General features: G+C 42.2%; 2 protein-coding genes and 2 long non-coding RNA genes across 6 annotated transcripts; 2 read left to right on the top strand and 2 right to left on the bottom strand.

Annotated features, from left to right (window-relative positions):
* Nucleotides 1-34,367: 34,367 nt before the first annotated feature.
* LOC133393588 (uncharacterized) lies at nucleotides 34,368-37,769 on the bottom strand. 2 transcript variants are annotated; one of them, XM_061659169.1, is made up of 3 exons: nucleotides 36,936-37,769; nucleotides 36,392-36,851; nucleotides 34,368-36,319 (listed from the first exon to the last, which is right to left on the bottom strand). In XM_061659169.1, exon 3 carries the CDS (start codon nucleotides 36,090-36,092, stop codon nucleotides 35,085-35,087), a length of 1,008 nt encoding a protein of 335 aa, XP_061515153.1. In that variant the 5' UTR covers nucleotides 36,093-36,319; nucleotides 36,392-36,851; nucleotides 36,936-37,769; the 3' UTR covers nucleotides 34,368-35,084. Both variants share the same exon structure in this region, with proteins under 2 accessions (XP_061515153.1, XP_061515154.1).
* Nucleotides 37,770-56,552: 18,783 nt separating this feature from the next.
* Nucleotides 56,553-57,415, top strand: LOC133393294 (uncharacterized). The gene is made up of 3 exons (XR_009766077.1): nucleotides 56,553-57,065; nucleotides 57,155-57,236; nucleotides 57,320-57,415. It is a non-coding gene; the product is annotated as an uncharacterized LOC133393294 (long non-coding RNA).
* A 2,838-nt stretch (nucleotides 57,416-60,253) lies between these two features.
* Nucleotides 60,254-61,376, top strand: LOC133393775 (uncharacterized). The gene is made up of 3 exons (XR_009766380.1): nucleotides 60,254-60,310; nucleotides 60,372-60,440; nucleotides 60,527-61,376. It is a non-coding gene; the product is annotated as an uncharacterized LOC133393775 (long non-coding RNA).
* Nucleotides 61,377-61,486: 110 nt separating this feature from the next.
* Nucleotides 61,487-64,985, bottom strand: LOC133392890 (uncharacterized). Of its 2 annotated transcripts, XM_061655402.1 has the most exons (5): nucleotides 64,137-64,985; nucleotides 63,745-63,967; nucleotides 63,189-63,660; nucleotides 62,802-63,109; nucleotides 61,487-62,721 (listed from the first exon to the last, which is right to left on the bottom strand). In XM_061655402.1, exons 2-5 carry the CDS (start codon nucleotides 63,857-63,859, stop codon nucleotides 61,529-61,531), a joined length of 2,088 nt encoding a protein of 695 aa, XP_061511386.1. In that variant the 5' UTR covers nucleotides 63,860-63,967; nucleotides 64,137-64,985; the 3' UTR covers nucleotides 61,487-61,528. The 2 variants fall into 2 exon arrangements, with proteins under 2 accessions (XP_061511386.1, XP_061511385.1); XM_061655401.1 differs by having other exon boundaries at nucleotides 63,745-64,985.
* Between the last annotated feature and the right edge of the window lie 7,104 nt (nucleotides 64,986-72,089).

The raw sequence follows: 72,089 nt of genomic DNA, 5'->3' as shown, positions 1-72,089 counted from the left end.
CACACAATTACACATGTGTGAATGTGTGCGTTCACTTTCACATTGCTTGTAACGAAACAATCGCCTTAGGCATAGCTCCGGATAAATTTGAGCTTCATTTCATGTGAGCTGGCGCTCGTAGAGCTGTTCATGAGCTGGGGATGAAAAAATGGTCAAGGCGCAGAAGATCAATTTGAATTATCATACGCTGCTTCTGGAAGCGTATACTTCAGTGCCACGATGCTGGGGTAGTGCAAGAAAATCTTAAATTCAGCACCTTTCCAAAATTGTAGATATTTCAAGTTGCGTAGCTTTCGTGGTACTTCCGAAGGCAGCTTTATCGTTTCCATTATATTTGATATAAAGCTTATATCATCCAGCGTCCACTTGTACTTTTGCCCAAAAAAGCCTTTTTTCCTGATCAAAAATCACATCACTCCTAGTTCGATTAGATGAAGTCGATAGGTTGTGGGTACATCATCAATGATATCAAAATATAACAGGGCAATGAGTTGGGTGGAGTTTTCGCAATGGTTCTTATACCTTCTTGCCTTGAAATGTTTGGCGGTTCTATTCAGTGCATCTACTCCCGAAAAGTGCATCCGATGCGTGCTACGGTTATACACAGTGTGTCCTGTGCACTTAAGACAGGCATCGTAGCCGGTATGAGCAATAGCGTCTGCATAGAAATACATCATTTAAAGAAAGAAATGATCATTTAGTTCCGTCGTAATTTACCTTTGATGAAAGCACGTGCGGGAGTGTAGGCAATGATGGCGTGTACACGTATTTTTACCTTCTTCCCACCTAGCTGAGGGTGACTGCAACCGGTTCAGCTCTGCAACCTGCTGCCGAAGATAGTCCTCTGCGCTCGCCGGTTTGGTTGTCCCACAAAACAGAGCAACGACAAACACAGGTGCATTGGGTAGATCGGATACGCCGTTGTACCAAAATTGGCCTCCTGCCATATTTTTGATGTCGATAGACGTAGCTGTCGGTGTTTTTAACAGAGTCCTTGGATCTTTCGGCAGCTTGAAGTTAGTCTCCTCTTTGATCAAAGAGAGAAGCGAACCCATAATGTGAAATGTTAGACCAGAGCGCAAAATGCCTAAGCTTTCTCTGAAACTGATTATTACTAATATTCACACCATCGTCGTCTTCTTCTTCTTCTTCTTTGGCACTATGGAAAAGGTCACTATTTAAATTTTTGTGGATTTGTCCAAAACACAATTTCAAAATTCAGATGTTTAGTATGCTACAATTTGCACTGTTATATCTGCTCTGTTATATCTGGACGGAGAATCAGCACGTGGACTGCGTGACCTATTGGAGACGTGAAAAATTCATGTAGACGGACTGTCTTAGGCCGCGGGGCCACGGAGCATTCTCAAGCTGAGAAAACATTCTCAAGCATTCAAAACATGTTCTCAGACGTGAACTCGTGGCCGTCTTCAATTTTTTTCACTCTGAGAAACTGATAAAGCCACTCAAGCTTTATTTGAAGCTTCAAATAGAAATTTAGTTTTTGATCACAATTTTTTTTTTAAAATTCAATTATAAACATTGAATACGTTTTCCAAAGTGATTACCGAAAAACAAATAGCACAATTGCTCATATTTCAGTTAGCCGATCGCTGCATCGTCCACTTTCTCAAAGATTCTCAAAGATTCTCAAAACCGATTTTGTTCCGATTCGCCAAACGCTGAGAACGAGGATTTCTCAAAAGCACTCATGAGTGCTTGAGAAAATGAGCGTTGTGAATCCCCATGGCCCCGCGGCCTTACATGAAAAAGGAGATTGATACTCCCGCCATGCAATTGACAGCGATTTGACACATAGATACGCGACGAAGTGCGATGAATATTCCTGTGAGCATGGGAGTGTGCACAAGCAACACATACTGTGTGCGAGAAAGAGTGAACAGTTATCTTGCATGCAGCAAGCAACAGCCGGACAAAACCGGTTTTTTTCAAAGAACGGAACGGACGAACGATAGCACCTTGCTAACAATATTGAAGACCGGAACGGAACGGAGCGAACGGAAAGAACGAATTGAACGGAACGGAACGAACGGAAAGAACGGAATGAACGGAAAGAACGAAATGAACGGAACGGAATGAACGGAATGAACGGAATGAACGGAATGAACGGAACGGAACGGAATGAACGGAAAGAACGGAATGAACGGAACGGAACGATTTTGTATAAAGGATCGGAACGGAACGGCCTGCATAAAGAACGGATCTTTTTTACTAGGTTCGGACCGGAACGGCCAACACTAGTTTCTACACAGTTTTTGCACTCACACAATTACACATGTGTGAATGTGTGCGTTCACTTTCAGCCTGCGCGCTCAGTTTGGTTTTCTCGCAGCGGCATGCGGGTATCGGTGTCTCGCTCGCACTAGTGCAGCGAGTGTTCCTCTGTGCGCTCCCCTTCTTGCCACCACACGAAATCGTCAGTTCAGCTCAAGCGTTCGCCGTGAAAGGCTGCGCGCGTGTTAGCCTAAGTCCCGGGCGATCGAAGTTTCGCTAAGTGTTGAAGTGTTGTGCACATTGAAATGAAGCTGCGCTTTTCTTTCACCATTTATCTTAAATGTGTGATATGCGCTGCTTTATTTCAATGTTTATTTTTGCTGTATCGAACATCAACAACGGGATCCACGCAGTTTGACGGCTCTTTGAAATACGACGATTTTTTTATATTAAGAATTTGTGTGATTTTGTGGCAAGATTGTGTGAAGCTATGTGTGAAAATGCCCCTTTATTTGCAATAAAAGTGATAAAATATAAACCAAGTTTGATGTGTTCAAGTTTTTGTTTTGATTCGGGTGTACCAAGTCCGAATGAAGGAAAGCGCACAGCGCGCTACGAAAGAAACGAGCGGGAGGGGGTGTCAGTCCAGCGCAGCGCAATTCGCTGGAATCAAGTGGGAGGGGGTACCAGTTCAGCGCAGCGCAAGCCGAAAGAAACGGGAAGGAAGGGGTATGAAGAAAATACGATGAAACAGCGCGAGCGAGCGTTCTTTACAGCGAGAGCGCCTCGTGTATTTTAAAGGCAAGCAAGAGAGCGCATTCTCTCCGTGGTAGCGCTCCATCCGCCATTTTTAATTTCGAGCCCAAAACAACGGACTTTGGATCCGACTTCGGGCCGGACCCCCACCGCATGTTTCTACCTACCCCTCGCCTGTAAATTTCGTTCTCTTTGTCTGTCGGGGATGGACTATGTGTTCGAAATGCTTCTCTTGGTTCCACTCAGAGTGCTTCAACACCCGACAGACAAAGAGAACGAAATTTTCAGGCGAGGTGTAGGTAGAAACACGCGGTGAGGGTCCGGCCCAAGCTCGGATCCGAAGTCCGTTGTTTTGGGCTGAGAATAAAAGATGGCGGATGGAGCGCTACCACGGAGAGAATGCGCTCTCTTGTTTGCCTTTAAAATACCCGACAGACAAAGAGAACGAAATTTTCAGGCGAGGGGTAGGTAGAAACACGCGGTGGGGGCCCGGCCCAAGATCGGATCCAAAGTCCGTTGTTTTGGGCTCGAAATTAAAAATGGCGAATGGAGCGCTACCACGGAGAGAATGCGCTCTCTTGCTTGCCTTTAAAATACACGAGGCGCTCTCGCTGTAAAGAACGCTCGCTCGCGCTTTTTCATCGTATTTTCCTCATACCCCTTCCTTCCCGTTTCTTTCGGCTTGCGCAGCGCTGAACTGGTACCCCCTCCCACTTGATTCCAGCGAATTGCGCTGCGCTGGACTGACACCCCCTCCCGCTCGTTTCTTTCGTAGCGCGCTGTGCGCTTTCCTTCATTCGGACTTGGTACACCCGAATCAAAACAAAAACTTGAACACATCAAACTTGGTTTATATTTTATCACTTTTATTGCAAATAAAGGGGCATTTTCACACATAGCTTCACACAATCTTGCCACAAAATCACACAAATTCTTAATATAAAAAAATCGTCGTATTTCAAAGAGCCGTCAAACTGCGTGGATCCCGTTGTTGATGTTCGATACAGCAAAAATAAACATTGAAATAAAGCAACGCAAATCACACATTTAGGATAAATGATAACAAATAAGCGCAGCTTCATTTCAATGTGCACAACACTTCAACACTTAGCGAAACTTCGATCGCCCGGGACTTAGGCTAACACGCGCGCAGCCTTTCACGGCGAACGCTTGAGCTGAACTGTCGATTTCGTGTGGTGGCAAGAAGGGGAGCGCACAGAGGAACACTCGCTGCACTAGTGCGAGCGAGACACCGATACCCGCATGCCGCTGCGAGAAAACCAAACTGAGCGCGCAGGCTGAAAGTGAACGCACACATTCACACATGTGTAATTGTGTGAGTGCAAAAACTGTGTAGAAACCAAAACACGCTCGCGCCTCCGCGTAATTCCGCGTATTTCCAACCGTCTCCCCATGCTTCTACATGCCCCTCGCCTGAAAGTCGCACACTTTTTCATTCTCATTGCTAGTAGGGTACACGAGGCGCTCTCGCTGCAAAGAACGCTCGCTCGCGCTGTTTCATCACCCTACTAGCAATGAGAATGAAAAAGTGTGCGACTTTCTGGCGAGGGGCATGTAGAAGCATGGGGAGACGGTTGGAAATTCGCGGAATTGCTCGGAGGCCCGAGCGTGTTTCGGTTTCTACACAGTTTTTGCACTCACACAATTACACATGTGTGAATGTGTGCGTTCACTTTCAGCCTGCGCGCTCAGTTTGGTTTTCTCGCAGCGGCATGCGGGTATCGGTGTCTCGCTCGCACTAGTGCAGCGAGTGTTCCTCTGTGCGCTCCCCTTCTTGCCACCACACGAAATCGTCAGTTCAGCCCAAGCGTTCGCCATGAAAGGCTGCGCGCGTGTTACCGTATTAATACACGATGCGCAATCTCAGATTGCGCATATATTCGTTTTATCAAAACATATGTCATTTCGCGTAGCCAAACCTTAGCTATAAACGTCATTTCCATATAATTACAGATTGCGCCAAGATTGCGCATAAATTTTCAAGATTATATGTCCGAGATATATAAATATTTTTTGACAGATAAATATATCAAACCCAAGGTGTGTTTATTAACCGTAGAGTTGGCAACCAGATTTACACACGTAAGTTGGCAACCGGCATACCCGGGTATTCCACACGTTTTGATGCAAAAAATTAACGATTTTCATAGGTAAACAATGCTTTCTATATTTTAATGCTGTAAGCAAGTAATGCCGACCATATATTCTCTTCTATTTCATTTATTAATTAAGTTTTTCCATTTTATTATAAAAATAACGGTCAAATTGAAATTTGGAATCGCTTGAATTTGACTCGAAAATAAGCACAATACAAAAAGAGGAAGAAGAGAAACGTCATTCTCCATACAAAATGTATGGAATACCCGGGTATGCTGGTTGCCAACTTACGTGGTAAAGTTTAAAAAAAATTCAAAATAAAATACTTACAGACTGTTTAAAATTAAAATTTATGTACCAAAAAATCATAAATTGAAAGTTGGGAGGCTACGGAAAATTTCAGGTCAATAAAAGCAATGAATCAAAAGTTATTGCAGTTTAAAGTTGAAAAAAATACCCGGGTATCCGGTTGCCAACTTAAAGGTTAAGGAGGTGAATTGTTAGCGCGTTTACCGGGCGCCATCATTGAGTGTTGTTATGTCAAATCGCATACAATTTTCTATACCCCCTCCAGCCTTCCCCGATTTTAATACCGGAGCCCCCAGTATTGTTATGTCAAGTCGTGAAATGTCAATTTGCTCTGAAGCACTTCACCTCCTAATATCCATACACCTTGTATCAAACCGATCCGTTTGACAGATAAATATATGCGCAATCTGAGATTGCACATCGTCTATTGCTACGGTTAGCCTAAGTCCCGGGCGATCGAAGTTTCGCTAAGTGTTGAAGTGTTGTGCACATTGAAATGAAGCTGCGCTTTTCTTTCACCATTAAACTGAAATGTGTGATTTGCGCTGCTTTATTTCAATGTTTTGTTTTGCTGTTTTGAACATCAACAACGGGATCCATGCAGTTAGACGGCTATTTAAAATACGACGATTTTTTTATATAATAATGTGTGTGGTTTGAAGCAAGATTGTGTGAAGCAATGTATTTAAATGTGATTTTATTTGCAATAAATGTGATAAAATGTAAACCAAGTTTGATGTGTTCAAGTTTTTGTTTTGATTCGGGTGCACCAAGTCCGAATGAAGGGAAGCGCACAGTGCGCTACGAAAGAAACGAGCGGGAGGGGGTGTCAGTCCAGCGCAGCGCAATTCGCTGGAATCAAGTGGGAGGGGGTACCAGTTCAGCGCAGCGCAAGCCGAAAGAAACGGGAAGGAAGGGGTATGCCCGACAGACAAAGAGAACGATTGTGATATTGTGTACGGTTTTTAAAGTATAATTATCACATTATCAAACATTATTTTAAATAAAATACACGATATCATAAATGCCAACTCTTCAACTTCGGTTATAAACTTAATATTCATAGATATTCGACATACGACTTTTTCGACTTACGCCTTGCTTTGGGACATTTTTTCGGTCCCAAATACAGTCGTATCTCGGGGGACACCTGTATAGGAGTGGCAAAAGTTAAGTAAGTATATTAGATTGGTCTCAATCGATCGTTTCGGCATAAAGCCATGTTGAACATTAGAAATTAATAGTGAAAAGGCTTGGAGCATATGACGAGACAATATCTTTTCAAACAGTTTACTGCACGCACATAACATTGAAATTCCTCTATAATTGCACACATTTGTTTTGTCAGATTTTTTATAAACAGGAAACATCCACGATGATTTCCAAAGACGCGGGAAGCATTTCGATTGCAAGGATTTGTTGAATAGTTTGGTCAGTATGGGAATGAGAGCAGCCTTGCAGTTAATGAGAATTGAATGCGCTGGGAATATTGTCAGGCCCAGGAGCGTAGGAAAGCTTCAACAACGAAATAGCAGATTCCACCTCATCATCGTTGAATAGTGGTGTGCATAAATTAACCTCATCATTAATGAAGGATAAAGCCGATGTTGAGTTAGACGGTACCGAGGAATTGTTGGTGTACACAGAAGAGAAATATGAGGCAAATGCATTGCAAAACTCTTAAACGTAATGAAACTGGTATAAAATAAACAATGACTAGGTTATAAATGTTTTTTGCTACACTTTCTTCTGGCAAACTGTTCAATAATTGTCTCTGTATCAAGTTGATCCATCAAATCTTGTTCTAAGAATAAAATGGCAAGATTGTTAAGCTTGGCTTCACCCATCGAGTTACGTAAATAGTTCTTAAATCGTTTTAAAACAGAAAAAGATCGTTCGTCAGAAGTATTAGAAATGGGAATCGTTAGGAATATTTTCAATAATGTTTCCATATTTGGGAACATGTCATACAGTATCGGACATACAGTATCGGACATTAAGATAGGACCCTGGTTTTTTCAACGCACCGTGCACTTGTTTTGCCTCGTTACTTGTGTTTGTGTGTGAGTGAGTGAGTGTGTGTGTGTGTGTTTGAGTGTGTGTGTGTGTGTAGTAGAAAGAGAGTGTGCTTTTTAATGTGTATTTGCAAGTGCTCGGGTTTGTGTCTGAAAAACGTAGCTTGCCATTATGTCATATTGCGTTGAAAGTATTCTTATTATGTGTGTTATCATGTGAAACATCGTGCGTTTACACTTGGATAAAAACTAAAGTTTGCATCGACAGCAGCTCTTGTTCCTCGGACGACAACGCAGGTGTGCTGGTTGATGAATGTGCATGCGCAGCGATGCAAAATGGACACGCGCACAATAGCAATGAACTCGGCATTCCCTCACAGGTGTTTCTCCAGTGCACGCCCTTGAAAGGCCTTCGTGCATCTCTGCGTTGCACGTTGTGTGCGCATGGGAAACTTTGTGCGTGCATTGAGCTGGCGCGCAGGTTTTCTTTTCAATGTGCGTTTTGTTTCATGAGCGCGGCAGTATTCTGTTCTCGATTTTGAAGGGAAGACGCTTACTCGCGTACTCGTTGATAGTTTTTATCCATGCGATGTTTTCGCTGCTCGACAACGATGTAATTCATCGCGTATAGAAGTAGAACGCAGGCAGAGCACGGGATCAGCCGTGTCCATGTTTTTAACCAGCAATGTTTGTAACAATGGGTCGAGGTAAACATTGTACCGATTATCAGCGCCATATCATTAAGCGAATGGCGGCTGCTGGCATTAAGCGCAAAATGATCGAGTTCGTAATGGAACGATCGCGCACTTTTGTGGCAAACGCGCTTCGGACAACCGAAACGCGCTTAGACAACCGAAACGCGCTAGGACAACCGAAACGCGCTAGGACAACCGAAACGCGCTAGTCAACCGGACGTCTTCAGAAGACCACGGCGAAAGAAGACCGTAAAATTGTTAATATATCGAAAACACACTGATCGCGAGGGCAGTGGTCTTGCTTATTAGATCAAAAACCTAACCCAAAACACAAAAAACTACTAACAAAACTATCCGAAATGACCTACTTGTGAAGCAAACACACACACCAATACAAATTCAAACATACATACACACACACACACACACACACACACACACACACACACACACACACACACACACACACACACACACACACACACACACACACACACACACACACACACACACACACACACACACACACACACACACACACACACACACACACACACACACACACACACGCACGCACGCACACACACACATGTACACACACACACAAACACAAACACACAAACCACACATAAACCACACATAAACCTGTCCCAACGGGTGCATGCTGCGTTGAAAACACTGGGGTCCTATCATTCTGTCCGATACTGTATCTTTAGCCACTTTGTACAATGCCTGAATGTCAACTTTAATGTTATTGTTACCTTCATTATTGTTGTCGGAATCTATTATTTGAAAATCTTCGTTTTTGAAAATCGTCGTTATGAGAAAAAGTATGAATTGCTCGAACTCTTCTTGCAACCCATGAACCTCAATGTCATATTTGTAAATTTCTGAGAGAGCTTTAATTAATTTGAATCGATTTTCTGCCGTCATATTCGAGTCATAAAAAACTCTGAATGGTTCTAATACAGATTCATATTTTTCTGTCCTCTGTGTAAGTTGCGCTTTTGTATTATCGCATATAGCATAAAATGTATTAACGATAAAATCATATCTGTCTGTAAATTGATGTTCATTTTCACGAGATTCGTCAAAGAACAATTTTCGCTTGCGTGTTCGTTTTTCTTCGGTAAACAATGAAGACAAATTGGACAGCTCCTTAGCTCTTTCTTCAACCTTTGAAAAATCAGTTCGAAAGTTGTCTGTGAATTGTACCAAAGAGGTAATTAATGACACACCTTTAAATAATTCATATTCAACAGTTTCGAGCGATTTACTTGTTGCGTTAATTTTTTGCTAAAGTGTATTCCATATGATGGTCAACTAACCAATGTCAGGTTTTACCATCTGCTTGAGAAGTGAATTTGCCCCATCGACTACAACAGATCTATCAACTTCATCGTTACAAATATCTGACAATGCGTTTTGGATGTCCTTAAAACCTGCATTTAATACCGAAACTGCATCCGCTCTAGCTGACCATCTAGTGACAGAACATCTTTTCAGTAATACGGTAGATTGATGTTGACCCTTGTTTAAATTATCGAATAACACTTTCCATCGATGAGTTGATGACGAAAAAAATGTATACATTTTTTTATGAAACTTAAGTAACTAACGGCTTTTTTGCAATTTTAAGCAGCAAAATTAGCTACTTAATAATAATATAAATACGGCACTTGGGTTGTGTTGTTTAATGCGAGCTTGTAAGCCCATATACTTGCCTGACATATTTGATGCGTTATCAAATGATTGACCCCGATAGTGTGCAATATTTAATCCCAATTTTTCTAATTTTGCCAGGACTTCTTGTTCCAGATAAGAAGCGTTATGCCTATTTATCGGAATAAATCCCCAAAATCGTTCAAATATTTTCCCAGAAAAAGAAAAATATCTTATAACAAACGTTAGTTGATCGATATGAGTTATATCGGGAGTGGAATCTACAATAATGCTGTAATAAATAGCTGACTTAATATCGTCTGCTATTTTATTTTTAATGTTATCACTAATTATCTATAAAAATTCGTCACAAATATTATTTGATAAATAATTTACGTTCCTGCGACCTTGATAGCCGTGTTTTCTAAATGAAGTTTCAAAAAATCATCATACTCACTTAAGTACTCAAGACAAGAGAGATAATTTCCCTTTCGGTTGCTTTGCTCACTTTCATCATGTCCCCTGAAAGCTATACCTAAGCGGCCTAACAATTTTTATAGTGCTTACTACTCGCCTTAGCACTTCTCTCCGGTACATTTCTAGAACTAACTCGGTATCAATTCTATTAACCGTATTTGATCTTTGATATAAAGTAGACATTGATGCTATGTGCTCTTTCGATGTCTCGTGTTCCGATAAAAGGGCAGTGATAGCTTTCCAGTTATTAAATCCTGTTATAAATTTTGAAGAGGATTTAGAAAACAATACACACGGATAGCAATATAGGATTTAGGGCCGGTCTGGTGGTACAGTCCTCAACTAGTACGACGTAACAACATGCCCGTCATGGGTTCAAGTCTGAATTGGCCATGCCCCCATACGTAGGACTGACTATCCTGCAATGGTAACAATAAGTTACTGAAAGCCAAGCTCACTTCACTAGTGGGTATAGGCAGGCCTTGACCGACAGCAGTTGTTGTGCCAAAGAAGAAGAAGAAGCAATATACACAATTTGTTGTTTCTGAATACACGAGCCATGTTCTCTCTTCTACATTTCTATTTTTCTTTTTTCTATAAAAATGATCATTGATTAGTCTCCTATAATATTCATTGTTATTATCTTCTTAAAGTTTTTTTTTTCTTTGTAATGCTACCAAAATTTGATGGTTTATTTTATACTTCAAAGTCAACAAACTCATATGTGAAAAGGCGCCTCCAAAGCGCGATATCTTTACGGTTAGTATATGAACACGATGCTATCGGTTCTACAGCCTGCTGAAGCTCAGAAAGTTTAGTTATTGCTGGACTATTATTTTCTATGTCATCTTTAGAATGAGATTCAATTTTAATTATTTTCATTGAACTATATATAAACATTAATGAATTACGCTGCTATAATGTCGCGAGTGTGCCTAGCGAGGGACGAAAATAGGTAACTGCAGGTTTTAGGAAATGGTAGAAGTAGTACAGATGGCAATAATCGAATCATGGACCATTTGATCTTCTCGGTGGAATCGTTGGGGGATATTAGCAACGTTACTACAAAACGTTAGAAGGATATAAGAAAACTTTCAAACGTTTATGAGAATAGTTCATAACAGTTGTATATGTTTTCCATAAGCGAGCCCTACATTTCTGGTTGGAAATTTCTGGTTGGAAGAATGGTAGAAGACACGCCTAATGTAGAATGGAGCAATAAAATGTTTCTTGGCTTTTTGTAATATTTTTATATTCTTTGTATGTAAGCAAATAAGAAAAAAATAATTTACGATAAAGTGATTATACTACCGTATTCAAGGAGCATTATGCCATCGTATCGAGACCCTTGGACGGCTACCGAATCATGTACCGGCGTACGCGCAACTCTATTTTTACGATTCGAGCACAATTGAACTGCAACATGCGACGGTGGACACACGTATTGTACTAAACAACGATATGGACCGGGAGACTGTGATCCTGCAGCGCATCCTCATGCAGTGTAACCCACTGACAAGAGTGTTTCAAAACGCTCACGAGTGAATGATAGGAGGAAATGCGGGTATGCAGTTGCGTATACACTCACGGCTACTAGGACTAGATCGGCGGCGCTATAATCGACCAACCTCAGATGAAATCGGCGGAAAATTTATCGGTAGCGAGCGGGTCAATCACGTGATATTGTACTGCAGTTATGTGCCTCCGGCCATCTTATACGTGTGTTTGAATCTGATCAGATGCATGACGATTTGCAGTACCCACTGCTACACCCGCTCTGAAGTTGGCTAGACATTCGGGATTCTTAAGGCTACCAGACGAGGGTAAGGCCTGAACGAAAACAATAATACTATTGATGAAGCGAATCACGAAAGGAATTAAGCATTAGCCCCACGGGGTCAGGTGACTCCCCGTGAGTACGCAACCTACCGAATGTGTACACGAGATGGAGATGATTCACGTTCAATACATCGGAGTGGGCGCCTGATGCAACAGTAATGCGTTGACCAGGCCTGCAAAATTGTAGAGCAGCGACTAAAGTACCAACGAGAGCATCAGTCGCAGCTGCATGCTGATGTGTACGCAGGTGTGATTAAACACACATTATACCGAACAGGAACACGAATCATTCTTGCACCATCGTACCCCGGTAGCGATCAGTACAAGCGTGCGCAGTACCAAGATGCGATAGCCATCGTGCGGGCTATGGGAAAACCTGACCTTTTCATCACGGTTACCTGTAATCCTAAGTGGACGGAAGTCACCAAGGCTCTATTCCCGGGGCAGAATGCGAGCGATCGACCAGACCTGACGGCTCGCGTCTTCCGGAAGAAGCTGAAGGCAGTCCTGATAGATGATTTTAGCAGACACGAATAAACATCGATTTTCCTCGGACTACGACCGGATAGTGTCAGCAGAAATTCCAGACCGGTCAAACGAGAGGCTCCCCGCTGCGCAAATTCGAGCAGTTTCCAGCGCAGAAAATGTACCAAAATCTGCGCTGGCCAGCGCAGATTTTGGCCGGTTCCCCGCGCTGGACTTCAGCGATTCCTGCGCTGGTTCGAGCAAGTTTAGCGCCATCTGCTGGCGAAACGGACGAACTATTTATGGCGGCGGAGCAAAAAAAAACGGTAAAAAAATTTAAAAATATTGGCGCCCATTTTTTCGTCCGCTTCTTCTCCCTCACCCTGCCTTGCCTTACTTGCGCTTCTGCCCTTGCCTTCCGCCGCCAGCTAATTGGTTGTTGTGGTGTATGCGTTGATACTCACATGTGCATTGCGGTTGTGTGTTGTTATTGGTGGGTGTTAGCATTTATTAATTTGTGTGTGACCTTGAGACGCTGTGGGAGAAGCTGGATTGGGATTCAAAGTGTTATCGGTGTATTGATGGTTTATTTTATTTCGTGCCGCTGCTGATGTGACCATTCGATGCCCCTGCCAGTTAAGGGTGAAGAAGCCTATTTAAAACAAGCGTAGGAGAACGTCTAACACTAATCTAATATTTTTTAATTTGAACATGTTTGATGCTTCAACGACCTTCTAAGCATCTTGAAGCAGAGTGTATAGTGACTATAAAATATTTTTTTTAATGTGCCGAAATCTGTCTCGAGTTTTCGGGTCTCGACACACACACACACACACAGCGCGGGGAAAGTGATCGTTCACTCTATCATGTCGCGATCCCTCATCCCGCCCGGCGCTTTGGATGAGGATGCGCTACAAGATAGCTGAACAAGCCGTTCTACCGACAAGGTAGCCGTGCTCGCTCGTGCGTGGAGGGGGGGGTTCCGATGGGGGTGCGTGCTTGCGTTCGCGCTTTCGTGGGTGCGTGCTTGCGTTCGCGCTTTCGCGGGTGCGTGCACGTATACGTACATGTGTGTGTGTGTGTGTGTGTGTGTGTGTGTGTGTGTGTGTGTGTGTGTGTGTATGTGTTTGTGTGTGTGTGTGTCTATGTGTGTGTGTGTGTGTGTGTGTGTGTGTGTGTGTGTGTGTGTGTGTGTGTGTGTGTGTGTGTGTGTGTGTGTGTGTGTGTGTGTGTGTGTGTGTGTGTGTGTGTGTGTGTGTGTGTGTGTGTGTGTGTGTGTGTGTGTGTGTGTGTGTGTGTGTGTGTGTGTGTGTGTGTGTGTGTGTGTGTGTGTGTGTGTGTGTGTGTGTGTGTGTGTGTGTGTGTGTGTGTGTGTGTGTGTGTGTGTGTGTGTGTGTGTGTGTGTGTGTGTGTGTGTGTGTGTGTGTGTGTGTGTGTGTGTGTGTGTGTGTGTGTGTGTGTGTGTGTGTGTGTGTGTGTGTGTGTGTTTGTGTGTGTGTGTGTGTGTGTTTGTGTGTGATTGTGTGATTGTGTGCGTTTGGAAACCTCAAAACTATTTGATTCTGATGCGTACATTTTCATCCGCTGCGGCTACAAAGTCCAGGCATTTTCGATCTCGCTACCTGAGAGACAACATAACCATTGGCATTGGCTTCCTTGCGATCGGCTCTGCTGTTGGGGGTATTAAAAAACACACGATCTAAGCAAACGTGCGTGTGATATGTAGCACATTTATTTCTAATTCAGCTAGCGGACCCAAGTGGAAACAACATTTTGAATTGAATCCATACAAAAGAGGATTCTGGATTTGTTTATTACGGTGCGCGTATGGTGCTGCACCTGTCCGTCCAGAATCTGGTGGCTTGTTGGTTCGGAGTAGTTATTATGACGCCGGTTGACCGGCAATGCCTTGGAGTGGGTTCGGATCGGTAGGTTCATGTTTTAGTCGAGTGCATTCCGTGCATTTGTCGCGTCACAGCGGTAGCCCGGCAGCAACAAAGTCAAGACAACATCTTACCCGAGTGTGGACTGCTATGCTAAGTTCTTTTTATTATTATTATTATTTTTATTATTATTGGCGTAATAGTCAACGCGATCATGCCGGCCTTTTCAAGACTTGAGTACCACGTAGTCGGAGCCGGTGACTAACCCCTTGCTACGGCGAACAGTACATACGCGATTAGAACCCACGACGGGCATGCAGATGTGCGTAATGATGGCGGTGCCGCGGGCCCGCTCCTATCCAGTGTGCAACTTGCATACTGCCACTTTCTCCTGCCCGGTGCATACGCAGCAGGCAGGGGGAAGGATGCACCTCCACCATAAAAAAACACCGTCATCAACAAGCGGCGGACCTAACGGTAGGCGGACTAAGCGGTCGCCGAAGATCTCTAGTCTGTAGTATGCCGTATGTCTACAAGTGGACAGATTATTAGCGACAAGGGCCCCCGGAAAGATCAATTTTACAATTTAAGGGCCTGTGACCGATGATCGTAGGGGTCCCATGGCCACCCCCCTTCCCGCCGGCAATTTAAGTATACTGTTCAATCTCCCAACAGCTGTGTATCAGTACCCCCTCCTCCCGGTCATCAGTTACCATTGACAGGGGCCTCAATTCGTCGTTTCACCTTTCATGAACACCTTCCTTTCTTTGACCGATGGATCATAACATTCCGAAAGAAATTACATTTGGCGACAGTTGTGCACACACAGGCACGCTCACACCCACGCGCAGATGGCTCAGCATATCTATGTAATATACAGCATACGAAAGCAAAAAAAAGCTTAGTATAACAAAGTTATGCTTAATGCTTAACACGTTCAGTTCGATGGCAAGCCCCAGGGACTGCCAGTGGACTTTCCAGTATGCCGGTTTTACAATCAGCTTGCGTTCTAGATGCCGGCGAAAAGGAAAGTTGATTAAAATCAACTCCGGGATGAACTCGGATTCCTGGGTCATTTTTATATTGCAGCAATTGAACTTATTGCGCTTTTTTGGTTTGATTTGTGAAAATAAAACTTCATCGCCGCAATGTGTATAAAAGGTTTTTTAAGCGCCACAGCAACTCATGAGCATTGACCACACGCGAGAAAGAGATAGCGCTATGGAGGGAAAAAGCACGGACGACGGCTGACAGCGATTGGCTGTCTGACGCACCAACACATCCAAACCTTTGACAGCGCGCTCAGGCGAGGGGAATGAGGCGGAGCCAGGGACGGGCAGCTCGACGAGCTGCTTGACAAATTTGCCGTTGGAGGGAAAAAGATGGCATGATAAAATTCTCAGAACGCCATAACGCCTTCCGTCGCTTTGCGCAGCGGGTCCACGAAACCATCCGGACATCGATGATGCACGGACTGTGTGGTCTGGCGAATCCAACAGTACCTTGCATGCGGGACGGTGCCTGTTCCTAACGGTTTCCAAAATTGTTTTGCAATGCAATACACGAGGCAGAGGACGGCTATCCCATTTACCAGCGTCGCAACAATGGAAGGACTGTTACCGTGCGCGATGCCGAGCTGGTTAACCGTTATGTGGTCCCGTATAATCCGTGGTTAGGCCATAAATAGGACTGTCACATTAATGTGGAGATCTGCTCGACAGCGACAAGCGTGAAGTATTTGTAAAAATACATTTACAAAGGAGATGACCGGGAGGTCGTAACATCCAGTGATTCCATCAACGAGATACAACAGTACATTGACCCAAGGTACATATCTGCATCACAGGCCATGGCAGTTAGTTTTGGTGACTGTCGTACAGTTACAGTATCGGACAGAAAGATAGGGCATTGGTTTTTTAACGCACCGTGCACCCGTTGGGCCAAGTTTATGTGTGGTTTGTATGTGCTTGTGTGTGTGTGTGTGTGTGTGTGTGTGTGTGTGTGTGTGTGTGTGTATATGTGTGTGTGCATGTGTGTGTGTGTGGATGTATGTTTGAATGTGTATTGATGTGTGTGTTTGTTTCACAAGTAGGTCGTTTCGGATAGATTTGTAAGTAGTTTTTTTGTGTTTTGGGTTAGGTTTTTGGTGTGATAAGCAGGACCACCGCCCTCGCGATCAGTGTGTTTTCGATATATTAACAATTTTACGGTCTTCTTTCGCCGTGGTCTTCTGAGGACGTCCGGTTGACTTGCGCGTTTCGGTTGTCCAAGCGCGTTTCAGTTGTCCTAGCACGTTTCGGTTGTCCGAAGCGCGTTTGCCACAAAAGTGCGCGATCGTTCCATTACGAACTCGATCCTTTTGCGCTTAATGCCAGCAGCAGCCATTCGCTTTTACATATGGCGCTGATGATCGGTACAACGTTTACCTCGACCCATTGTTACTAACATTGCTTGCTTGGACCGTCAAGAACGCACTGGTTAAAAACTTGGACACGGCTGATCCCGTGCTCTGCCTGCGTTCTACTTCTATACGCGATGAATTACATCGTTTTGGAGCAGCAAAAACATCGCATGGATAAAAACTATCAACGAGTACGCGAGTAAGCGTCTTCCCTTCAAAATCGAGAAAAGAATACTGCCGCGCTCATGAAACAAAACGCCCATTGAAAAGAATAACTGCGCGCCAGCTCAATGCACGCACACAACGTGCAACGCAGAGATGCACGAAGGCCTTTCAATGGCGTGCACTGGAGAAACACCTGTGAGGGAATGCCGAGTTCATTGCTATTGTGCGCGTGTCCATTTCGCACCGGTGTCGCATTCACATTCATGAAACAGCACACCTGCGTTGTCGTCCGAGGAACAAGCGCTGCTGTCGATGCAAACTTTAGTTTTTATCCAAGTGTAAACGCACAATGTTTCACATGATAACACACATAATAAGAATAATTTCAACGCAATATGACATCATGGCAAGCTATGTTTTTCAGACACAAACCCGCGCACTTGCTAATACACATTAAAAAAGCACACTCTCTTTCTACTACTACACACACACACACACACATACACACACATACACACACACAAACACAAGTAACGTGGCAAAACAAGTGCACGGTGCATTGAAAAAAAAGGGTCCTATCTTAATGTCCGATACTGTACCGATACATTTAGAATACCAGCAGGGTGTCAGTACTTGAACGGAGCCACCATACGATGTTGACGCGATTTTTTGAATTGGCAGCAAACGACGCCCGTGCTCGCTCCCTGAATGCTCAGGAAGTTGTGACGCACTACCGGTTTACCAAACCCACGCAGCAGCTTTTTTGCTGCGGTATGTTGATTGATATGGGTAACCAGTGGAACACGCGCCGTCGCCAAACTGATATTGTTATTGGCCGTATGGTTTACTGTTCAATGGCGCAGCTGTAACGGTACTGCTTACGATTGTTACTTTGCTACCGGAAGGGTCCGACATTGTTTTCGGACCTGCGAACAATGAACGAGATCAGGTGTGCGACGTTTCTGGAAGCGGCGATGATGTCCGGACTGCTACAGAACGAGACACAAATATCCAAGACCCTATAGAAAGCGGTCCCTTTTCAAATGCCCAACCAACTGCGTTACCTGTTTGCCCTTATATTGTCGGAAGGAATGTCCCAAAATCCTCACTTATTGTGGGACGCTAACGTGGACCACTTTTGTGAAGACTTTTACCGACCAAAAATCAGGACCGCTACACCGTCGAATATTTTGAGCAGAATCGGCTACTGTGAGCTGTCAAGCACCTCAAAGCGCTGCGACTCATCGACAAGTACCTGCGCGAAATGACGCCGCCGAAAACGCTGACAATGTTTCCGAGTATGCCGCAGTTATCCGACTTTATGCAGATAGGAGCAGACCTGCTACAATGCGCCTTATCCGTTGCCGAAATATTTTCCTTGGTGGACGCGGAGCACTCTTATGCTTAAGCTGGACAACATATTAGTTTTCGCAAACCGATTGAACAACGACTAACGATTTACGATGTAAATACCACAGCAGTGGACAGCTACCTTTTTCATTTATGAACCTGGCGGCACCGGGAAGCCGTTCCGGTTCAAAACTATTCTTGCGCAAACGTGATGCCAATCGAAAATTGTAATCTCAGTGGCTCCGAGTGGAATTGCTGTTCTGCTACTGACCAGGGGACGTACGATACACTCTACATTCAAGCTATTGCTCAACCTGGACGCTAACAGTTCCTGTAACATCCGTGTACAATCAGCACAGGCTGAATCAATGCAACAGGCATCACTGGTCTTATGGAACGAGACATCCATGAGCAGCTGCTATGCTTTAGAACAGGGGTCTCCAAACTTTACAGTTCGCATTGATGCATTGCTTCACATATAATGGTGTTGAGGGCCATTTTTACATTGCGTGTATCTAATGCGAACGTTTAAATTTCGTCTTTATAAGCAAATACTTACATAAATTACCAAACTTCTATAGCCTTCTTTTATTTAAGCTTGATCTGCGTTTCTAAAACGCAACAGTTACGTTTTCTTCAAAAATAGTCACAATAATTAGCTATTTATTTAAACCATCACAAAGTTGTTACGGGCCGTATAATAGGCTCTCGAGGGCCACATGCGGCCTTCGGTCCATAGTTTGCATGCCCCTGCTCCAGAAGCTCGCGCCCTCGATTGCACCCTGCAGGACGTTATGGGAAATTGCCGAGCGTTCAATGTTAAGGTGGTGCTGGTATGTAGCGACTTTCGACAAATACTGCCGATCGTTCTTCATGTTACCAAGGTACAGGTTCTCTAGCAGTGAATCCGGCGGAGCAATTTAAGGTATTTGTGTTTGCGGAAAATATGCGTGTACCGATAGCCCAGACTGTTTAAGATGCTGAAGAATGGAAAGAGTTCGCATAATTTAGGCACGGCGTTGGTGTGAGTCATACGACATTCCCGAGATTCGATAAGGCGTACGGCAAGACACTACGGGAGTTGATGTTCGGCCTCAGCACAATTTTTCGATCGAAAAAAATCGATCGATCTGGCTGTCATTTTGGTGTCATTTGTCACTCATTTCGCCGCCAAGGTGTTCATTTTACTGGTCTTTTTGAAAACTGGTATACCATGACACTCACGAGCAAAATGAACTATGCTACAAAAATTCGATCGTTCCGCTTTGTATGGCGAAAAATCCGCAACTCATTGAGCTGCGGAAATTTTCGAATATCAGAAAAATGCCATAAATCAAGGTTAATGGTTTTGAAATACGTTATGTAAAAGCAAGTTGGTAATTGTTCTGGTTCTTTTTCAATATTTTGGGTGATAAAAAATCATTTATTAAATATTTTAAAAAATGGTTTACCTACACTAAGTACTGAACTCGATGGGAATCGACTTCATGCAGGAGTATGAAAGAAATAGTTATACTGTCAGTTTTACGTGAGCGCCTATCGAATTTTTTCGATCGAAAAATGGTGCTGAGGCCGGTTATCTGGAACATATGATCCGCAAGTTAAAGTAAATTTATCGTAAACAGTGTGTATTTTGAAAATAAAATATTTATTCCAACCAGTACACCAACCACGATGCAATTGGTAGTATATTAAATAAAAGAAAATTGTGACATCATAATCATATACACTGCAATGTTTGATGTAAATAATATAAGCACACAAAAAAACTTATACAAAGGATTCAAAAACATAATGATTGATTGAAGTGCAAATCTTATATCGTTGATTAGACGTATACGTTGCAATGAACGTTGCTCAGTCCTGTAACCGGGCCATTTTAACTACAGTAGAACGTCAATTATCCGTGGACGGATTAACCGGCGGGCGGCTTAACCGTGCGCATAAATCTGACAGCTGTTCATACATACGGCGAAAGTTTGCAGTGATAATCAATTGGGTAACCAGTTTCTTGTGCAGCTCTGTAGTGTCTAGGGGTATTTTCGAAATTCATTTTTGTTCATGAACAGTTGTTAAACCTATAGTTATTGATTAAAATAATATTCTACTAACGATTAATCGATTGATTCTAGGTGAATTAATAATAAAACTAGTGAATTTCATATGTTTTATATGCGTTTGACATTTCTTGGACCATTATCCGTGCAAATCGATTAACCGGCAACCGTCCGGTCCCGAGCTGCCCGGATAATCGACGTTCTACTGTAGTATGTTATAAATCCAACATCCTGCCACCTAAAATTTCTAAATTTTACTAGCGGTTGGATCTATGTGGCTTATTTTAGGAATCAAATATATTTTGGTTATGGGTCTAGTCAGTTCCTTTTCCTTGCTAGTCTTGATTGTAACTACACGAGTGACACCATCCTTTCCTGGATGAATTTTAGTAATCCTAGTGAGCGGCTATCACTTGCTTCGCGTTTGCAATTGCTGCAAATATTCGGTGTGCCAATGTTTCCAAAACCTCTGAAGTCGCTGTAGGATAAGCTGTCAGTGGTTGAGTCGATTGGATGGAATCTGCGAGACGTCAATTGAAGGTAGCAGCTGCATATGGGACCCAGTCCCGGGGTCAGAGCTGGCAAGTCGGATGGATTGTCGGACATCGGAGTAATAGGGCGCGAGTTGAGACATTTAGATTTGTTCGGACTGTCAGGATAGGAGAATGCCCATCCAACATCTATCGACTTATCATTTAACGAGTTTAGCTATGTCCCCCTACCCAAGGTAAGGGCCCTACCAAACTCCAACGATTCCAGTAAGGGATTTTTAAACAGGCGTCCCCCGAGTTACGACCCCCTCGAGATAGGACGATTCGCAGATACGACGATTTTGATATTGATACTTGACAGTTATTATATTGTTCAAATTGACATTTAGTTTAATTTTCACCGCAAACCGTTAAAAATAACAGTCGTTGCCAGCGAATTTTGGCTCTAAGACATCAATTTTTGACTCTAACGCACCTATTTTTGTCTGTAAGTCATAAATTTTTGTCTCCTGTAGGAATCATGACAATTTGACAAGGTTTTAAGCAGAAATTGAACATTTGATATCTTACATCTTATAAAAAATACAAAAACTGTGTAAATTGATTGTTTCTTGAGAAAAAATGATGAAATTTTATAAATTCTAAAGCTCTACAGCTACAGTCTGCAGCTGAAAATACATGCAATTTTTTTCACTCCATTAAAACTTCCAAAATTGGCAACACAATTGTTTTATTTTAAATTCTACCAATAAAATTATTCACTACTTAACTTAATTTCAATCACTTCAAAACACACAGTTTTAGAAATTACTTAAATTTTTGTAAATAAAGCGAATGATTCATAGTCAAAAATTGTTGCCTTCGAGGCAAAAATTGATGCGCACTGCCAAAAAATGTATGCCTTCGAGGCAAAAATCGTGACAAGCTGTCAAAAATTGGTGCCTTCGACACAAAAATAGGTGAGTTCGAGTCGAAATTTAGCGGCAACGACTGTAATGGCCTTCACTGAATAAAAAAATGATTTTTTTTCCGTAACGAAAAATGTAAGATATCTGTATTGGATTAGCCATCCTTTTTATTCCTAGCAAAAACTCAACTTTACATTTGTACTAAACTATAAACACATTTTTATATTCTTTGTCCCTCTGTTCTGTTTTGTTGTGCATCCACAGCTCCGAAAGGTTTCTGATTATCGGCAATTCCACCACGATTCCACTCGGAGCCAAATGACCCTGGCCCCGCTGTGCAAAGCGACAGGCGAAATCATGGCGTTCGGAGAATTTTATCATGTCTTCCTTTTCTCTCCAACGGCAAATTTGTCAAGCAGCTCGTCGAGCTACCCGTCCCTGGCTCCGCCTCATACCCCTCGCCTGTGCGCGCTGTCTAAGGTTTGGATGTGTTTTTCTTTATTTTTATAGAGACTTTGAGCCAATTGGCCTCATTCGCCTCTTTTAATCGGTTGATTAATTATATACTTAAAGTCTAACAATCTTCTTCGCAAGCCATTTGTGGCTTGCAAAATACCTTATACCGGGTAGCCTCGGTTTACTTAAAACTATCTCTTGATTTTATTGTCTGTCACAATTATGGTTTTGGTTAGATTTGTTTATAAAGATTAGTGATACGGAGGAATTTTAAAAGTTTACGCTGGCAATCGCTGTCTGGTGAGAGGATGGTGTCGATGCTGTGGTCCAATTTGCAGGTGATGCGTTCCGCAGAGTATCCATAGCATTCGGTTAAGCTGTGACGGACGGTGATGTCGACGCCACAGAAAGTACATAGTGGTGGGCTTGATTTTTGTAATAAAAAGGTGTGGGTGAGCCGGGTGTGTCCTATCCAAAGTCGTGATAGGATTCTCTGGTCTTGTTGTGATGGATGGTCTTTCCATGGTGATGTTGTGGTCTTAATGGTTCTCAGGAAAGAGCGGCCGCTGCTAACCCAATAACCATTCCAGGTTGAAGTCCGCTTTCACACAGAAGTGATAATATGGGGCTCGTGATGAACGCCCCAGTAGTACAGGGGATGGCGGTATGGTAGAGTGGTGCTATTTGTTTTTGGAGATTTTCCCGTTGCCGGGAGACTATTTCGATGCCGTAGAGTAGTTAAGGTAGAAGCCAGCTATTGATGATTTGGAGTAGTGTTTGGCGGGAGGCGCGATGTTGACCGGTTCCAAGCATTCTGAAAAGATTAATACAGTTCTTCGCTTCTCTTTTGATCCGTGTAGTGTGTGCTTTAAATGTTAAGTGACGATCAAAAGTCACACCTAGGATATCGGCTGCGCGTGTGTTTGGTATTACTGAGTTATTGTATGTTATGGGTTTTAGTGTATGATATTTGCTATTGCAGATTTTGCAGTATTTTGGATTTGGAATGTGAAATTGTGTAACCTGTCCAACGTGACCATTTCTGAACTATATTGACCCCTTCTTGTAAAGATGTGCGTGATTCGGTTCTATTGTTGGATGCTGAGTCAAGAACTATATCATCAGCATACATGAAATATTTAATGTTACTGGGCATGGGGCGGAAGAGGGATTCTACCCTAATCAGGAAAAGAGTGGGAGAGAGAATGGCACCCTGGGTAACACCTTTCTTTTGGACATGCAGGTCAGAAGATTGAGTTCCAATAAAACTTTGAATGTGCGATTTGAAAGGAAGTTTTGAAGGTACGCTGTAATGCGACCTCCAAAACCCCACAAATTTAGCTGTTCAAGAATTGTATGTTGCCAGGTTCTGTCAAAAGCTTTTGATAAATCTAATATTGCGCAATCAATGTGGTGGCTTTTGGGGTAGTATGTTTCTAAAAGTTCTTAAGTTCGGCAAAATATGTCTCAGTAGCTTTCCCACCTCTATAGGCGTGTTGATTGATACTAAGGAGGTTCCGGTCTTCTAATTCTTGTGTCCGTCTTCTATTTACCATTCTCTCCATGATTTTGCCGATGCAATTCAGGAGAGAAATGGGGCGGTAGCTATCTATTGTATGTGGTGATTTATTGGGTTTTGGAATGGGAATTGTGAAACAGGTTTTCCAGTCATCCGGCATGTTCCCGGAAAACCAAATATTATTGTAAATCTGAAGGAGGACTGTTTTGGACCGGTAAGGAATATTTTGAAGCATTGGATAACCAATGTTATTCGGGCCTGAAGACATGCCACGGCATTTATTAAGAGCCCAATTAAGCTCATTAAGAGAAAAAAGGCTATTGTAAGTTTGGTCGGAAGCGTCAATGGGTGGAAGGGGTCTGGACTCAGATATGGATTTATGGATTAGAAAATGAGATGGAAATTTATGTGTTGCAGATGTGTCATAAAAGTATCTAGCTAAAGCCTCAGGTATTTCTGTTTGTGGAATAATGGTGTGTAGCGACCTTAGCCGCAACAAGTTCTCCACACTGTGGACACTGTCCACGCTATGGACAGCGGCTGTGTGTAGATCGAGCAGACGGCGGCATACATGGTTCAGGCGGCTGACACTCAGCGAGAACAAATTATGAAAAGAGAGCGAGAAGCGATCGAGATGAGCGAATCGATCGAGATGAGTGAAGCGATGGCGAAAAAAAGGTCATTCTGGTGTCGGTGATCGCGGGATAAGGTTAAGGTTAAGTTAAGTAGCGGGAATACAAAAGTAAAATAAATTAGTTGTAGTCTTTAAGAAATGAAAAGTTGGTCTTATTTAGTAGATCAAATAGTTTTTTTCTCGGCCAAATAGGCCATTTAGTGTTTACTGTTTCAGCTGTTTTCTGTTTTTAGAATGATTGGAGTTGATTTGTGGTTTTTACTGGAAAAATTGCAACTTGCTGGAATATTACTTTGGTGGTTGTCTTGGGGCAAATTTGTTTTTAAAATTAACCCTAAGTTAGATTTTTTGCAAATTTGACGGCTTCTCTTGATTCCTGATTGGCTTCTTGGTAGTGGTCGGCCAAGAGCGGTGTAAAAATATTGTTTCTTTTTATTTGAGCGTTGAAGACTCTTGAGTGCTTTTCGTCGAGTCTTAATGGCAGGGGCAACTGTTTTATTCCACCAGGGGACAAATTTTCTGCCAACTGTACCCTTTATAAGAGGGATACTAGTTAAGGCTGCATTTGTAATTGTCTCTGTAAAGCGTGTAAGCGAGGGAGGACCATCTAAGGGTAGTCTGTATGTCATTTCTATTTTATACTTTTCCCAGTCAGCTTCCTCATATTTCCACCTGGGACGTTTTTGAGGGCAGTGGGTTAGTTGATGGCTATGGACAAAAAGCGGGCGGTGATCACTGCCATGGGTATCGTTATGGATAGAAACAGAAAAACTAGAAGCTATAGAAGAGGAGAGAGCACAAAAATCTAAAATAGTATCTTGTTCATTAGTGGGACAGGTACGTGTGTAACTGTGGTGTTTTCAATAACCTCTATACTGCAGGTATCAAAATAGTCCTGTAGCATAGAATGTTGAGCATTGAAATCGCCAAGTATTATTGCAGGTGACGGTAACTGTGGTAACACTGTTTCCATCTCCTGAGCAACAATAGAAGGACATAGAGAAGGTGGAATGTACAGACTGAATTGTGGATTCTATTGGTGAAGATATTTTAACGGCTATTACGGGTATATTTGTAGAAATATTAATAGGGTTAGAGGGTATGTGTTTTTGTATGCCTATACCAATGGAGTGATGCATGTTGGTTGGTGTTTGGAAAAAAATGCCAGGTATAGTTATTGAATGTTTGTTTGGTATGTTTAGGTTTGGTATGGTCATTATTTCTTGTAAAGCGACTATTGTTGGGTTGTGGCGGGTAATTAGAATTTTTAGTTCATCAGAGTTACGGCTCATGCTCCTGATATTCCAGGACATGGCAAACAAAGGTGTATTTTTATTTAACGGAGGATGGGAATTTGTAAAATGATTGTTTGGAGTTGATGCAAAAGAAGATGTGGTGTAAGTGGTCATTGTGTTAAAGAAGATTTCCTCCTCTCTGACCTCCTCAACTCGATGAATGGAGAATTATCGGGTGAGAGGAGGGGCTCCTCTCCCTCGGAGTTGAGGGGACTGGGAGAGGAAGGAAGAGGGATGGGAGATGGGGAGGATTTTTTGTGAAAGGGGTTTTTAGGAGAGAGAGAGGTTTCTTCCCCGGAGGAAGAGGAGCCCTTTGAGAGGGCTCGTTTTTTAAGCGCCTTTGAAGAGGTCGCTTTGCTTCCATCCAGAAGGGACGAGGAGCAAGAAGAGTCAGACTCTTCGGATTGGTTCATTGTTTCAACTTTATCAATGGTTTTGTTTTGATTAAAAGTGTAAAAAAAACTGGTTCGTTCAATTTGCATGTTTTTGATAGTTTCTGTGAGTAAATCAATTTTCTTATTTAAATTAGCATTTTATTGTATAAGTTGGGATATAATTTTATCTTTTGGATCAGGGGTGGCAACAGATAGAGTGAGTTTATTTCAAAAGTTCTTCATTTAGATTTATTTTAAGATTGGCAATTTCTTCGTCCCTAGAATCGGGTTTAGTGGAAACGTTAGTTTGTGGATTAGAGGACACAACTTGAGCGAGAGTGAGCCTTTGTTGAACTGCGCTCTGTTTATGTAGTTGGGAATCTATGTATTTTCGTGCTTCAAAGAAAGACACGTTGTAATCAATTTTATATTTAATGACTTCCTGTTCCTTAAGATAAAATGGGCAGGATTTGTCAAACGAATTGTGGTTGCCTTTGCAATTTACACATTTCAGTGGAGCAGTGCATTCACCATGGGCAGGAATACCACAATTGTGGCAAACCTGTGAGGTTTTGCATCTCAGCTTGTTATGACCAAGGTGAGCACAATTAAGACAAAGCATGGGTTTGGGATAATATGTACGGGGAATCACTTGGAGTGGACCAAGACCCGAAAACTCGAGACAGATTTCTGCACATTAAAAAAAAAAAATTATAGCCACTATACGCTGTGCTACATGATGCTTTGAATGTCGTTGAAGCGTCAAACATGTTCAAATTAAAAAATATTAGATTAATGTTAGACGTTCTCCTACGCTTGTTTTAAATAGGCTTCTTCACCCTCAACTGGCAGGGGCATCGAAAAGCCTCATCAGCAGCTGCACGAAATAAAATAAACCATCAATACACCGATAACTCTTTGAATCCCAATCTAGCTTCTCCCACAGCGTCTCAAGGTCACACACAAATTAATTAATGCTAACACCCACCAATAACAATACACAACCGCAATGCACATATATGAAAGTTATCGAGTCGAGTCGCTTCTCTTCGGAGGTTGCTTACAGACTGAGTTTATTCCACAAAAATATCCATTACATATATGGTTCACGCATACTTATAATTAAACCTAACACTATAAACGCAATACTACTTAGCTCTATATATAATAACCTATACAAATACTACTAACATATTGACAGTATGGTAACTTGAATAAACGCATACACCACACAACACCCAATCAGCTGGCGGCGGAAGGCACGGGCAGAAGCTCAAATAAGGGCAAGGCAGGGTGAGGGAGGGAGAAGAAGCGGACAAAAAAATGGGCGCCAATATTTTTTAATTTTTTGATCGTTTTTTTTGCGCCACCGCCAAAAATTGTTTGTCCATTTCGCCTACAGAGGGCGCTAAACCTGCGCAGGCCTGCGCAGGAATCGCTGAGGTCCCGCCCGGGAATTGGGCCAAAATCTGCGCAGGCCAGCGCAGATTTTGGTACATTTCCTACACAGGAAACTGCTCGAATTTGCGCAGCGGGGCGGTTCCAAATGGATCCAAATGGTGAGTTGTAAATACATTATTTATTCCTGATTTTACTTACCGTGTGTTGTTTCGATCGCTGGAGTGCTCTGCTCTCGATGATCTTCCTCCATGCCGGATCCGTTTAGACCAGCTGTGTCAAACTCATTTCATCAGAGGGCCGCAAGTACAGATTTTCAGTGATTCGCGGGCCACAAAGTTGAGAAAAAAATATACCTCAATATTTATATAAAATACTATTTAAAATCATTATTGTTAAACAAATTCACTTTTTATACTCCTCGCTTCAAATCTAGAATCGTTTCTTATTCAAAAATTTGCGTTCCATTTCCATTGTGCTCTTTTTTATTAAAAAAAATGTTCAATATACTTTTAAAGTCACATGCAATCTCATTTTATCCTTATTATTAAAATAGGATATTTTTCATTTGTCGCGTTCTCACACGGCAGTTCTGTTAGAAAATATCGCTCAACCCCACTTGTTCACTAAGGTAGGGGAAATCTAGCTGCCTGTTGCGAATTTTTTTTATAAGCATTCTGAACTATTCATCGCTGGACGAATAACAAAAATATTTGCCTGCAAATTTTTGACAGTTCAAGAGAAAAATTGTAATAAATCGTGTTTAAACATTAGCTTTCGCTAATTTCCAAGTCCCAATTGTGCTAGTGGTATATTCATTTCTAATAACAAGAATCCGTTGTTTATGAATAATTTTGTTAAATTACGATATTTTTATCCAACGCAGATTCGTGGTGTGTGAACCCAAAAAGATTAGCAAATATTTTTTTGACACTTGAAGCGAAATTATTTGCTAATAAATAAAAGGACTGTGTGAGCTAACCTTTTAATTAGCTAAGTATTGCAGGACTTTGGCATTTCGTTTATTTTAATCCTTAATGTAAATCCTTTTATCTTAAGCATAATCTGTAGCGTTCGGATTGTGTTGTGAGTCTTTTTTAGGTCGTGTGTGAAAAGTGTTAATATTATAAGTGGTGCTTTGCGTTTTATTAACCCACGCCAAAATATTACTCACTTCTAGTGGTTGTTCACGCTACAGAAAATTTCCGTCGAAAAAGGCCCTACGGCGCCAGCCCAGCCCTTTTTATAGCGAATTGCGCCGCCTACGCTTTTCAACTTTCCGACTCGCGCGTGTAACAACTACTCGTTATCATGAGTCGTCTTGTCACCCCAATGTTTACGTTCTGTAATGTTTACGTTCTCCAACATTCCCTTCCGCAGTGAGGCTATCTCACTCCTGCACTGTAAACATTGCCTTATCTCCTGACGTTTTTGTTACACGTGTCCCTTTTATCCTAAATCCGATCACCACGCGTTGTTTCTAGCTTTGCGATTTTTGTAGCAGGTCTTTTATACATACCTTTAGCGGTCCTTACTACTGCCTGTCTCACCTGGTCGTCCTTTATTTAATCGCTTCCTCGATCAAACCCTTAGGCCAGCAGTTGCGCGGTAAGTTTTCATCCACTATTAGAACGAGATCTCCTACTCCTAACGGTTCCGCCGCTTCGAACCATTTCGTTCGTTTCCCAAGCACCGGCAAATAATCTCGTACCCACGCTTTCCAGAACAGATCCGCAATATGCTGTGCTGCTTTCCAGGACGAGTTGACCGCATCGCTGCCGCTGCTGTAAGCCACAGGTGGCTTGCTTTCGTCTGCTGTTCCAAGCAGGAGCTGGTTTGGCGTAAGAGGCAGGTGGAAGGTGGAAGAAGAGGTGGTTTGGCACCTCGTCAGTCGGTCGGCGGGGAAGGTTAAGATGTCCAAGCACCTTCTTCACCGATCGCACCAAACGCTCCCAGCAGCCTCCGAAGTGTGGTGCTTCCGGTGGATTGAACGTCCACTTCAGTTCCGGACTGCAGAACTCTGTCATGAGCGCCTCGTGGACCACACCGGCAATTGCGTCCCGTAGCTCTCGTGCTGTTCCCACGAAGTTCGTCCCGCAATCGCTGATGATCTCGCGGGGAACGCCGCGCCGGGCGATGAATCGGCGAACAGCAGCGATACACGATCCGGTACTAAGGGTGTGCGCTACCTCTAGGTGCACCGCTCGAACGGTGAGGCACGTGAAGATGACACCCCATCTTTTTTCGACGCGTCGTCCTACCGCGACAACAGTGGACTCTCTTTCTTGATGCCTGTCTGCCACGGGTGTTTCCTTTAGTCTTGTCGCAGGCATCGGATCTCTTCGGGGTAGCTCTCCTGCTGGATCGATCTGAACACAATCAGTTCTGCTTCGGCCAGTTTTGGTTGCGTCAGGGGTCCCAGTTGTTTCGTTGTTCCACGGATGCTGTTCTGGACGTTAGAAATGAAGCGGATAGCATGTGCAACGGCTCGTAAAAGCCTTCTCCACTTGCTGAATCGCTCGAACTGGATGAACCCACCTGCTTCGACACCCTTGTCGACAGTTTGATGGTGGCACGCGCTTACCCGAAGCTCTTAAGTTGTGTCGTGAACAGGTTCCACCGCCGCGGGCCACTCACACTCAGGCTCCCACAGGAAAGAAGGACCTCGAAACCAACGGCTGCCGGGTGACAGATCGGGGGTTTTCACCCACTTGGTTCCATCATCCGCTACATTGTACTTCGTCGGTAGCCATCGCCATTGTTCCACGTCTGTCGTCTCAAGCAACTCTCCGATCCGAAAGGCGACAAATTGATGATAGCGTCGGTGATCGGAATTTAGCCAGCTGACAACGTTTTTTGAGTCCGTCCAATACGTGGTGCGATGAATCTCCAGACGGTGTGATCGGATGATCGCCTTGCTCAGTCGCGCGCCTAGTACTGCTGCTTGCAACTCGAGTCTGGGAATTGATAAAAAATTTAGTGGCGCAACACGGGTCTTTGACGCAACGAGAGCACATTCGATGACACCACCCTCCTCGAACCTGAAGTAAGCCACGGCAGCCATGCCGTGCTCGCTCGCATCACAAAAAATATGTAGCTCGATCTTAGCGCTGGTAGAGGTGACACGACGGTAACATCTAGGGATCGTCACTTGCGGAATTTTCGCCAATACTTTCAGCCAGGTAAACCACTTTTCCGCAATGTGACCGTCGATTTCACGATCCCAATCATAACCACTTCTCCAAATTTCCTGCAGCAACATTTTCAGGAACATGAGGAACTGTTCCACCAGTCTCATCGGATCGTAAATGCTCATTAGCGTCCGCAACACCACTCGCTTCGTTGGAAGTTGTCCTCCAGACAGAATGCCCTGATCGTACTTCTTGGACAGCCGAAACGAAAAGGTATCCGTAAGGGTGTCCCACCACATACCAAGCACCTTTTCCGCACTGAACTCGTTACCCATGTTGAAACTCTTTTCCGTTTCAGTGATGGTCTGCACACGTTCCAAGACTCGTGACGAATTGGAAATCCAGTTACGTATCTCGAATCCACCCCGAGAATGTATGTATCGCACCTGTTCCGCCAGAGAAATCGCTTCCTGTTCCGTTTCGACACTGAACAGCATATCGTCGACGTAGTGTTCGTTTCTGATACACTCCACCGCTCGTGGATACTCCGACTCGAACCGCTCTGCGTTATGATTCTTCACGTACTGCGCGGTGCTCGGCGAACAGGCGGCTCCGAAGGTCATCACCGCAACAGCATACGTGACGGGTTCGTCACTGGCAGCATCTCCTTCCCAGAATATCATCTGGCTTCGCTGATCGGCCGGCTTTATCAACACTTGATGAAACATCTCGCGGATGTCTCCGACCACAGCCACGCTAAACTCCCGGAATTTGAACAGCACTTCCAACAGGTTAGCCGTAAGATCCGGTCCGGTGAGAAGATTGTTATTAAGGCTGATACCGTTAACGGTAGCGGCAGCATCGAACACTAAACGAAACTTACCTGGCTTATTTGGATTCGTTACAGGAAACACTGGCAGGTACCAGTCTCGGGGATGTCGTTCAGCCGCTTCAGCTTCCGTCAAGCGACGGATGTAACCTTTCTTCTCATAATTCCGTATCGTGTCTCGTACCGCTGCATCCAGTACTGGATCCTTCTGCATACGCCGTTTCAGACAGTGGTATCGTCTCAAAGCCATCGCTTTACTACAGGGCAGTCGAATATTTTCCGCTTTCCACAGCAGTCCCGATTCATATTGATCACTAACCAACACCGTTTCCTTTTCTAGAATCGCCATCGCCTTGTCGTCTTCTTTCGAGCGCCACACGCTGGTTGGTTTTTCAACAGCAATGGTGTCCAGGGAGAACATCTTCTTCACCTCGGTGTTCAACAGCTCCGCACTCACTCCGTCGCACAGGCACACGTGGAAACTATTATACACTGCTCCGGGCACGTTCTCCGCTATCGGACACGGGCCGTAAATAATCCATCCCAAACGCGTTTTCGAGGCGACTGGCTCGTGTTCGCTCCTCTCAGCCGTCTTCAATGGTCTGGTCACTCGATAATTGTCGACACCAATGAGAATACGAGGCTGCACGTTGCTGTAAGAGGCGATCGGCAGCCCTCTCAGATGCGAATACTGGTCAGTCAACTGAGATACCGCCACCGTTTGCGTAGGTAACCCCAACATTTTTACCGTTCTCGCGTTGATCAGGTCGTACTTACGGCTCCCGTTTCTTCCAGATACTTCGAGGTTAAGGCGCACGGAACAGTTCTCTTGACGCGTCACTCCACCGGTCCACTGGATACAAAGCGGCACAGGTGTGCCCGTTAGCCCCAGTTCCTCTACCAAGGAGCTATCGATGAACGTCGAAGAGGAACCATCGTCCATAAAGGCAAATGTTTCGACCTCACCGCGCGGTCCAATAGCCTTGATCGGCACGTATTTTAAAAGAGCGCGATCTACGGTTCCTGAATGCATGTGGCACAAACCAACCTCTGGAGCGCGTTCTTCATCTGGCGCTGCGATGTGCAACAGGACGTGATGCATGCCGTTGCATCCGTTTACGCCGCACGCTGTTACAATCGAGCAGCCGGTCCTATGTCTGCCGAGACACTTCTTGCACAGACCTTTTTCCTTCACGTGGCTCCTTCGAGCTGCTACTGAAAAGTGCAGAAACCGTTTACATTGCAAAAGTGAGCTGCACGTACCTTTACACAGTTGACATTGTGGCGACGCTGTATTGGTGGTGGCCGCAGCAACCGGTAGATGCTCCGAACACCGAGACGTGTGCACGTTCCAGTATGTTGTTCGAGGGGGCGGATTTCCTGATCGGTCAGTACGAACAGGCAGACGCGGTTGCTGAGAATTCTGCTCACGCTTGCCGGGTTCTTCCTTACGCTCGTTCGTAACACGGCGCAGTGGCTCCACACTGACATCTATCGCGTCTCGTGCCACTTCGCTGATCCATCTGCCAAAATCGGTAACACCCCAAATGACAATGGGACCCCCTAAAAATTTACCAAAAAATGACAGATTTTTGACAGGATCGGATTTTGGTTCGGATTGAATCAAAATCCGATCTTCTCATCGCGAGGCGACCCAGTGATGAGATGTGAAGAATGAGAAGTGAGATAATATGAGCTCCGGAGCATGCGGGCACAAGGTGATTTGATAACAAGATGAAATTAAAATAAAAACCTTGAACGGAAAGGGAAAAAAAAAATTATCTTGATTTTATTATCAATCTTGCTTGAGATATTGATTTTGCTACATGGGATTATTGTGTATGTGTATGTGTATGTCAAGGATCCATATTGGCACTTGTTTTCCAAGGCGTTGTGCATCGTGTGGAGAGAGCTGTAGAAGAGAAGAAGAGCGAATTGTTAGATTATTGTGAGAGAGAAGAGCATTATAGTTTTACCATCACATCATCGCTCGATCGAATCGAACTGTGTACGCCCGTCTTGGTATTCCACCATCATTTGCGTGAAACCATCTCGGGACTTGCTTACCATCCTGTATAGAGCGGTACAAAAGCAGATGACGAACAAAAACACATACAAAGCCAAACTGAAAACTTGTACAGGTGTGTATACGGAGTGTGAACTTGAGCGCTTTCGAAAAATGGGTATAAATCTTTCATTTCTTTAAATTTTAGGAAATATGGATATTCAGCAAAATAATAAACGCCTGCGACGAGAAGGCGAGGAAATTATTTCATCAATAGATGATTTTATGGATGAACTAATCCCCTATGAGGAAGAGCAGCAAGGGCAAGCAAGTGCCAGTGAAGCAAGTGATAAATCATGTAACGCATCAAACGCAATAATGGAAATGTTGAGAAAAGTTCAAGAAACACAAAACTCTATCCTTAGCGAATTGAGCCAACAGAAATTAGAAATTTTAGAGATCAAAGAAAGCCAAAATCTATTTCAAAAAAAGATGGCTAAACAATCGAAAAACATTTTCCAGCTACAAGTTTATATTGAGAAGCTAAGCAGTGTAGTTTGTGATGGAAAAGGAGTAAAAACTAACCCCCCTGAGGGATTTAAGACGCTAGAAAATAAGAAGGATTTAGATGATTTCAACCAAAGAATAGGATCAGACGAAGATTACAAAGTTAAAATATATCAGTGGTTGGATCATAACATGATGAAAGGAGATATGAAAAACAGGATGAATGATTCACGTGACATGATCTTCTGCCCAGAGTTGTTTGCAGGTTGTAACTGGAAAGGCGGCCCGATAAGTAACCCTAAAATTCCTTTAGCATCATATACAAATCTTTTAGAACTTTTCAGATCTATTGGTAGCAATTCATTGAAAGAGGCAACTGAAGAAGACGTTGTTGATTTCTTCAAATTGAAATTGCGATACGGAAAAGATCGTTTAAATTTAAAAAACCCAAAAGCTACGTAGAAAAGGTATTAAATATGAATCTAAAAGATTTATGGGTAGGACCGCTTTTTTTGCTGCAATCTGCAAATAATTTTGTCGCAATTAATGAATTAACGTGGTTAATTCCTCGTGTTTTTGTTTATTCATCACCTTATTCATTATTTCATCCATCCTTCACATTCACAAAAATATAACGTTTAACGTTAGAGCTGTATTGAGCCAGAACATATGTGTGAATTTATGTTTATTGAATAAGTTGCGAATAATGTTAGCAGATATAGGCATTACAATGGAATTATTTAAATTTGTTGATCTTTGTACTAAGATATTTTGTTACCATATCATTAAAAAAACATTGAATATAAAGGAGAACTCTGGCAAAGAAAATTGATTTCAACACATAAGCTTACATGTACTTATATTATATTTTTAAATATACACCTTATATTCTACTATCATTAAACTAATCTTACGACAAATTTGAGACAGAGAATTTAATTCTGCCTCTGGATTAAGTCCGACCTTATACCGGGTCTACTCGGTTGCTTATGATCTATAGCTTAATCTACTTAACCTTCTTAACCTACTTAACCTACTTAACCTACCTAACCTACCTAACCTACCTAACCTATTTAACCTACTCAACCGTATTAACCTAACCAAGGCTTTTTATGTTAAGGTATGTATTAATGGCGTAAAATGTACTTTAGCCCCAGTTCGTATTGTCTTAATTGCTACCATTTTACATTTAATATCAGTTATTGGAATAGATCGAAGCGTTGTTGAAATGTCGTTTTCGTATCCAATATAGTTATAGATTTTATCGGAGGCAATAGGAGTAGTAAAGGCTTGAAAACGTCTTACCAAAGGATACCCATGTACAACGACTGATCCTGATTCCTCGATGGCTTTTTCGTACTTAACTATGATATTTCTTTTTGTTAAAAACCAAGAATCCTTAAAAATTTTCCTTAACAAAAATCCTTGCCTAACTTGCAAAATTGTCTCATCCTTTTTTAATTTAAGTGTAGGATACGTCATACTTTCCTGGTTTCTTTGTGCTGCAGTGTCTATGTCTCGCAACAATATAATTTTTCCTATCGCTTGATGCAAACTTCGGTAGCCAGATTTTACGTAACTATGTTTGATTATTTGTAACATATTTTCACAGGAATGTGTTGACAAAGTAATCAGAGGGCCTAAATTGTTAACCTCTTCGTATACATGAAGCAAGAGATGAACATTACTCACTAGATGTATGCGATCGTACACAACACTATAATCCTCAACAAATTTCCTCAACAATGTACCGGCATACTCCCACTGGTCCTTAAATGCCCATGATGATAATATAGTTATAGCGCAATATAATAATTTAAAATGTTCGTATGCTAGTCTACCTATTCTATCTTGCAAAACAACTATACCTGCGTAATGTAAAAAACTACCGAATTCAGTACCTTTCCAAAAGTGAAGATAATTAAGAGACCTAAACTTCCTATGAATTTCTGTGGGCAGCAGTATACTTATAAGCTCTTCTGATATTTCATCTATGTCTTCCTTGCACCATTTTTTAAAGGGGGCAAGAGCTCCTTCGACCCAGCCTAGCAGAAGCTTGAAAACAATACCCAATTGTATTAAATGTAATAAATCGCTAGTAGCTATACCTTTTATCATGTCGAACTTTTTTAGATCTGTAAGAGGGGTTTTCCCTCTTCGATGGCCTGTAGAACTGGGTTTTTCTTCTCTAAATTCCTTATCTGTTCTTGGTGGAGCTGTTGTATCCTCGAAAATAACTTTTTTTGGTGTTTTTAGGGAAGTACCACAGCATTTACATTTTTTTTATTGGTATTCCGTCCACTGAAAGATTCAGCTCAAACACATCCTCTAGTACGTCCACATCGCTGAATAAAAATAAAAGAAAATACTAATGTTAGAAAGGTATTACACGATTGCTTAAACAATAATTAGTTTACCGAAAATAATGTTGAAAACAACATTCAACGCCTTGGTACCACATTTCACCTCCACCTGGAACCTTAGTAATCTGCTCGCTGACGTTAACCGGAGCTTTCAGCAATGTCCTAACATCCTGTGGAAGAGATGAAAAAGCAGAAAGAGAAGACGCTTTTCGCAGTATTCCTAGTAAATTATTACTCCCGCTACGAGCAACTTTATTGCGAATAAACCATGTTCGCAAAGAGTCTCGTAGCTTCGCGCTTTCTGGATCAGTTTCCAGGCTCGCCTCCTCCAAAAACTCTGCCTCCAAAAACTCTCCCTCCAAATACTCTTCCTCTAAATACTCTTCGCCATCAGTATCTTCGTTGTGGATGGATCCTTCATCGCTAGCACGTTCGTCATCTGTATTGTTTTCGTCCAAATACTCCTCTTCCATTGATGCCACAGGACCTTCACAGGGTTCATTCATAGCAACATCTACAATTAAACAATAAAAAGAGATGTTAGTTGATTTTTTGATTGATTTAAACCAAGCAAAACCATAATAAGTCAAGCAAATACCCTCGGCAGATTGCTGAGCTGCTGGCTGGCTGCTGGGTCCGGCAGGATCATTTTGCAATGCCCACTCCTTTTCAAACTGCTCTTCCAGTTTCGCGGCTTTTTTATAAAGCTCTCCACTTCGCTTTAACTTTTTCGGGAACATTTTCGACGACTAAATCTTCCGTCTGAAATGGCAAATAAAAAAAAAACAACACTTCTACGGATCTTTTAATGTTCAAAACAGTTTGGCTTTGTTGAACGAATTTTCGATGAGCAAAATCAATTTTGTTTTGCTTTGGCGCAACGTAAATTCGTTCAGCAATTTTTTATAACTTTATCACTCCTAAAACTGTAAAACGTTAGAGAAAATTTCGAGATAAACGTAAATTGATTCGCAGAGCGACACATGCAGTTCGTGAACAACAAGTGTTTTGGCGCTTTAAAATACCGCGGCTGAATGTCTCACCTCCCTCGGGTATCCACATACACCACACCACACAACCCCACACCTCACCATGCAGCACGCAGTTCTACTCACATGAGCAAGATCGGCAGCCGATCCAAAATCCGACCTCACTATCATGTGGTAAGGCATCTCATCCGATCGATGAAGCGCGCCAGATCGTCTCATGAGAAAATTTGGCGCTAGCCAGAATGCTCACCATACAAACCTCTGCAGCTCACCATGGCGATGAGAAAGACAATGCTCGCTCAGTACGGGGGAGGCAGCCAAAGGCAGCGTCTCAGTATGAACACGTCAAGCTGTCATCGGGCTCGCTATAGTGAGATGCTGTTCGATTGTCATTTGGGACTAAAACACCCGAATGGCCTCTTGTGTCGCGCCCATTCACGTGCAGGTTCGGACGGAAGCCTACTCACAAGCTCCCTGAGAAGCGCAACGTTATAGGCGTACTCCGGCAACCTCAGCGATTCGATCGTAGCACAGAGGATTCTCACTGCAAACCCGAACCTAGCCAGAGAACGTAGGCAGTCTGGCTTTCGCACGGGCATCTTCCGAATCTTTTCGATCGTGGCCTCTATTATTTGGTCCGGTCGCCCGTACTGCGCTTCTAACATTTCAAGGACATCCTTTAAACTATTTGGAAGCAGTAGCAAATGACCAACTGACTCCATTGCTTCTCCTTTCAGGACTCGTTGCAGCCGTAGCAGATTCTCCTCGTCGGTAAACCCGTACACTTCCGTCGACTTCTCGAACATGCGGATGAACATGGGCCATTCTCGCGATTCACCACTGAACGTTGGTAACTCAGTCACGTTTCTACTCAGTCGGGCCGACCACTGTACTTCCGACAGGTTGCTAGCATTCGCGTACTGGGTAGGAGCCCTATACGATCGCATACGATGCTGTGGTGGTATGGTGTGGTCCATCGGCGGGATAACCGATGCCTTACGATACGCGCTATCGTGACTTCTCCTCCAGGTGTAGTATCCTGGGAATCGTGAGTAACCCTGAAAATCATACGGCGGTGGTACGTGGGCTGTACTCGCGAATTGGGGTGTCTCAGGTACCCCTCTGAACGATGAAGCCATACCGAAGCGATCCGTTGCCGTTACCCACTGCTCGGCTTTAGGCCGCTGAACACTGTCCCGCATGCTGCCACCTAGTGCCATCATTTCAGCCTCTTCGAGCTCAATCAACTCTATCTCCATCTTCCTCAACTCAATCTGCCTTCTTTCAACCTCAATCCTTTTCCGAACCAATTCGGCATTTCGGGAAATCGAACCTTGTTCGATTGCAATGGCCGACTCCATCGGTATCGCAGCTAAGTACGCTTGGTGCAGCAAACTCTATGTAGCGATGAGGATGGAAGTTCGCCTCCCGTCCCGGAGGACTTCACGCTGCAGCCTGTACGGTCGGAGGACGAGCTGAACTGAACGACTAAGAGCGCAAGTTGAGCGACAAGGAATATATGAGAAATTGCGTGGGTTGGCTGCACAGCAACATCACGTCCAGAAATATGAACAAGCGGCTGAAGGAAGTGAAGGAACTGGTACTGCCCAACGGGACAAAAGTAGAAAGCTTGGAGCCAAATAATCATTTGTCTCCCTCTATCCTCTATACCGTGCTTGCTTGCCCTCATGCGCGAGCGCTCGAGTATATTCTCTCAGAACTGAGTATTCGCAGTTCAACCAGTGCAGTGAGAATGTATGTGGTAATGTGTAGCGAAATTTGTCTCTGTATCTCATTCCCCACCCCCAAAAGTCACAAACTTTACACTTTACGCGCACTCTTACAATTTTGGCGCCCACGCTACGTACAACACAATACAAAAGGTCGTTTTAACCACGCGTACTCTTCACAGTCGCGATGGTTCAATCGGAAAGCCGACACTCCAAGTCAGAGATTTGGTGTGAAAGAAAAAGTTTGTCTGACCAAATCGACACACACACGCGACGAGACACATCGTCACATCGACCGCTGTCGATGGTAGTGAGTGATGTTCTAAAAATAGATCTGTGGGGTGAGTGATATGAGGGAGGGGGGGGGGGGAAGGAGCGGCGTAGAACCGAACGTAAGCGTGAGTGAGTCGTCGCGTGTGTGTGTAACACTCGAGAACTCATTTTTTACTCTTTCCTGGAACCCACATGTTCTACATTTTTTCTAATTTTAAGCAACCAAAGTAGAGTGGGAAGTAGAAGGCTACTTCATATTCTATTTTCCTTACTACTTTTGAGCGTTTTGAATCGCTTGGGTGGATGCCACATTTGTGTTGAGTTGCCGTTGGTCTACGAGGAACGATAAAATAGCGATATCCCATTTCCCGCACGTATGTGAGCTGTTCCGCAGAGCGGCATCATGGGCGAATTTGTCCATAACAGCAAAATACGTTAGCAACTTTTTCATACGCGTATTGCGATACGTAAAATAAGCAGGTTAGTTTAAGTAAGGTTAAGTTTAAGATAGTTTAATGACACTATTTCATTAGGTTATTAAAATAATTTCAACGTTAAGTTAAGTTAGTTACAGTTAAAGACGTTCAATTCAATTATTAAAAGAATGTAAATATATTATGATTATGACTACGAAAGTAACATTTTAATTATTTCACAAAACAACCAACCAAAACTTGCTCATTATTCGCCCGATTGATCTGAAACACAAAACATAAAGTTGGGCTACGGGAGAGATACGGGAAGAGGCATATTTTTACATTCACAATGAACACCTGTGTGACAAAACTATTTCTCATTTTTAACCCTATTTATCTAAAGCACAAAACACAAACTTGGGCTACGGGAGAAATACGGGAAGAGGTATACTTTTACATTTACAAGTCTCCTTTCACCTGTGTAACAAAACTATTTCTCATTATTTACCCTACCCAAAAGTACAAAACACAAAGCTGGACATATTTTTTCTTTTAGGTTTCATTTACATAAGTGTGTGTCAACGGTACAAATGTGTATACATCGGCTCGCGCTGTCTGCACTGCAGCTAACTTGCACATCAAGGTACTGATGGGGTAGTGTTTAAGGGTACGTTTGTTTAAGTCGTCCATGCTGGCCGAGTAAATATTCGCCTCCGTCGAGAGGCACGGTTCTGTAAATGCTGGCACCTGCCTCAAGAAACCATACCCCTGCACTGTAATTTCGTTTCCCGATTTTGTGGCCGTTTCGTACCGGACCACCTCACCCGAGTTGGACATACACCACTGATCGCGGAAATTTTGCCGCAGCGTGAAGCCCTCCCGTACGGTCGTTATGGTTTCAACACCAACCGTGCGCACTGATGGTTCGTCCACCGGTTTGTTTTGCTGACGCTTGGCAACAATGACATGTTGCAGGTCCAGCAAACGATGGACCACTTGGACTAGGCTGTGCCTCCCGGAATGTACCAACTTTTTGAGGTCGTGCAAAAATGCCTCAAAAATGAAGGCCGATATGGTTTTTAAACCCTCAAACCTGCGCACGTCCTCGTAAACGTGCAGCAGGTCATGCACGTTGCTATTCATAAGCAATGGACTGTACAAATCTCTATAGGCTGCCACAAAGCTATGCAGAAATGAGTCAGCCAGTGCCCATTTTGCGCGGTGGTAGGTGGTGGTCATGAATGTTACAGCCATCGTCAACAACATGAAGTGTTGGTACGCTGCATCGTCAAGTCTACCCTCCAGAACCACGAAACCGGCAACCAGCAGAAACATCCTATACTCGGAAGCTTTCCAGAGTTGACCGTATCGCAGATCGCGCAGCTTGCGTTGATAATCTGTAGGGAGCTTTAACAGGCGCAAGTGCTCCGACACTTGACGTTGTTGCCGGCGTGGCAAGTAACACGGCAGGCCAGGGAAGCCTTTTATCCACAAATCGATCAACTTGGCTTCCACGCCCTTGTACAGTAGGTGCATATCTTCGGCCACAAAATCGGCCACGATATCACAACCTAATAGTCTGGTAAGGGGGGTGCGTTTGTTGACGTGTGTCGGATATTTGCCATCGCAAAAGTCGCTGTGGTTTCGTGGCTGGCGTTCCGCATCATACGTGAAATACATCCGGTGCCCGTCCAACACCCCTACGATCGTGCACTTCTGGCACCCGCTGTTTGCATTATGCCCTTTAACACCTGCAAGAAAATGAAACGGAAAATAATTAGAAATAATGCATAGTACCGTATTTCACTGTGCGTGTAAAGCGGACACACATTCCACTGTATATGTAGAAGGCACTTTATCAACAACCTACCTTTTATGAATGCACGTGCTGGAGCATCTGCTATGATAGCACGCGGGGCTACCCAGTAAAAGCGGGTTTCCAATTACCAGGCCGTTCATTAAAAGGTGGTTCATTTCGTCCACAAACTGATCCGAAAACTCTTCGAGGATTAACGGTTTTGATTCGCCACAAAAAATCGCAACCGTCATCACCGGAGTATTTGGCACGTTGTGAACCTGCATCAGGATGGGCCAGAATTGGGACCGGCTGCTCTTGTACAGCGGCAGGCCGTCCACAAAAAAGTTAGTTAGTTAGTTTAATATTCTTACCGAAAGTATGAAAGAAGGCATTTCCCCACACCCTGGTACCACAGCGTCCCTCCTGCGATAGGCGTAATGGCTGTCTCCGGTGCTCTGGACGCGGGCGTGTTCATTAACGTTCGAGCATCCTTGGGCAATCTGGCATTGGGAAAATGCTGCCGCAAATGGCCCAGCAAAAGGTTCAAACTACGATGAGTTTGCCCAGTTTGCAGGCCCCACAGCCGCAAACCTTCCTCGCACGAAAGGTCTTCGTACGGTTGGTCCGGCGTTTGCACCTCGACCTGGATGTCTTCGACGTCACTTTCTGCCCCGCTGCTTGCGTCGGCCATGTTGTCCTCCTCGCTGTCGCTAAGCGGAGCAGCATCGTCTGTAAAACAGCTCGGAACGGGCTCCATGTACGATGGCTCAGCATCACCCCAAGCAAAATTTTTCGGGGATGATGAACATAAACTCATGCCATCTCTTTCTATTCATCAGCTCTACTCTCTCACACGCATCGATGAACTTTTACACATCTCTTTGTTCATTGTGCTATATTTGAAGGGTTTAAAACTGATAGATAACGAATCATGTTCATGAACTAGTAGAGGTCAAATGGTAATGGTGTAATGTTTGCACCATGGTCGACATGAGTTCAATTCCATTTTTATTGTTTCCATTGATGATTTTAAGTTTTGATTTCTTTTTAAAACATGCAGCTCCAGTAACTTCAGACCCCTTTACTAGTTGTTAGAAATGCGTGTTTAATAGTCAATCTATTATTTTTATTGTTTTATTTATTTCTTTTAATTCATTTAGTATCAGTACCCCTTCATACAACAAAACAAGCAAATAGCACGATCACGAATAATAATATGGTGGCGCTACTGGCAAAGTGATTCGAAGTAAAATTAGCGATGTGGTTGGTAGCATCAAGGATGAAGCATGAGCATGAATTGGAATATGAGGGAAGGGAATGAATCCGAATGTTCATTTCTATTTTTAGCTCTTTTTTGCATGGGTTCATCCTTCACGTGTGTTCACTATCCCCGAAAATGATCTGTATTTCGCTGGTCTTTTCGGGGATAATTCGTTAACGAATTATCCCCGAAAAGACCAGCGAAAACCAACGTGGTCGGGAGCTTGGGATCGGCTTGGTTTTCTGTAATATAGACACGTAGCACATTTTACAACACTGCTCGTTACATTCACCTCACTCATAACCGTTCACCAAGTACTCACCCACAGTCGGCAGCTCCGGTTGCCGGGCACGACGGAATTCCCTCTCCACCTCCTCAAAACGCCGCTTACACGCACGTTCAGCTGCATGGTACACGAAGCCACTCTTTTTATCTGGATTACGTTCCATTTTCACGCTTTTAACACTTTGCGAAGGATAGATGTGCACTGGTTAAAGTTCTGTTGGCGTTTGTTTTAATTTCTCAACGGTTCCTTTCTCCACGCTTTGCATGGACAACACGCCAGAAAGAGATAGCGCTAGGGAGGAAATGAGCACGGACGACAGCTGACAGCCATTGGCCGTCTGACACACCAACACATCGATAGCTGTCACAGCGCGCTCAGCCGAGGGGTATGAGGCGGAGCCAGGGACGGGTAGCTCGACGAGCTGCTTGACAAATTTGCCGTAGAAGAGAAAAAGATGGCATAATACAATTCTCCGAACGCTCAGTTTGGTTTTCTCGCAGCGGCATGCTGGTATCGGCGTTTGGCTTGCACTAGTGCAGCGAGTATTCCTCTGTGCGCTCTCTTTCTTGCCACCACACGAAATCGTCAGTTCAGCTCAAGCGTTCGCCGTGAAAGGCTGCGCGCGTGTTACCGTAGCAATAGACGATGCGCAATCTCAGATTGCGCATAAATTTATCTGTCAAACGGATCGGTTTGATATATTTATCTGTCAAAAAATATTTATATATCTCGGACATATAATCTTGAAAATTTATGCGCAATCTTGGCGCAATCTGAAATTGTATGGAAATGACGTTTATAGCTCAGGGTTGGCTACGCGAAATGACATATGTTTTGATAAAACAAATATATGCGCAATCTGAGATTGCGCATCGTGTATTAATACGGTTACCGTATCAATACACGATGCGCAATCTCAGATTGCGCATATATTCGTTTTATCAAAACATATGTCATTTCGCGTAGCCAAACCTTAGCTATAAACGTCATTTCCATACAATTTCAGATTGCGCCAAGATTGCGCATAAATTTTCAAGATTATATGTCCGAGATATATAAATATTTTTTGACAGATAAATATATCAAACCGATCCGTTTGACAGATAAATATATGCGCAATCTGAGATTGCACATCGTCTATTGCTACGGTTAGCCTAAGTCCCGGGCGATCGAAGTTTTGCTAAGTGTTGAAATGTTGTGCACATTGAAATGAAGCTGCGCTTATCTTTCATCATTTATCTTAAATGTGTGATTTGCGCTGCTTCTTTTGTGCATTGGTGTGATTGCTTCTACATTTTCTTGAATGAATGCGCACTGGCCTAGCATTTGAAGTATGAAGCATTTGCAGTTGTTATTCACATGCGTTTGGTATTGTAGATTGCTAATCTGAACTTAAACTCAAGCGGTGAGTATTTTTCTTCGCTGGAGACTTTTTGTTCAAACGTTCTTACACTGCTGTATTTTGCATTGCGTTAATTTTATTTATAAATCATTAAAAGGAGATAGGTTAAAAAAAGATAATAGCAGAGAACAAAACAAAGCAAAGAATTATCATCAGTTTTGTGGACCAGCTGTAGATAATACGTCTTTATGAAAGTGGGAATGATTTTGCTTCAAAAAATTTGCCAGACAAAAGAAACGGCCGTCATCGACTATTAAAACAATCGTAAAAAGCAAAGATTGTACCAAAGATTGTACTTAAGGGAACATATCATCACAAGGAACGATTGTAACCAAAAAAAGGCTAGATACAATAACCAAAATCGAAAGACTACTAATCATGTGGATAGACGATATCACTGATAAAAGAATTCCATTAAGCAACTAGAAATATCCTGGAGAAAGCCAAATCATTGTACGAAGATTTACGATCTAAGTTAGGAATAGAGGATCTTGAACTAGCGCTGGTTGGTTTAATCGTTTCAAAAAAAGTTCGAATCTGCATAATATAAAGATCTCTGGCGAAGCATGCAGTGCAGATGAAATTGCAGCGAAATCATCTTCGAAGCAATTGATTCGCCAGACTCGGGGCCCCAACGTCCATCCTTCCGAGGGCCCTTGTCGCTAGTACTCTATCCATACGGCATACTATAAAATTTACGATCTACGAGGCCCCTACATCGGCGGGGCCCAAGGCGACCGCCTAGTCCGCCTACCGTTAGATCCGTCACTGCTACTGTTGCATTTACATATTGAGGCAAACATTGAAGACATCAGTGACCTTATTGTAGTGTATGTGTTGCGACAAACGCATCGGTGGCTAGCTGGGTCACCGTAAGTAGAACGGCTAGACTACGACAGGTGGCGCTAATAGTACGACGTATACAGTTCTCGGAAGGATCGTGGTGATTTAGCATCTGTGAAGCTGGATAATCCGTGGTGACCGTGGTGCCGTCGTCTGAAAGCCGTTGACCCCATTCGTACGCTAAAGCCGCTAAGCGACCAGTGAATTTTTTAACACTTGTAAATTGCGAAATAAACAGTGATTAAGAAAACTACTAAGATTAAGATAAACAGTGATTAAGAAAACTAGTGAACGCGAATTTTGTGCGAATCCTTTCGGTAGATTCGACGGTTACTTGACGTAACATTAAAAAAAAATCATTTTCTCGCTAATTGGATTATTCGCTTATTTCGTTACCGAATAAACCCACATTCTACGTGACAAAATGGTGGGTGAGATGAAAAGTACCAGCGCGTGTGGTACATGCGGTGAAAAGGCGATGGTAGATGTGGTAAAAAGTAGTGACTACGGCCAAGCGTTCCACTTTGATTGTGTCGAGGAAGACGAGACGGTTCTAGACCGGGAGTGGTACTGTGAACCTTGCTGCAACAAAGATTTTCCGCCGGCTGAAGAACCGCGAGATGTTGAACTAGAGCATCGCGAGGTAGATCCTCCATTCGCCAACCCTTCGACCAGCCGTATTCCACAACCTACTGTGGAAAGACGGGAGGTTTATCCTCCGTTAGTAGACCAACAACGTACCACAGAGAAAAAAGACCGTGCAGTTTGCCTTGAATCTACTGCTCCGTTGACTACCGGCCTGCGTCGCCGGTCTTCGTTTGCTAGTGCGCCGCCTTCTCCACCCCGGGGAACGAGCCAATAGTTCCCCTCGTCTCAGCTCTACGGCGTATTCAGATGAGATATACGAGTTGAGCCAAAGTCAGGTGTCTGCACGCCACGTGGTAAAAAGTGAGCTGCCTCAATTCTCGGGTGAATACGAAGACTGGTTAACTTTCATTTCAACCTACGAGGATACAACGCAGATGTGCGGGTTCTCTCCCAGAGAAAACATTATCCGGTTGAAGCAAGCCTTGAAAGGAAAAGCGCTGTAGGCAGTGCAATGCCGCTTGAGACGCGCCGAAGATCTTCCAGAAGCCATCGAGACACTCAGGGAAACGTTTGGAAGACCGGAAATGGTCAAAGATTCCCTTCTCGATCAGATCCGCCATTCACGACCGCCGAAGGAAGATCGCCTCGATAGCATTGTAGATTTTGCTCTGTCCGTAGAAGAAATCTGCGCCACCGTCAGGAACAGCGACGTCGAACGACGCTACGACGGACCGGTGCTACAAGAGTTAGTGGGATTGCTTCCCACTCAATGAAACTAGATTGGGGAAAGCACTGTTTAACTTTAAAACACAAATCTCTGGAAGAGTTTGGGAAATATATTTATTTATTTATTTATTTATTTATTTATTTAAATCAAAGTTATCGGGCAGTATGCCTAAATAACTTAATGCTAACAGAGTACAAGTTTATGCGGATAATTAAGCGGATGATTAAGAATGCCTGCCTACATGTCATCGCTCCAGTGCGTAATGAACGTCAACGCAATCCTTGACACGTCAACGTACACGCTGCAACAGAAAAGATAACGAATTCCGACCAACCTGAATCATCTACATACATAAGGTGTGCCTGCGATAACTACTGCAACGTCCTGATGAATTGTGACGAATACCGACACATGTCGGTCACGCAGCGGTGGAACCTTATTCGAACCAGACGACTATGCAGGAGCTGCTTGAAATCTCATCGAAGTGAGTGTCACGAGTCGCGTCGCTGTGGAGTTGACGGTTGCCAGTTTCGACATCATGCATCTCTACATCAAACTGGTTCCACAAGTAACTCAGGCAAGTATCGTAGCAATTTTCACTCGACCGATAACCTAAACGTTTTACTGAGATACATTCCAGTAACGCTGTACGGACGAGGAAAGGTCGTGGAAACGCTTGCATGCCTGGACGAAGGCTCATCAGTTACCCTGATGGAACATGGTCTGCTACAGGAAATAGACATACAGCAAATGGATCCCCACAACCACTCTGTCTCTCATGGACCTGGGGTCAACAACGTGAAGAAAATGACTCTTTGATTTTAGCCATAGATGTATCCGGTACAGCACAACATGCACCACGTTTCGAGATGGCTTCAGTAAGAACGGTACGAAGCCTAGGTCTCCCGGGTCAACTTGTAATGATGGAGTCATTATCGTCCAAGTATCGCCACTTACGAGGTCTTCCTATAAGCTCATATAGTGATACAGCTCCTAAGATACTCATAGGGATCGACAATTATCGTCTGACACGACCTTTGAAGGCCATAGAAGGAGAACCCTTTGAACCAGTCGCCATCAAAACACGTTTAGGGTGGGTTGTGTCTGGACACTGCGCTCAATTTCAGGGCGATGGATGGAAAGTAACATTAGCGACGCATAACGCGAGACTTTGCGTTTGTTCTAACCTAGAAGCAAGATTAGATGCCGTTCTTAAAGGAAGCTTCGACTTGGAGAAATCTAACGGTACACCACCACTACCAAAGGCAACGAAAAGAGCGCTAGACTTGCTGAGAGAACAAACCAAGTTTGTAGAAGGAAGATTCGAAGTAGGGCTCTTATGGAAACGAGAAAATATGTCCTTGCCAAATAATCGCTCGATGGCCCTACGCCGCCTCGATTGCCTTGAGAAACGCATGATTCGAGAACCAGCGCTAAGAGTAGCCATGAATGCAGTGATCAGCGAACACATCAAGAAAGGCTACGTACAAGAACTTCCTAAAACCTAAAACTGAAAAGTATGATGTCGGCAAGAACTTGGTATCTGTCAGTATTTCCTGTCTCCAGAGCCAACAAGCCCGATAAAATCAGAGTAGTGAGGGATGCTGCAGCAGAATTCCGTGGAGTATCTCTAAACTCTATGCTTCTTACCGGTCCTGACCTCCTGACACCACTCATCTTCGTACTACGTAGATTTCGAGAGTACAAGATAGCTGTCGCTGCCGACATTTCCGAGATGTATCATCAAGTACGCGTCAGTCCCAACGATCATGATAGTCAAAGATTTTTATGGAGGTGGAACAAGGATGAAACTGAAACGAAGGAATACGTAATGAAACGAATGACATTCGGCGCCGCTTGCTCACCTAGCTGTGCTCAATTTGTAAAAAACTTGAACGCTGAACGGTTTCAAGAAAGACTTCCGATTGCAGCACGTTGCATCAAGGAAGACCACTACGTAGACGACATGCTGACGAGTCAAGAGGAGATATGTGATGCGATTAAGCTTGCCAAAGACGTCTTATACGTCCACGAACAAGGAGGTTTCCCGTTGCACAACTGGATATCAAACTGTGAAGAAGTACGTCGAGCAATTGGTACCACGTCTAGCGAACAACAGAAAAATCTCAACCTTGAACCGACTTTGACCACTCAGAAGGTCCTCGGTATGTGGTGGGATGCACAACTAGACGTCTTTCGCTTCGAAATCCGTCCGCGTAATGAAGACTTATTGCTGGGAACCACTATTCCAACCAAGCGTCAGATCCTAAGTATGCTAATGTCATTATACGATCCTTTAAGAAAAAAAGGTGGCCAGGAATTAGTCCTAAAGGTAACATTGCAAGAGACCTGGAGGATGAATGTTGGATGGGACGACGAGGTTCCCCAATCCATCTATGAGATGTGGAGTCAATGGGTTGCACATATTCCAACCCTCCAAAGCATTTCGATACCACGCTGCTATCGCGAATCTGTGACAATAACTGAATGCAAAATACAATTGCACGTTTTCGTCGACGCTGGTAAGGACGGCTATACTGCTGTCGCATATTTCCGGTTTGAGACCAACGACCACGTTGAGGTCGCACTAATAGGGGGAAAGACACGCGTCGCTCCATTGAAGTATATTTCAGTACCTAGGTTAGAGCTCCAAGCTGCTGTTCTTGGGCTTCGATTAGCGAAATCGATTTGCGAATCGCATCGAGAAAAGGTTCAACAACAATTCTTCTGGACAGATTCGAGGGACGTTGTATGCTTAATGCTGATCACAGGCGTTATAGTACCTTTGTAGCACACAGAGTTGGCGAAATCCTCGAGCATAGTTCAGCCGAAGACTGGAACTGGATACCAACCAAAACAAATTTTGCCGACGAAGGCACGAAGTGGTCAAAGATGGACAAACATCTCACAACCAGCGCATGGTTTACAGGACCGTTATTCCTGCAAAACAAAAAAGAAAACTGGCACTTTGAAAATCCAAAAGAAATGACAACAACTGAAGAAATACGCTACAACGTTTGTAGTCACGCTCAGGTAGAACCCCTCATCGAATTCAGTCGTTTCAGTCGCTGGAGGCGATTGCTACGAGCGATAGCATACGTTTGGCGATTCATCAGGAACGCTCGATCACCGACTGATAAACAGATGGGAACCCTCACGACGGCAGAATTGGAACTTGCTGAACGAACTATAATCTTGCAGACACAGCAGTCCGTATTTCCAGAAGAACGACGCCTTCTAAAGAAGACTAAATGCGAGTCCAATACTCTTAAATATCTTCCTAAAAGCAAGCCAGCAGCCTTCTTAAATAGCTTCCTAGCCAACTGTATAAGTTACAGGGTTTACCATCATAATAAAGAACTGTCCACTTGTTTATAACAATAGTCGTTTTGAATAGACACCGCTGTCTACCACTTGCTCACACGTCAGATGGTGTAAGCTACTCTGTCCAATTCAATAACACAATTTTCGCCTTCGATTAGCAACTGTCAGATTCGGCACAGTTTGTTTTGTTGGGACAAATTTTACAAAAACCAAACATTTTCAAATACGTTTATTTTATTCAAGCAATATGCAGTATAAACCATAAATTTCAATAAATCAAAACATTAATTTTGTTATTTATACAACAACCACAAGAAACCGTGCCGAATCCGACCGTTGTGCAATCGGAGGCGAAAATTGTGTTATTGAATTGGACAGAGTAGCTTACACCATCTGACGTGTGAGCAAGTGGTAGACAGCGGTGTCTAAACAAAACGACTATTGTTATAAACAAGTGAACAGTTGTTTTATATGCTGGTAAACCCTGTAAGCCCTCAACTCGATACGCACGGCATCTTACGAGTTAAAGGAAGAATAGATGCTTGCGAATATGTCGGATACGAAACCAAGCAACCGATAATACTCCCGAAGTCTGGACATGTAACCGAACACCAAACCGTCATGAACGAAGTGCGACAACGTTTTAATATTCCTTCTCTACGCTCCGTATGTCATAGAGTGAGACAGAACTGCTGTTTTTGCAAAGTCAGAGAGTCTATGCCATCAGTGCCACCTATGGGGAACTTACCTGCAGCCAGATTAACTCCCTTTATCAGGCCATTCACATTCACGGGCATTGACTACTTCGGACCATTCATCGTAACGAACGAACGGCGGACCGTAAAGCGTTGGGGCGTGCTATTTACCTGCATGACCATTAGAGCGGTACACCTTGAAGTAGCATTTTCTTTGTCAACAAGCTCGTGTATAATCGCCATAAGAAACTTCATCTCTCGCCGTGGAACGCCAAGAGAAATGTATTGCGATCAAGGAACCAATTTCATAGGTGCAAATCGAGAATTATCAGAAGCCCTGAAAGGAGTAAACATGCAACAGCTGATAGAAGAACTAGACGTTCCGCACACTCAGTGGAAGTTTAATTCACCAGCAGCTCTTCACTTCGGAGGCATATGGGAACGGCTCATACGCTCCATAAAAAACGCTTCAGAATATTCAAATAAGGAAACACCCGACAGATGAGATACTGAACGGCTGGCTCATTGAAGTCGAAGGCATAATAAACTCTAGACCGCTTATCGAGGTTCCGGTTAGACTAGACGAAGACAGCCCACTGACACCGAACCATTTTTACTAGGTTCATCGGGGGGAGCAAAACCACTTTCAACGTTTGACGACAGTCCGGCAGCATTAAAGAATACGTAGCAAGCTTGTTATAGAGAATAATAGTAATAATAATAATAATAATAATAATAATAATAATAATAATAATGATAAGAATAATAATAATAACAAAAATAATAATAATAATAAGTTAGAACTTAAATTTAAAATAAAAGAATAATTAGCACTAAAACGTAGCATAGAGATGGTCGCGAGAGGGAAGGATATAGAGAGAAATAGCGATAGAACGAGAAGCCTACCCGACAGACAAAGAGAACGAAATTTTCAGGCGAGGGGTAAGTAGAAACACGCGGTGGGGGGCCGGCCCAAGATCGGATCCAAAGTCCGTTCCCTACTAGCAAAGAGAATGTAAAAGTGTGCGTCTTTCAGGCGAGGGGCATGTAGAAGCAGGGGGAGACGGCTGGAAATACGCGGAATTGCTCGGAGGCGAGAGCGTGTTTTGCTTGCTACACAGTTTTTGCACTCACACAATCACACATGTGTGAATGTGTGCGTTCACTTTCAGCCAGCGCGCTCAGTTTGGTTTTCTCGCCGGCTGCTTGCGCGTTGCCCTGTCTCGCTTTTACAACTTATGATCAAAGCACCCGTAGGCTTCTCACTCTAACTACCGTGAGTATATTTTTAGCGACGCAGGCAAGTTGACACTTGTAAAATTTGCTGCTTTTAATCGACTAGCGTCTGCGTGAAATTATTGTTTTTAAAATGTTGTAAAGTTCTCCAATTAATTATGAAAGGTGTGAAGTGTTTTAAAGAGTGCGCAAAAACGTTGTAAATGTGCAGTGTTTGTGAACTACAGGTAAGAAAATAAGTGTGGAATCGTGCATAGTTGTTTTTTATTTGTTGCACCTTGCAACTTCAAAAAATATTTCAGGTGTGTTTCTAGTGGCTCGACCATTACATGTTTTTGTTAAAATGGTGTAACTTGTACCCCGGTTATACCTGTTATTAAAAGTATACAAGCATTGTTTTAAAATATTTACCTATAATAAAAACACCGTGCCCCTTGCGATGGTTGGATATTTGTGTATCCTTACCTGATCTTTAAAAATAAATCTACCTATTACCTACTACTCAAAGTATTGGCGAGTCATTTTGTTACCTTTATCGTGCTTATAAAAATAAACACATACTGTTATTCTGTCAATTGCATTCGGGCAGTCACCTCATAAGGACTTTAACAGTCGCATTCCTTCAAAAGTCTGTTATATAGTTGAATAGTGATTTGTCAGACAAATACACCATTTTGTGAACTTACGTAAATTGTGTGTTACCAATATTAAAACAATGGAGAATCGTGAAACTGAGAATCGTGAAACTGAGAATCGTGAAATTGAGAATTGTGAAAAACGTGGAACAAGTGCGGAAAAAAGGATGCGTGAAACAAGTTCAGACAAAAAGATGCGGGAAACAGGTTCGATGTATAAAATCATAAAAAAAATCAACAACCGATACGATGCCGAATCCTTGGGCGAAACTAGCACATCTGACCTACATAGCATAAATCTGGCATCTTCAGATGAAGAGATCCCTAGTGCTTCAAACATGCCGTTATCAAGTGAATATCAAGAATTTATCGGCTGCCCAGAAGAACAGACAATTGAAGAAGAACGGATCGTCGAAGCAGAATACATTAGTGATTGGATCAATTTTGACGAGTGTGACAATGTAGAAAATTATGAAATCATAGATGACACCGAAAACATAGTAGAGACAGCCTCCGATAATTCACAGCAAACGGCACCAAATAATAGTGAGGCGATGGCGGAACGACTCCGAAATTGGGCATTGAAAACATACCAAACGCATTCGGCTCTCAACGGATTGTTAGAAATATTACGGGATACAACCAGTTACAAGTTACCCAAAGATGCGCGAACACTGCTAAGAACGAAGCAATGTGGAAAAGAAATACAGCAAATAGCTGGAGGAGAATTTTGGTATCCAGGAATAAAAGCAGCTCTGTTGAAACAATTTGGAAATGTCCAGCCAAGAGTAAACAAATTTTCATTAAATTTCTCTATGGATGGCCTGCCGTTACACAAAAGCTCTCGTAAGCAGTTTTGGCCAATACTAATGAGCATTGAAGAGTTACCCGAGGTTCCAGTATTAATGGTTGGAAATTTTTTGGGGCAATCAAAACCTGCAAACCTAAAGGAATACCTTGACCCTTTAGTAAATGAACTCAACGAATTGATGGAGAAAGGCATTCAAATAGCCAATAAACTGATAACAATACGCGTTTGGGCTATCATCGCTGACTCACCTGCGCGAGCATTTATAAAAGGTAGGTTGCGCTAAACATGTACAAATCATGACATTTTATTATTTTATAATTTTGGTATTACTAAATATTAACATGTGCTTATTGTATCTATTTTTTTTTTCTTTTACTATTAGGAGTAGTCTACTTCAATCACAAAAATGGATGCCAGAAATGTACCGTTGAAGGTAAATTTGACAAAACTGCAAAAGTGATGTGTTTTCTCGACATAGACGCACCGCCGAGAACGCACAATGATTTTGAGAACTCCAAGTACGGTGAACATCACAGGGAAACAACGCCACTTATACGTCTTCTCCACTTCGATATCATAAAGAATGTAATTATTGCTGATCTGTTGCACCTGATTGACTTTGGAGTAACACGAACGTCAATTACTGGTTGGAAATCCGGCAAGTTAGGTGGAGGCCCTAAATGGAGTCAGGATACATTAAATAGAATCAATAACATTCTTGACAAGGTGGAAATTCCTTTAGAATTTCACCGCAAATTGCGAAGTATTGAAGATACTGGTTTTTGGAAAGCCAGTGAATTTAATATGTTTTTGAACTATGCCAGTTTCATAGTGTTGAAAGAGGTGTTAACTAAAGAACAGTATGAACATTTCATGCTATACTTTTGTGCGATTAGACTATTCTCTTTCGAATGCTACAGAGAGCATTGGCCAGCTGCACATTTGATGCTTAAACAGTTTGTTGCACAGTATGCAACAATTTACGGGCAACATCGTGTCACCAGCAATGTGCATAATTTATTGCATGTTTACGAAGATGTGCAAAAATTTGGACCTCTTGTTAAATTTTCTTCTTATCGCTATGAAGCTAAATTACAGGATATCGGTAAAACCCTACGAAATGGCCATAAAGTTTTAGTACAGACAGCAAACAGGATTTCAGAACAGATTCCAACACGTTCATCAAGCAGTGAGAATTCACCGTTTCCTTACATTGAATCAAAAAGTAATGGGGTAGTTGTGCACGTCAGCTCGATTATTACTTTATATCCCAGTAAACAAAAAAATTGGTTTTTAACTCACGATGATTATATTGTTCAATATTGCAGTGCCAAAGTGGAAGGATCAGTTATTTACATAAGCGGAAAAGCTTTTAGTGAAATAGATGAAACTACCACATACCACTCCTCTAAGTGGATGATAGATATATATGAAGTGAATGTGTGCGATCTTTCCACAGAAGAAATGGTATTTTTAATATCAGATATAAAATTTAAAATGGTAGCAATTAATGTTAGTGATAGCAAAATAGTATTAGTACCTATGCTTCATAATTTATTATAAAACATATCAATAAATTAAAATGTTATATTATGCAACGGTGAATAAACCCATAACTTGTGTTGTATTTATTTGTTTTCTATGTATCTCATAAGAAAATGCAAGAATTTTTTCAAACGCATTGTGATAAGAATAAATGTATTAAAATATTGTTTTCAGATAAATTTATTTCTAGAAAGTAACATGTATCCGTTTATTATAATTCATGTGGTCAATCAAGTAAACCAGCCTCTATCAGAGGTGCACAGTCTTTCTAGAGCTAATTCACTTTAATAAAACTTATCCTACCGGGGAAAATCTTATGTTCCTTCTCGTTTCAAAGAAGAAATATGTAGCATACAGCCTTTTTATCATTTGGATGAAATGATTTAAAAGATATTTAAATTATATTTTGGCGCAAAGTCCTGCGCGGACAAAAACAATTAAAATTTTAAAAAGATATGTTTTTATTTACATCACAGTTCGTTTTATTTGTTGCACCTTATCATACTAATTGTAATTCTATTATAATATGTACATCACAGTTCTTTTCATTCATTGCAGCTTATTGTACTAATTGTAATTCTAATATACTATATACATCACAGTTCGTTTTATCAAAAAAAAAAAGTTCATTCGCTAGGACGGTAATGAGGTGTTGTTAATTTTGATTCCTCATATTCGCTTCTTTCACTAGCATGTTTGAGTTTTTGTTGAATTATTTTCTCAACATATTCCAATTCTACTTCGACACCAATATGGTTTGTTGCCACAGCCTGAAACAAACGCACAATATTTACATATCTGCTAAACTGTAACTTAGCAACAACATTAATCCTTCCAGACCAGCTGAATTTCGCAAAAAACTTTTTATCGAAAAGTATGTCTATTGCATAGTGCAATCTATGTCTGGCATATTGAGAATTAATTTCAGCATCAATGCGTTGCACTATTGCATAGAAATATGTTGGGTCTGATTGTAATTTTTCTTCCATTTGTTCCAACATTTCCAAATTACTTATTTTCTCTAAATGAAGAGAAAATGCATTTAGTCGAATTTTTTGCATTGGTTTCACGATATTAAAAATTTCGGTTATCATCACGAAAGCTTGATCACTTTGGGCTTTTTCTTTTTTTTTTTTCAACACGACACTCCTCGCAACATGTATGTCCTTTGGAGGTCTGGTTTACTGAATCACTGTCATAAATCTGGTGCATGTGGTTATGTGAAGTAACTTGATTTGTTTCTATGGCTTCTCGGGACTCTATGTTTGAAAACAATGCGGAATTCGGCGGCAAAATCTCATCCGATAATATCATCACCGGACACGGAGTTTTTTTCAACGGATTTGACAACACACTTGTAGAACCGCTCGACGTTGGATGCAACGAGGAATCCCCTACAGATGCGCCTAATGTTGAAGCTGTCGACGTGGACGGATTTAAACACCTTAAAATCGTGCCACGAGGAAGGCTAGCTGCCAGCGTGGCAATATCCGGTAAACTTTGCTCAGGTGCTTTGGACGAGGATGGTTGTGGATTGCAATTTAAAACTGTCGACGTGGTCGGCTGTACACAAATCATCGTGGCGTCAGGAAAACTTTCTGCGAAAGAATATTCTTCTATGTTTGACGATACTGCTGTGCATGATACTGGAGACATCAACGGTTCAACACATTGCATCATCCAGGAACCAGGACCAGAAAGGCAGGATGTGGTAGGCCCTGTTGTAACTGCACCCTCTGCTTCACCAGTCGAGGTCGGATATTGTTCCGTCGTACCACTATTTGCCTCAATATCGGCCCGGTAGTTCTTTTTTCCTGGACGACGGGTAATAGCATGCGTAGGAATATGTTCCGACGTGTTTAACAGTCGAATTGCTTTACCGGGGCCATGTGTCAATTTCGCGGCCGATGGAATGTGGATTTGATCTTTGCTACACGAAGCAACACTCGAACTAGGCGCGGACGCATCTTGCACGTGCAGCACTGCAACCTGTTCCAACGGTGGTAGATCATTCATAGCCGTATTAGGCACATGGGACCTGAGCGTTGCTTGCGTGGCAAGGATATCCAAGGCCGACATTAAATGGATTGCACTTTGCGCACCTTGTTCAGTCTCCGTTGCCATAAGGCGCGCGTGTTTAGCCGGCGTCGACATCTGCAATTTGAAAAGGTAAATTAAAATCCACTTCATCTTATGCTTATTAATAATAGTTGTTTTTACATGTCACATAACTCACATTGTTCCTTTTTCTTCACAAGCTCGATTGCTTAACTCGTCGAAACAAACAAACTGCAACGAATGCGGACTGAAATTACGAATGACAAATACAAATAATAAAAGGTGACCACACTTTTGTATTTCACATATTAACTTACAAATCACTTGCTTATATTTTAACACAAACTTTTAACTATTTTTTTCAGGATCTACGCACTTTACGATGTTGTCGGTACCGAAATGCAAACAAATGTGAATTGACAGTCGAAATAAACCGGCGTAAGCGATGATACACACACAAATGTAGTTCAGCGATCTTTCACGCACACCACGGAAAAGAAATATTGCAAAGTGCGGCAACAGCGCAGCGCGCAAGTGCGGCAACAGCGCAGCGCAAACCGAAAGAAACACGAGAGAGCAAGAACAGCTGATCCGCGCATCCAGCGCAGCGCGAGAGGAAAAAAACGGGAGGGAGGGGGTATCAGCTGATCAGCTGTTTTGTATCGCGAGAGCGCCCCGTGTAATTTGAAGGCATGCGAGAGAGCGCTGCGCGCGCTCACTCTCAATTCGGAAAAAAATCGCTTCCCTTCGACTATGGCGGCCAATACAAAATCGACCGAACCCCTTCCCCCTGTTTCTACATGCACCTCGCCTGTAAATTTCGCTCTCTTTGTCTGTCGGGTTGTTTTGGGCTCGAAATTAAAAATGGCGAATGGAGCGCTACCACGGAGAGAATGCGCTCTCTTGCTTGCCTTTAAAATACACGAGGCGCTCTCGCTGTAAAGAACGCTCGCTCGCGCTTTTTCATCGTATTTTCCTCATACCCCTTCCTTCCCGTTTCTTTCGGCTTGCGCAGCGCTGAACTGGTACCCCCTCCCACTTGATTCCAGCGAATTGCGCTGCGCTGGACTGACACCCCCTCCCGCTCGTTTCTTTCGTAGCGCGCTGTGCGCTTCCCTTCATTCGGACTTGGTGCACCCGAATCAAAACAAAAACTTGAACACATCAAACTTGGTGTATATTTTATCACTTTTATTGCAAATAAAGGGGCATTTTCACACATAGCTTCACACAATCTTGCCACAAAATCACACACATTATTTATATAAAAAAAATCGCCGTATTTAAAATAGTCGCCTAACTGCATGGATACCGTTGTTGATGTTCAATACAGCAAACAAATATTAAAATGAAGCAACGCAAATCACACATTTAGGATAAATGATAACAAATAAGCGCAGCTTCATTTCAATGTGCACAACACTTCAACACTTAGCGAAACTTCGATCGCCCGGGACTTAGGCTAACACGCGCGCAGCCTTTCACGGCGAACGCTTGAGCTGAACTGTCGATTTCGTGTGGTGGCAAGAAGGGGAGCGCACAGAGGAACACTCGCTGCACTAGTGCGAGCGAGACACCGATACCCGCATGCCGCTGCGAGAAAACCAAACTGAGCGCGCAGGCTGAAAGTGAACGCACACATTCACACATGTGTAATTGTGTGAGTGCAAAAACTGTGTAGAAACCAAAACACGCTCGCGCCTCCGCGTAATTCCGCGTATTTCCAACCGTCTCCCCATGCTTCTACATGCCCCTCGCCTGAAAGTTGCACACTTTTTCATTCTCATTGCTAGTAGGGTATCGACAAGTGAGAGACTCGCAGCTCGCAGATCTCACGGTGAGAAGAGATCAACAGAGAAGCGCGATTTCAAGAGAGGAGCGACTCGGTGAGATCGCATGTGAGAGCGGCAGGATGGAAACGAAACGCGAAAACCCAAGCGAGTCAACACGCTTGAAAGTAGCAAGGAAAGTAGAAATGAAGTAGCCTTCTACTTCCCCTTCTACTTTTGTTGCTTAAAATCAGAAGAATGTAGCAAATTCACTCAGCAAGCGGATGAGCGCTCGCTTCTTTAACTATACATGTATAGTACGTGGAAGCGCGCAGCGCCAGGAATGTATATGTGTCAGTGCAAACGAACATCAGATGGGTCAACCATTCTGTTCGTAAGTATTGAGGGGGGGGGGGAATAAAGCCGAAAAAGTGTGCAGTGTAAAAAAATCTCCTTCCCCTCCCGCGCGCTTGTTCGTTTGTGTTGACAAGAGCACACGGTGTGTTTTGGTGGTTTTGTTTGTGTGTTCGATATTGCTTGCAATTTGGTATTGGATGAATTCTTGGAGACAGTGTGTTGTATGGCGGGGGGGGGGGGGGGGGGGAGAGGGTGGGTTGTGTATTTTGCCAAGCCAAGTGTAGTGTGTGTGGTAGTGTGAAATTGTGTGTATTGATATTTAGTGGTGACGGATGATTCATTCCCGCGGGAACCAGTTGTTGACCAGGCAGCGTGAAACTTTTTCTGTAAAGAGGTAAGTAAAGATTTTGGGTTATTTTGCAAAGCCAAGTGAGAAATGTTGCACCGGCGAACCAACTTCACTACGAAGGAGGCAATGAATATGTGTGTTTCAAATCGAGTTTTAATCTAGTAGCAGCTGTTTTTGTTATTCGACTTCGATTTGAAAAAATTAAAACCAAAACATTTGTTCACAAGCTGTAACGTGTGGTGAGTGTATATTTTAATTAAATGAAACATGACAGTAGGCAAGTGTAATTTGATAGCTATGGTCCCGTGCTATAATCGTCAAATCTCATGATTGAACACATGCCCGGCGTGGGATTAAATCTAGAGTGAACCGTCCCCCTGTATTATGGACTAACTATTGAAAGGAATTGTGTGGACCATGTTTGATGCGTATTATGACATGTGTAACAGGTGATATGGGCGAAGAAAATAGTGCAGATTATTTTATTTATATTAATTTTTTGTAAAGAGTGTTCTTTAAAATAAGCAAATTCTAATAATTTGCTAAGTAGGCAGGAACACATTTGAGGCTGGTGCAACAATGCTAGAAAAAAAAAACAATACTAATATTGTGTGTAAAGGTTTGCGTTTTATGAAGAGAATTAATATTTTCTGTTATTTCAGTGCGCAATGTCCGAAAACGTTTTCGTGGATATTCCAAATAATGAGCAAACATATAATGCTCAGGATTGTTTTGCTCCCAGATTACCTTTGGTTCGTTTGCCCAACGGTAAGTAACTGTGTAATGCATATAGTGAAACAGAAAATAACTGTTCTATTTTACAATGCCGAACTTACGCTTCACACCGATTATTTTACCAAGTGAAAATCGACCAGCTAGCAGTAGGTAGCAAAACGTAGAACTCTGGCAACCTTCGCTAATTGTATTTTATTTCATTTTCAGCTTCTACAAAACTTGTTGCATGTAATGATGTTTATACACCACATGATTTGAGACATATTTCAAACGATGGTAAAGATCTTTTTTGTACCATATATTTAAAACATAATATTTGGTAATACATAAAGTACAACTCAAGACATTTTTTTTTCCTTCAGATCAGCATAAATGTTGCAAATGTAGTACGGACGAAGTTCATAAACTGAAACAACAGCTAGCTGTGAGCGAAGCATTGAATAACAAATTAGAAGAGGAATTAAAGTATTATAAAAATGTTCTAGAGCAAAAGTTAGAAATTGTTTTAAAAAATTCGGCCTATCAACGAGAAGCGTTCCAGGAGTTCGTTACTGTGAGTCGTCCAAGAGAAGGTCTTCTTCCCAAAACTAATTTTGAATTCGCTCCAATGCAAAACGATGAAGAGTTGCAAAATTTTGACAGACAGTTAGGTACAGATGCAGAGTACAAAGCAAAAGTCGTTCGTTATTTACAAAAACAAGTAGATCGATCAGATGTGCTGAATCGTCTGCATTCTTTAATAGACTTGCTGTTTGGCAAAACATTTTTCTCTAAATTTTGTTGGATGCGTAGTTATGATAAAAAAATCCCAAAAAACCATTTAACATTTATAAAAACGTTATAAACCTGTTTCAAATAATAGGGACAAATGAAAATATTATGCCTTCCACAGCATTTGTCAAAGAATTTCTTCAGCAAAAATTTAAAAATTCCTTAAAACGAATCCATGTCTCCGATCTCAAAACTACAACATCATTTAAAAAAGTTAATGTTAATAACGATGATTAATCTTTATAACCCAATCAGAAAATCAAGCAAAAGCTATTGAATTGAAATCTATTTAGTAGGGAGTATGCCGATTCGTAACAGTTTACAATTTCTTGGCTGTGGCATAATTGGTACAATTATGTGTATGTTACTACGTTACCTAATACTAAGCTAACTGATATGTTAAACGAACTAATGCATTCAATATGAACTGATGATGCGATGAATGTAAAATAATTATTATTATTCGTTAAATTAGATAAAGCTTTTCAATGCGAAACATGTTTCTCAGAATTTGTAATGTAATGAACTAATACAAGTAGAATAGGTAATATTGTTTTCTTGTTTACATTCATATTTATTGTTTTATATTTATTCTATATCAATGTATGTACTAGCGGAATAAACATAGTATCATTCGGGGTTATTCCTTTAATACATACTAACTTACATTTAATAAAATCAGCATTTAATTCTAAACGATAATTTTCAAGGCTTTCAATGTTCCCCTTAAATATAAATAACTCGCTAGAATCAAATGGCTCGCTAAATGCTAATCCTTTTACTGCGAGCTTTTGGCCACTTATGGACAGTCTACCACCGTTAACCGTTTCCGTATTTGTTGATTTAAATTTTATTATGCAGCAGTCCTTCGTTAGAAACCAACAATTTTTATCATTGTTCTGCAAATTGAAATTTTCTCGGACATGAACAGTCGTTATTTTTCCTTTGGTGCAGATTGTAGGATATTTTACATTGCTTCTTTCCATTGGCATTTCGAATTCATCCAACTCTGAAAGTCTGTTGATGGCCTGCTCAAGATTCTTCCATCCACTACGAAGTAAATTTTTCAGGTATTGAAGCATGTTTTCGAATGGATAAGTAGAAATTTCTGACAAGGGTCCAAAACGATCAACGTCTTCAAATACGTGCTGCAAATTGTGGATGTTGCTCGTCATATATCGCTCGTTATAGACTGTGGGGAAATCCGCTACGAATTTATCCAGCAGTTGTCCAGCGAGAGGCCATTTTTGCTTGTAGACTCTTGTAGATAGAATTGTTATAGCACAAAACAGCAGCAAGAAATGTTTGTATACATTTTGTGGTAGATGATCTTTCAGTACTGCGATCGCCGGATAGTGGAGAAAAAATGCACACTCAGATGCTTTCCAGTACTTGATGTACTTTATAGGACGCTGCTTTCGATGCACTTCTGATGGTTGCCGAATCTTGTCCAATGCTTTATCTATCAACTCAATTTGTTGTTTGTTCCAAGCTTTTATGTCCAACTTGCCGTCTCGCCATCCCAAAAGTAAACGCTTCATGATCCCGAGGTCGATGAGATGCAACCGATCTGCCACAATGATATCACGTATCATGTCGAATTGTGCCAGTTGCAAAAAGGGAGTCGGTATGATTCGGTGCCCAGGGTAATTATCGGCTCTGAAGCCTTCATCAGTTTTTTTAGGTGCGTTGATCCCACAAAAAACCGTTGTTTTAGACTCCTTGTTGAATACTCCATTGTTAGTGCATTTCATACAAGATGCGTATCCAGTATGTCCTTTAACGCCTGAGAATAATTAAAAGTAAAATAAAATATAAATAATTTTGCTGGTCGTTTATATGCATAAAATTATGTATCTTGATTACCTTTTATAAAAGCCCTGGCTGGAGTGTCAGCAACGATAGCACTTAGCGTAATGGTGATAAGTTCTCCGTTGATTTTGATTCCGTTAGAATGCAAAAGGTTTAATTCTTTTACCAACGGACCGAGATACTCATCGATGCTATCCGGCTTTTTAAGACCACAGAAGATAGCGGCTGTCATAACCGGTGCTTTGGGTAGTTCGTTGATTTTAAATAATATGGGCCAAAATTGCATGCTACTACTGTTGTGCAATGGTAAACCATCTACTGAAACAGTCAATGAAAAAGTTGTCGAAGAAGGCTTTTTAGTTCTGTAAAAATAATAAAGACAAACCAAAATGTTGGTATGCATTGCGAAAAGGAAATTATGTAAAATGAAATAAGACTTACCGAAAATAATTAAGCAAGCATTTTGTGATTCCGCGATACCAATACTGTCCACCGCCAATCTCTTTTATTTCCGACGATGGATTACGTTTCGTCCTCAACAAAGTTTTTGCAGTTGACGGAACTTTAACGTTTGCTTTTTTAAACAATTTTAAAACCATATTGACGGAACTATGCGGTGCATTGCTCGACAACGCCCAAAATCGAAGGCCATCTTCGATTGACATAGTATCTATGTTGCGAACACTGTCGTCTTCCACATCGCTGGTGTCAGAGAAACTTTCGTCTGCGTTGGTAAAGTCAGACAATTCCGGTAACTCCTCTGTTACCACTTGCTGCATTTCTTCTTCATCAGGTTTTGTAGTAGTGCATGAGGCAGGTACGTCATGTTGCTTTGCTGGGAAATGCACTTGCTGCATTTCTTCTTCATGAGGTTCTGCAGTAGTGCATGAGTTGGCAGGTACGTCATGTTGTTCTGAAAATTAATGGAAAAGGGTTTTTAATAAAACATAACTTATGCTAGTTTTCATTACGTTTTTTTACGGGTTCTTTAACTTACTTTGACGACTCGATCCAGCCTCCATTTTATCCTTTTTATTCACTTTCATTTTCATATGATTTGCCGCCTTGCGATAGAAAGCACCACTTTTACGAGAACGATTACGGTTCGCCATGTTGTTCCTGTTTCGGTCTACACTTACAGTGACTTTGTATATTTTTTATAAGAAGCACTGTTCACGAAACAACTGACACGATAGCACTTTACGCCGTTTAAGGTAGAACTGAATTGGAATAAAAAATATTAACCCTTATTACACGGTTTTGTATGCCGGTGTACAGATTTGGAGTTTCTATGCTGGCACAAAATATAATGTGCTGTCTATAGTATTTTACCCGTTCTGACAATGATCACGCTGTCTATGCGTATTATTTCACATATTGAAAATGTACCTGTTTCGTTAATATCCGATTTTATTTTGCTTCACAATTCGCTTTTACACACACGTGGTTTCACTCCTAAATATTGTTTGCGACTGCGCTCTCTCTTCTGGATCATATCCTTTTTTGCTATAGCTTAGAAGTCTATACCAAAGGATAGATACAAAAAATCCCTAATGCAAGAGCAGTACCGCACTATGCTCTGCGCCAAAATCTAACAGCAAAGCATCCACGATGCGTACACAGCCTAATATCTTCATCCGTTCTTTCTTCTTTCTTCCGCTTTCATGTCCTACGTGCCTACGTTACTTTCTGTCGTGTACACATACGTTTACGCTAGTTACTTGTGCGTAATAAGTGCGCTTTGCTATGATTTGTTAAAATGGGCAAATTTTGTGCTGTGTGAAAAAATGCACTTATAGATGAAATTTCCCCTTATCTTAAAAACAATGAATTTTGAGTAGAGCTCAATACATCACGAAATATATTGCAGTACAATATAGCCAGTCTACACTTGATTAATGAATCATAAAAATTAATAATAATTATAATAATAATAATATTAACAATAGTTACAATAATTATATCATTATTAAGTTTTATTATGTTTTTTGACATATGGCGTAACAGATATTGGTTTATTCTACAACATAAAAACAGATTGTTTGCTTAGATATTTTCATATACTATTGTATTAGATATAACTCTATTCTCATGCCTAACTTATTGCCTTTACAATACAATAATATATATTTCATATTTAAAGAATATCTTATTTTAATGTTATGAAAATTTTACCATTTTCAAAATAATGCATTCAGAGCTTCCAAAATTCTAACATCAAATAGTTATATTTGTTTTTTGTGTAATGTTGTTATACTCATTATAGAGCAAATATACCATCTCTTTAAATTTAAAGCAAAATAAAATTTTTACATATAAGAAAAAAAATAAAACCACATCAAGAATTGAACTCAGGACGGGCATATTGGAAATGCGTACACTTATCCTCTCCACCATGCGACATTGATAATATACGTATGCAAGATATCGCTGCACGGTTTGGTGTGCTGGTGTGCGAGGAGTGATGCAAAATAAAATCCACCGAATATGAACACACACATGCACATTACATGGGTTCCCATGCGGACGTTCAATCATGAAGAGTGAATTGGTGTGCGGGTGGAATGAAGCCAAATAAAATCCATCGAATATGAACACACACATGCACACTCCATGGGTTCGATTGCGGGTATTCTATAGAGAGTGTATACTTGAGCACCCATGAGCTACCTACAGACGTGCATGCATGAGTGCAAGCAAGCGCGGTATAGAGGATAGAGCGAGACAAACGATTATTTTGCTCCAAGCTTTCTACTTTTGTCCAGTTGGGAAGGCGATCAGTTTTTGGACGGACGTAGTGAAGGAGAGTCACAATAAAGGAGTGTTTCAGAAAACTACAAGTGGCGTATTGAAGGATGTTTAGAAACAACGATGACAAGGGCTGCGGTTACGACAATGGCGCAAACCACGCTCCCAAATTGTAAGTATAGCAAGTTTTGTTAAAACATTGACGGAATTTTGTAAATGAATCTGATGTGCGGATCAAACGAAGGTAGATATGTGTTATGTGTGAACGATTGTGATTTAGTCGAAATACAAGAAAACGGAACACATTACTTTATATTAGTGACTGGTGCGTGTGTGCAGCATCAGTGGAAGCAATATTTTTCTCGATTGCGTTTTGTGATTAACTCCGATATATATATAGCCGCTTGATATATATATATATATATATATATATATATATATATATATATATATATATATATATATATATATATATATATATATATATATATATATATATATATATATATATATATATATATATATATCTATACGCTGTTTTAACAAAAGTGTATGGGCGGAATTCATGGAGATGGATACCGGCTGAAGTGATAAGTAAGTTGGGGAACGTCATGTATCAACTAAAAGGGTCAGATGGCAGAATGCTCCGAAGACATCAAAACCAAATGCGGAAGCGAGCATCGAAGGACATCCCTCAGATACTGCAGCCAGGTAGCGAATCCATTCAACTACCCATTCGACTCCATTCATCCCCCAATAACCGACCAAATAACGTCAGGAGGATCGTGCTCGGACCCTCTCCCTCAACCACTCTCCCCGGAGCGGACGGCACCCCCGGAGACCAGTACTACCATGTTACGTTCACCTCGTCGGTCTTCAAGGAATAGAAGACCCCCGCGATGGTTCGACGCGTTCGTGTTTTAAAGGGGGAGATGTTATGGCCCAACCTGCCTAACACATTAGGCCACTCACCGACGACAGGCAAGGGTCTTCGTGTGATGTGTGAGTGTAGGAGGTCGGGTCTCTCGGGAGAATGAGAGGGCATCAAGCGGGAACCGAGCGACGGTCGGGCACTCGGTACGAACAGGCAGAAGGGCAACGACATTATCAGTGAATACACGGTTTTTACCTACTTCGTAAGCTTAAACCCTTCCCGCGTTGTTGGCCGTTGTTGAGTAGCGCAACATATCACAACAGAAGGTGCTATTAGCAACGATCCAATTCCGTGCTTCGGTCTTTGTGAACACTATTACCACGATAAGTGCATTGGACTTTCAACCCCGCTCTTGCGTGATTTTAAGAAGTCACAAAATTTATTCTGGGCTTGCGCGGATTGTGCTCAGCGTTTGCGGGCCGTTGACAATTTATGCTTCTCGCACGGCCTTTCTCGTGACGCTGCCTACCTGTTGGAATCGTTGCAGTCCGATTTCCGCGATTCCTCACGTTCTGTGCAGGCGGCATCAGCTGGCTTGCGACTTGAACTTTCCTCTTCACTGGATTGTTTTAGAAACGAGATAGCTTTGATGAAACAGGAATCAGCAACATCAATTCGTTCCGTGAAAGATTTCATCGACTCACTTACTGCTTCTCACTCAATGGAACGCAACTACTCACAGGCTCCACTACTCACAACGCTTGCTGAAGTTAAGCATGGCATCAAGGAGCTTGATCTCATGCACCGTGAGCTTCTCACTTCCTTCAACTCACTAATGAACAAGCTCAACTCTCATCTTGCCACGCATACCACTACATCGAGTGCTCACCATTCCGCGATTCCTGCTACGCACTCAACGACCACGAATCCAGTTGCGGCCTGTAAGCTCACCCATCAAGCTGTTGGTGATAATCCTTCCAAACGTCGATTGATGGATCGCTCTCCCGACCCGTCGCCTACCAATACCGTTACACGCGCTATGCTGTCATCGGGCACAGGGTTGTCCTGCAACAATATTACGACCGTTCCTGAACGCTCACCCCGTACTTGGATCTTTATCTCCCGTATCGCTCCTGATACTCCGATTGAAGCGATCCGTGAAATGGCCTGTTCTAACATAGGGACAGACGACATCTTGGTATATAGCCTTGTACGACGCGACCGGGATCTTTCTACGCTCTCCTACGTATCTTTTAAAATTGGTGTACCGAATTCGCACCGGGCTATTGCTTTGGCTGCTTCAACCTGGCCTCGCTTGATCTCTTTTAAGGAGTTCATCGACCTTAATCCCCGCTCCGTCAACGTTTATGCGACCCACTACTGCAGCATCCCTTGCACCTTCTGCGCCTATTAATCGTGAATCGGATCATCCTTCATCGCCACCACACGCCGCCACCACATCAACCACACGACTCAACTGCGAAACGCTGATTTCACTATTTCGCCAGATCATGGCCCTATGAGCTTGCCTTATACGCAGTACTTTCAGCAAACGTAAACCGGCTGATCCGGCTGAAGATTTTCATGAACTACCGACTTTACCCGAATTGTTGGAAGCTAACCCTGCATCTAATACACACAATCCGTTCGACTCTCTTCCGCCGATAATAACGTGCAGCGAGAGCACTCCCGGCGCATCTCGCTCTCTCATTCCTTCGATCGATCGACTAAACATCTACTATCAAAACGTAAGAGGATTGCGCACAAAACTAGACGAGTTACGCCTCTCTCTATCTGAGCTTGATATGGATGTGTTGGTGTTAACTGAAACATGGCTCGATGGCTCAATTCCGTCCTCTCTTATCTCGGAGGATGCGTATGTCATCTATCGCTGCGACCGAAATTCTCTCAACAGTAACCGTTGCCGTGGTGGTGGTGTACTCATTGCCTGCTCTTCCGTGCTGAACACGTCAACTTTATCACTGCCGTTCGACTCGCTGGAGTCTGTTTGGACAATTGTTAAGCTTCAAAACCTTGCAATCTATATCGGCGCCGTTTACATCCCACCCGATTTGCGTTCTTCCGAAGTAGTCCTTGACGATTTACATGAGAGTGTTAGTTTCGTTGCTGGCAAACTTAAACCAAATGATCTTATGGTGTTACTTGGTGATTTTAATTCACCATCACTCTCCTGGCAACCGTCGGCATCGTGCGTTAATCAGTTCATTCCTACTGGTGTATCTCGTGAAAATGTTTCTCTGCTTGATGGAATGTCGGTAAACGGTTTGCTGCAATTATCCGACATAAAAAATATACGCGGAAGACAATTAGATCTTCTATTTGCCAATGCTGCCTTCTTGGAGTGCTCCGGGAGGGTTCCCCGTCATAGCTTCACCTGTTCCACTCGTCGCGCTAGACAATCATCATCGTGCTCTTGAGACAAGCGTGCTCCTTACGCACTCTCGCCCTGCATCCTCCCAACGAATACCTACGGCTCGTATGTTCAATTTTTGGGAAATTGGACTACCAAAAGCTTCATCGTATATTAGCCGATACCGATTGGTCCTTATTCCAGATAAATATGCCTGTGTCATCTAATCTCCTGTCCAACTATCTCTGCTCCAAAGGATTGAGAGGATCCAGAGACGTTTTACAAGGATCGTATTTCGTAGGTCGCTGGGTCATCACTCTATTCCGCTTCCTTCGTATGACGATAGATGCACTCTATTAGGCCTTGCCAAGTTGGAGCACCGCCTCTCGGTCGCTCAGGCTTCTTTCGTCGCTGGCATATTGCTCAATACGATTGATACTCCTTCACTTCTGTCGCGCTTACATTTGTATGCACCTTGTCGCACCTTACGTTATCGTTTTCGTCTCCAGTTACCTATATGTCGTACACGTTTTGCTCGCAATGAGCCTTTTGTAAGAGCTATGTCGTCTTTTAATAGTACTTCTGATCTGTTCGATTTCAACATATCCTATCCTGTCTACCGATCCCGTCTTCGCTCCTTTTCCGTACCATAAACTCCTTCCAACTCCTTCGTGAATAATTGTATACTATAGACAGTAAGCACTATTACTGTAACCCAACGTGACCGAGCAATTAAAAAAATAAAAAATAAAATAAAAATATGTATATATATATATATATATATATATATATATATATATATATATATATATATATATATATATATATATATATATATATTGTAAAACCTCGAATTTTACCAATTTGAACTAAACGTTGAACTTATAACAGAGGCACAAAATCGCAAGGCAGAAGAATAAACAGAAGGCTGAAGGTGTTGTCAGTACAACGATCCGTAAACGAATGATCTTTATTTTGACATTCAGATTATCGCACAGTTGTCATGGTGATGGTCATATTCTGATCCGGCATATTGAGCAGGTCTTATCAGGGGTCAAATCTCCAGGATATTACAATATATATATACATATATGGATACAATATATATATATATATATATATATATATATATATATATATATATATATATATATATATATATATATATATATATATATATATATATATATATATATATATATATATATATATATACAGTAGAACGTCGATTATCCGGGGACGGATTAATCGGCGGGCGGCTTAACCGTGCGCCTAAATCTGACAGCTGTTTGCAGCGGCGAAAGTTTGCAGCGATAGTCAATTGGGTAACCTGTTTCTTGTGCAGCTCTGTAGTGTCTAGGGGTATTTTTGAAATTCATTTTTGTTCATGAAGAGTTGTTAAACCTACAGTTATTGATTAAAATAATATTCTACTAACGATTTATCGATTGATTCTAGGTGAAATAATAATAAAACTAGTGAATTTTATATGTTTTATATGCGTTCTTTCTTGGACCATTATCCGTGCAAATCGATTAACCGGCAACCGTCCGGTCCCGAGCTGCCCGGATAATCGACGCTCTACTGTATATATATACATATATCTACATATAAAGAAGTTATCACTTTATCTTACTTTTGTGTTTTAATACATGTTTTAATACAGTGTTTTAATATATATATATATATATATATATATATATATATATATATATATATATATATATATATATATATATATATATATATATATATATATATATATATATATATATATATATATATATATATATATATATATATATATATATATATATATATATATATATATATATATATATATATATATATATATATATATATATATATATATATATATATATATATATATATATATATATGTAATATCCTGGAGATTTGACCCCTGATAAGACCATAGTGCTCAATATGCCGGATCAGAATATGACCATCACCATGACAACTGTGCGATAATCTGAATGTCAAAATAAAGATCATTCGTTTACGGATCGTTGTACTGACAACACCTTCAGCCTTCTGTTTATTCTTCTGCCTTGCGATTTTGTGCCTCTGTTATAAGTTCAACGTTTAGTTCAAATTGGTAAATTTCGAGGTTTTACAATATATATATATATATATATATATATATATATATATATATATATATATATATATATATATATATATATATTTTATTTTTTTTTATTTTTTATTTTTTTAATTGCTCGGTCACGTTGGGTTACAGTAATAGTGCTTACTGTCTATAGTATACAATTATTCACGAAGGAGTTGGAAGGAGTTTATGGTACGGAAAAGGAGCGAAGACGGGATCGGTAGACAGGATAGGATATGTTGAAATCGAACAGATCAGAAGTACTATTAAAAGACGACATAGCTCTTACAAAAGGCTCATTGCGAGCAAAACGTGTACGACATATAGGTAACTGGAGACGAAAACGATAACGTAAGGTGCGACAAGGTGCATACAAATGTAAGCGCGACAGAAGTGAAGGAGTATCAATCGTATTGAGCAATATGCCAGCGACGAAAGAAGCCTGAGCGACCGAGAGGCGGTGCTCCAACTTGGCAAGGCCTAATAGAGTGCATCTATCGTCATACGAAGGAAGCGGAATAGAGTGATGACCCAGCGACCTACGAAATACGATCCTTGTAAAACGTCTCTGGATCCTCTCAATCCTTTGGAGCAGAGATAGTTGGACAGGAGATTAGATGACACAGGCATATTTATCTGGAATAAGGACCAATCGGTATCGGCTAATATACGATGAAGCTTTTGGTAGTCCAATTTCCCAAAAATTGAACATACGAGCCGTAGGTATTCGTTGGGAGGATGCAGGGCGAGAGTGCGTAAGGAGCACGCTTGTCTCAAGAGCACGATGATGATTGTCTAGCGCGACGAGTGGAACAGGTGAAGCTATGACGGGGAACCCTCCCGGAGCACTCCAAGAAGGCAGCATTGGCAAATAGAAGATCTAATTGTCTTCCGCGTATATTTTTTATGTCGGATAATTGCAGCAAACCGTTTACCGACATTCCATCAAGCAGAGAAACATTTTCACGAGATACACCAGTAGGAATGAACTGATTAACGCACGATGCCGACGGTTGCCAGGAGAGTGATGGTGAATTAAAATCACCAAGTAACACCATAAGATCATTTGGTTTAAGTTTGCCAGCAACGAAACTAACACTCTCATGTAAATCGTCAAGGACTACTTCGGAAGAACGCAAATCGGGTGGGATGTAAACGGCGCCGATATAGATTGCAAGGTTTTGAAGCTTAACAATTGTCCAAACAGACTCCAGCGAG

Source organism: Anopheles gambiae, chromosome 3, assembly GCF_943734735.2.
Source record: "Anopheles gambiae chromosome 3, idAnoGambNW_F1_1, whole genome shotgun sequence".
Taxonomy (NCBI): Eukaryota; Metazoa; Arthropoda; class Insecta; order Diptera; family Culicidae; genus Anopheles; species Anopheles gambiae.
The sequence above is the reverse complement of the archived record's forward strand: the minus strand, read 5'-3'. Positions and strand labels throughout refer to the sequence as shown.

What these genes read in the sequence shown, in the direction of transcription:
- LOC133393588 (XM_061659169.1), bottom strand. Translation starts at nt 36,092, where the DNA reads ATGATAAAAGGTATAGCTACTAGCGATTTATTACATTTAATACAATTG.
- LOC133392890 (XM_061655401.1), bottom strand. Translation starts at nt 63,859, where the DNA reads ATGGCGAACCGTAATCGTTCTCGTAAAAGTGGTGCTTTCTATCGCAAG. An exon ending in TGCTTGCTTAATTATTTTCG is followed by an intron (nt 63,110 to 63,188) that starts GTAAGTCTTATT and finishes TTATTTTTACAG; the next exon opens with AACTAAAAAGCCTTCTTCGA. An exon ending in AGCCAGGGCTTTTATAAAAG is followed by an intron (nt 62,722 to 62,801) that starts GTAATCAAGATA and finishes AATTATTCTCAG; the next exon opens with GCGTTAAAGGACATACTGGA.